At 44.6% G+C, this 71259-nt stretch overlaps 4 protein-coding genes across 4 annotated transcripts; 1 reads left to right on the forward strand and 3 right to left on the reverse strand.

The window, feature by feature from the left end:
- Positions 1 to 14589: 14589 nt before the first annotated feature.
- Positions 14590 to 15774, reverse strand: LOC106373345. Its single transcript, XM_013813531.1, has 3 exons — positions 15768 to 15774; positions 14727 to 15526; positions 14590 to 14640 (listed from the first exon to the last, which is right to left on the reverse strand). The coding sequence occupies exons 1-3, from the start codon at positions 15772 to 15774 to the stop codon at positions 14590 to 14592; spliced, it is 858 nt and encodes a 285-aa protein (XP_013668985.1).
- Positions 15775 to 16396: 622 nt separating this feature from the next.
- On the forward strand, positions 16397 to 21302 carry LOC106376323 (protein ENHANCER OF LHP1 1). Its single transcript, XM_013816385.3, has 12 exons — positions 16397 to 16775; positions 16847 to 17937; positions 18062 to 18238; positions 18325 to 18438; positions 18844 to 18948; positions 19264 to 19398; positions 19481 to 19536; positions 19631 to 19733; positions 19824 to 19940; positions 20127 to 20253; positions 20377 to 20507; positions 20623 to 21302. The coding sequence occupies exons 1-12, from the start codon at positions 16496 to 16498 to the stop codon at positions 21004 to 21006; spliced, it is 2820 nt and encodes a 939-aa protein (XP_013671839.2). The 5' UTR covers positions 16397 to 16495; the 3' UTR covers positions 21007 to 21302.
- Positions 21303 to 26160: 4858 nt separating this feature from the next.
- Positions 26161 to 28423, reverse strand: LOC125583138 (meiosis-specific protein ASY2-like). Its single transcript, XM_048749721.1, has 4 exons — positions 27658 to 28423; positions 27457 to 27591; positions 26503 to 27230; positions 26161 to 26397 (listed from the first exon to the last, which is right to left on the reverse strand). Exons 1-4 carry the CDS (start codon positions 28421 to 28423, stop codon positions 26161 to 26163), a joined length of 1866 nt encoding a protein of 621 aa, XP_048605678.1.
- A 4729-nt stretch (positions 28424 to 33152) lies between these two features.
- LOC106376322 (PHD finger protein ALFIN-LIKE 3) lies at positions 33153 to 34848 on the reverse strand. The gene is made up of 5 exons (XM_013816384.3): positions 34605 to 34848; positions 34456 to 34488; positions 34135 to 34363; positions 33933 to 34068; positions 33153 to 33619 (listed from the first exon to the last, which is right to left on the reverse strand). Exons 1-5 carry the CDS (start codon positions 34702 to 34704, stop codon positions 33353 to 33355), a joined length of 765 nt encoding a protein of 254 aa, XP_013671838.1. The 5' UTR covers positions 34705 to 34848; the 3' UTR covers positions 33153 to 33352.
- Positions 34849 to 71259: the final 36411 nt, after the last annotated feature.

A 71259-nucleotide genomic window follows, 5' to 3' on the forward strand; every position in this document is an offset into this window, starting at 1 on the left:
ACACGGAAACAAATTATGCCATTCATTATTCCCCAGAGCCCGATCAAACCGACATTTAACAACTTGACATCGTCTCCTCCCACTCCATGATAGAGTATTCCCCAAACTAGGAAACTCCATAAGAAACTCCATAAGACCACAATTATCAATCAAATTGTTGAAAGCCACAAAAGTATCAGCATGACAAATAGCACCACCTTCTTTCTCATGATTTCCTCTAATCTCATTTAGGTCTCGAATAATAAACCAAAGATCATCTCGAACGGTACCTATTCTCGATAATCTCTCCCAAACCGGATCACGTAGATTTTGGTTCGGTTCCCCATAAACAAAAGAAATAAAAATCTGCTTACCACTGTGTTCCGTTTCAACATCAATAATCCTATTATTAGATGAAATAATATTAACCTTGTAATTAGAATTATAAAATAACGCCAGCCCTCCACTTCTCCCTCGAGGATCAACCGTATGGAGATGACGAAAACCAAAATGAAACTGAAAAGATTGTACAAACTCAAAATTTTGTTTCGTCTCCGATAAAAACAAAAACTCTGGTTTGTGTTTATAATATATTTCCCGTAAATAACTAATAGTCCAACTAGTTCCAAGACCTTGACAATTCCAACTTAAAATCTTCATATTAACAAAAATTTGTGTGACACACTGTTCCCTTTCCCTTTAGCACCTCTCTCATATGAACATTCCGCATATTTACGATCCAAAAAAACCTAGTACCCGATTTCTTATATCCGCACCAAAACATTCGATAAACAATTATAAAACCCTGCTCATCTCCAAACCGAACCCGAGCTATTTTCGACCATATTGTTGTATATACCTTTACAAGAACTCATTTGTGACAACAATCGTATACATAACATAAGTAAATAACAGCCAGCATCTGTATCCTTGGCCCCCACGAGCACCGGTTGTGAGAACCACCCCAATTGGGTCGGTGTTTAAACATCTTCTCAAAGCCATACAAACTCCCAATTAATACCAAGACACCACCCATCTTGAGTGTGATATCTGAGACCACACTAAACCATAGATAACCGAGGAATTTGTCAACCGAAGACATCAACCACCACCAACCCACACTTACCAATACCATTTGATCCTGTGTTTTAAAAATGCCATTGAGACCATAGTACATCACAAAAGCCATAGAACGATCCCCGTCGATAGCATCAATCTCTCACAACTGGTTTATAGCCAAAACATACCCAAATGTAGGCAAATATGATCTGAACTCAGCAATACCATCACCACCATGGATCGTGACACTCAACAAAAAACACATAGCAAATCTAAAATGACCCCACAGTCCCAATGAAGCAAAGCCACAGATAACCACTCCTCGATCAATAATCCAACACCCCACAAGATATCTAAGACAACAGGAATACCTCCTGCTAGAAGCATCGCTAGACTCCTCCCCACTTAATACGATCCTGAAACCACCCCACATATCAACAAATAGGCCGCATAAAAACCCACATCGACACGTACCATAGTAACTTAAGCATGAAATCCCTACAACACAAGACCTTGATTCATCTCTACCCACAAATAAGACCTGCCACTGGTCCACAGAAGGACCATGATAAATATCCTCATGATTAGAAAAATCTATTCCTTCATTACATCCTATCAGAGCACACGAGTCATACTGCTTGTCACTCTTCTCTAAACAACAAACCGGCAACATAAATCCTGAAAACACTTTACAACCTAACCGTAAAGCCATTTCAAAGTGTATCTCCTTTAAGAAACAAAAATCTCTGTCAAGCCAAAGCACTAAAAAAGCATACCTTACTTTCGAGTACCGAGCCACAGTAATGCCTATATAGCCTCCCTTGTCCAACATCATCAACCTCAAGAAGAGCCAAAAGACCCGCGAAATCGCACCACCTCTCCTTAGATCTCAGTATGATGAGCCCAACCTAAATTTGTGCATCCATGAGGGAAGAATGCCCCAAACGCTCCGTAGCTCTACTGATAGCCCCCACGAACCCCATAAGTCTGAAGCAACGACTTTTAACCAAAGACCAAAATAGTGTTCCAAATAAAAATCTCATCGGCAAATATACCGCCAAGACCAAACCAACGACCAAAACAAAAACTTCTTATTTAAAACGACTGCCCCTTCAACACAGAGCCATAGAGGCACACACCACATACTGGCACCAACATCAAGATAACAAAATAAAGAAATCAAACCACTAGGACCAGACTCAATTCTATAAGATTTCATCAGTGAATCCATCATTATTCAAATCATAAAATTAAAAAACCGAAACCCTTCATCCTGTCGGGTTCTTTGGCTTGGAGGAGGCCTTCTTGGTACCTTTCTCCCCTGCCTTTCATGCCACCTTTGCCAAGAGCTTCTTGCGGGGAGAAGTGAAAGCTGGTGCGAGACACTTCTTGGCTGCTCCACCCGTAGCCTAGTCCCCATTTAGAGCCATTTTCTTCTTTTTTGCTTCCTCATCAGCATCATCTGCCTGCCCTTCCCCCTCAATCTAGACCTCCTCGCTAGGCTGCACAGAGCTATCCCCTTGATCAGCCAATTCTTGTTTCTCCACATTCAAACCCTCTTCCTCCGTGAAATCCATGATTTCACCATGCTCCCACTCCTCCCCTTCCTCACCGTCTTCCAGTAAAAGCTCAAAGTCTGAGAGAATCACGCCTTCCACCATCAGATTTGCATCATCCAATGCCTGAGAGTGAAGAGCCTCCTCCTCCACCTTGGTCTCCTCTACACTCTTTGCTTGTTTCTCCCCATACTGCTCCTCATCGCTCGCATTCACAACTTGAGCAGGAGCTTCAACTTGATTCTCAACAACGGGCTCATCAAACAGCAGCGCCTTCCTAGTCTTGGACGACTCAGTGGCATCCATTGTAGGCACACGTGGGACGTCCCTGCCAGGAGACCTGGAAACACCCTTGAAAGCATCAGCCATAAGCTTTGGCTGGTCAATGGAGTGATGCTCCACATCTTCACTTCGGGGTTGCTGATAACCCCTAGACTGCACCCCATTCCTCCAATCACCATACCCCGACTTTCTACCGTTTACAGAAGAACCCTCCTCATAGTTCTTTGAGAATCTCTCCCGGTAAGGATGGTAAGGACCCTCCTGTTTGTAAGACATTTGTCTATCTCTCGCAATACCCTTGCCTTTATCACCTCCTCTATTTTCTTGTGGACGACCTTGATGTCCATCTCTACGATCCTCTTGTGTCATGTTTCCATGTGTCACCGCCGCTTTGTAGCTTGTTGCATTAGCACCATTAGGAACCCCTTCCCCCACCGAAATACTTTATGTATCTTCTTTATGGAGAGCCGGGCACCTCGATTGATCATGAGTGAGCCGGAAACACTCCCTACAGAAACCGAAAAGCTTCTCATACCTCAGGGCCACCATGATCTCCACACCCTCCTCAAGCTCAATAGCCACCGAGAAAACCAGAGGCTTAAAACCATCAAGTTCCACACGGACTCTTCCTCCAACAAGATCCACCTATCCATGGACCTGTCCAAGAGCCTCCCCCACGCTTTGAAAGATTGGAGCCGCTCGAAACTGGAGAGGGATGCCCATAACACGGACCCAGAAAGTCATCTTCGATGGGTAGTTTGGCTCGAGCACCGGCTTCCATCGAACCATAGACAGCATCCAATGGTCAAAATGGAATGGTTCCATCTTGAGAACCTCCACAATATCATCCTACAGATCAAAGTTAAACTGAAATCTTCCAATCCCTAAATCAACGCCCGCCACACGCCCCTCAATATTCCAGATTCTTGGAAGCAGGAAAAGAAAGATCTTCATGTCTTGCTTCTGAGGATTCATGCACCGTCCAATGAGGGTCTTTGAGTAACTCGCAATGAGCTCCGAATTGTCAAACCTCGGAACCGTAATCCTTAAACCAGGTATAGCCACCTCCACCTTCTTCCCACCGGACTTAGCAATCCAGTTGCCTTGAGACATTGTTAGAACAAAAGAAATGAGCAGAGGAATAAAACCGAGAGAAAGAACCAATATAACAATAAGAACACAAATGAGTTGAGATGAATGACTCCTCTTAACACCTATCTCTATAAATACTAGAGACACGAGGATCTTATACTCAATGATCACGCAAATTCGGAGATCCCAAATCGCCTTATGACACCCAATCAAATTATATTCGGAGAAACTTTTAATTACAGAGACCCCCAATTCCATTATAACAGATTCCAAAAATCGAAAAAAAATCATCATAAAATCTGTGAGATCAAAATCAAATACTAGATTCAGAAACTCGTCGATATTACAAGATCTTACTAAAAAGGAAACCTAGACTTTTACAAAACCATCCCCACCATTTAAAGCAAATCGAGCAGAGAAGTCATACCTACCCACGCATCGCAGTGTACCCCAATTTGCCGAATCATTACAAATCCAAAGATGATTGATTTTGGCTCCACCCCGCTTCCTTTCCCAAACCTCCCCCCTCGTATCCTAGAACAGGAATCCTTATCAGATCTAAACAGATGAGGACCTTCCATCTGTGACCCCACCTTGTTACTCCCCGCGATCTCAAAAAATCCGACGGGGATTCCGAAAGACCCATTACTACACCGAAAATAAGACACCCCTCATCGACCTTCGCCAGATCGATCTGAATTAGCACAAGGAACCACCGTAACCTCATTGCCTTAGGAATTCCATTTTTGTCGCCGTCGTAGTCGCCCTAGAGAGAATTTGATAATGCTTCGTAAAGACAATTCCGATACAACTAGGTATAACTCATAAATAACTGAACTTTCTTACGGTTTAATGGTCTTTTACGTACTATCCTAATTAAATAACGATAGAAAATATCCGAGACGTTTACAGTGAGAGACACATTGTGTCTTTTGTTAACACTAGAAGGCACTTTGTGGATATGAGACACATTGTTGGGACAGGTGTCTTTTGGGTTGACAGAAAAGCCCCCCAACGGTTAACTAGGGTTAATGGGAAGAGGATGTTCCCTTTAAGGAACCAAACTAGACATTTCTTTATTGTAATAAATGAAAAAGGTGAAATAGTCGGATCTCATTTCTGGCCGTCGGATTATTTTTTAAAAAGGAGATCCAATGGCTCAGAAGAGACGTGTTGGTTGGGGTCGCCATAAATGTGTTTCCTTTAACGTATCTTGCTGTGTGTTTGGTTTTTCAACGACGGTGAGAGATAAGGCGAGGAGAGATTTAAGAGATAGAACCGACGTAGGGAGCTCCGTTCCGAGTTCCTTCGCTGCAGAAGTCATGGTTAGTTTGTAGTTCTAGTGGATATATCTTGTTAGAGTGTAGTTTCGAAGCTGTGGTTAGGGTTTTTTTATACTATTTTCTAGATTTTCATTGTAAACGATGTACGTTGTTAATGCAGATGGACGAGATGTGTATGGTGATGTGTGGAGCATGGCTATGTTGGTTTGACGGCAAAAGGGAGTTTGTTGTGGACAAGAGAAACATGGCGAGAATGATACCTGTCCATGAAGCGCTGACCATAAAGGAGATCGAGGGTCAGGTGTTTGCTGAGTTCAAGAAGTCGGAAACTTCTTTCAATGTAGCGCTTAGCTACTGGCCACCGGACAGCAAGGACCTTGCAACAGGAATTAAAACACCCCCCGTCCTGCTGACAAGCGATGGTGTGCTTAGGTATTTCTTTTCCCACATGAAAGTCACCGGGACTTTGAATTTGTTCGCAACTTTCGACAGTTTGGGGTATGCTACGGCTGCTGCTGACTTGGATGGCTTTGAAACACCGAGATGCAGTACGAAGCAGCGCGAGAGTGGTAGTAAAAGAAAGGATGTCGACCTCTCCAGCGTTGGTTCGAAAACCAACTTCATTAACCTTGATGATTTTCAGCTTATTGAGGAGGTTGAGAAATTAGAAGAGCGGTTGATGTCAGAAAGTAACCCCACTGGTGGAGGTGATTGTAGTGGCTGGAGTGACGGTATTGACAGTGACTACAGTGGGCCAGAAGAGATTGATGAAAGGGATGTTAGGCCTAGAGGTTATGACGTTGAGTTTTGGGATCCACTAATTGATGGTGATTTGGGAGGCAGCAACGCTGTTGAAGTTGTGTTTAACGACAAAGAGGCCAATGGGGTTGCGAAGTTGTCAGAGGGTAGCAGAAGTGAGCCTGTCGGGGAAAGCAGCGGCGGTGGTAGATGTTTGAAGGGTGATATCCATGTGGATGACTTCGCTTGGATGGGTAGAACGAGTTTAGGTGGACGGAACACTCGTGGTCAGGAGCCGGGTGGTCAAGAGCAGAGTAACAGGAAGCTGGAAGATGTCGATGACGAAGAGTTTGACATTCCGCCTCTGTATGATGACACAGTCTACGAAGCTGCCGAGATCCCAGGGTTAGATGTTGAAGAGGCCGATGGGGTTGTTCATGTTGGGAAGGTGTATGGTAGTAAAGTCGATTGTCAGATTGCTTTGGCAATTTATGCTATCAAAGGGCAGTTTCAGTTCAAACAGACGAGGACAAAGGTAGACTCGTTTGTGTGCGAGTGTCCCGATAATTGTTGTGACTGGAGAGTCACAGCTCACGAAATAAGGGGGTGTGGTTACTATGAAATTAGGAAGGCTCAGCTGGATCATTCTTGTCCAATCGAGAGTAGGAATGGGTATGGTAGTAGGGGGACTGCTAGGGTTATTGCAGCGGTGTACAAGGCAAAATTCAAAGATCCTTCGAAAGGCCCAAAGGTGGTTGAAATCCAACTGCTTTTGATGGAGGATCTTAGGATATCGGCATCTTACATGAAGTGTTACAGAGCCAAAGAGCAAGCAATCTTTGAGTTGAGGGGACCAGATGATGACTCGTATATGAAGCTGGCTGAGTATCTGTATATGCTGAAACTTGCTAATCCCGGGACGGTAGCTGATATTGAGACAGAGGTTGACGACGAGGGGGTGGAGCGGTTCCTTTACATGTTTTTGGCTTTTGGGGCATCTATTAAGGGGTTTCAGAAGCTGGGGCATGTGTTGGTTGTAGACGGCACCCATCTAAGTGGGAAGTACAAGGGAGTGTTGCTTACAGAAAGTGGACAAGATGGCAATTTCCAAGTTTTCCTTTGGCATTTGCAATAGTAGACAGTGAGGATACTGAGGCTTGGACGTGGTTTCTGCAGAAGGTTGAGAGGCTATTGGCGGATTCGAGCAACCTTGCTATAATATCAGATCGGGGCACTTCAATTGCCAATGCGGTCAGCTGTGTGTATCCACAAGCCCACCATGGGTTTTGTATCGTCCATTTAGCCCGGAACGTGAATGCTAGGTTCTCTAGCAAGGGGTTAGCGAGGTTGGTGACTGCAGCTGCGACTGCGCATAGGCTGAGGGATTACAAGAACTTCTGTGACAAGATCAGGGCGTCAAACAACGTATGTGGGGTCTATTTGGGGGCAGAGGTATAATATAATGACTAGTAACATAGCTGAACAGCTTAACAACGCATTGGAAAAGGGTAGGTTGTCCCCAATAATTGAGTTGGTGATGTTCATACAAGGGATGATGACAAGGTGGTTCAGTGCAAGACGTAAGAAGGCCAATAAGCACCGGGGTTTTGTGAGGGGCAGCAAGGTGAACTCTATTTCTAGCTGGAGCTGCCAAGTTGTTGGGAAGTTTTGTGGTTCTGAGAGTGTTCAGTTGGAGCAGAAGAAGTGTACTTGCAAGTACTTTGACCACATGAAGATACCATGTGGGCATGCCATGATTGCAGCCGACAACCTAGGTCTCGCATATGAGACTATGGTAGGACATTGGTACAAGACGGTGGCGTGGAGGGAAACCTATGCAGGTGTTATTAGGCCAATTGGCGACCCTAGGGACGAAGATATTCCCGACGATGTCAGGAATGCGATGTTAATGCCACCATTGACTAAGAGGCCACCAGGAAGGCGTAGGACCAAACGATTCCCCTCGACAGGGGAGATGCCGGTAGATAGTGTTTTTGAAATTGTTTTGGCGATTATTTATTTTTTGTGAATATCCATCTGTGTGCTAACAAGTTTGCTTTTTTGATGCAGGGCCCTAAGAAGAAGACTGTGCCTAATAAGTGTGGGAGGTGCAAGGTAGAAGGACACAACCGGACTAATTGCACTGTTCCGATATGATTGGAGATGTAATGTTCTGTAATGAAAGTTTTTTTGTGAACGGGTATTGTAACGAGGTGTGGGGAGAATTGTTTTTTGTACCGAACCTGTGTAACCTCAAGGAGTAATTGTTTTGGTATTTGTAATAGAGATGAAAATGCCACTGATGGTGTGAGCAAAAACCATGTTGGTATGATTTTAAGAAACAACTTTATGGATGCTTATCTATGGTTTAGTTACCCTTTTGGTGAGCTTATGTTTTGGTTGCTCGTGGTTAGAGAGTTAGTTTAATTTGGTAAAAAATTGTGATGTTTGTGGCTTCGTGTGTGGTCTGGGATGGTTGTGAAGGGGATTGGATGTTTGATATTCCTATTGAGTGTAGTTCTTGTAGATTAAAAGCTGAAGTACTATATGATATGTAAGGGGGTGTGTTGCTACGGGAGGGTTTTTTGTGGTTAGGTAGGCCTTCGTCAGGGTGTTCGTCGCGGTTCAGGGTGTGGGCGTGGTGAATGTTTTGATTTGGGCATTGGCGTGTATGACATGTTTGTGGTCGTGGTGGTTATGGTTTGGCTACACGTTGCTGTAGGTACGAAAGGAGGTGTGTGCGGTCATGGAGATTGTGGTTAAGTACATATATAATGGCAGCCATTGACGTGGATGACTTATTTGTGGTTGTGGTGGTTATGGGTTGGCTACACGTTGTTGGAGGTACGTCAGTAGAAGTGTGTGGTCACGGAGATTGTGGTTTAGTAGGTTCTGGTAGTAGGTATGTAAGGGCAGCTAGGAGCGTGGATGACATGTTTGTGGTCGTGGTGGTTATGGTTTGGCTAGACGTTCTTGTAGGTACGAAAGGAGGTGTGTGTGGTCATGGAGATTGTGATTAAGTAGGGTCTGGTTAGCAGGTATGCAACGGAAGCCATGGGCGTGGATGACATGATTGTAGTCGTGGTGGATATTTTTTGGCTACGATGATATGTTTGTGGTGGTGGTCGCTTGTTTAGGGTGTGGTTGTGGTGTAAGTGGTGTTTTGTGTTTTATTATGGATGACATGTTTGTGATTGGTGTGTGTATAACAAGAAGCTTAAGTGGTGTTTGTTATCACGAAGTTAGGAAGTTGTCAGAGTGGTTATGGTCAGTTTCTCTACAGTTGGTTTGTAGGAGATGCAGAAATGAATTTTTTAAAAGTTAGGGGTCCATAGTGTTTATGGTCTGGCTGTGGTTTAACGTTAGATTTTTTATTGTTGGTGAACAAGGTTTTTGCGTGGTTGGGAAGGTTGTGGTCAGGATGACATGTTTGTGTGTGTATAACAAGAAGCTTCAGTGGTGTTCGTTATTACGAAGTTATGAAGTTGTTAGAGAGGTTGTGGTCAGTTTCCCTAGAGTTAGTTTGTAGGAGATGTAGAAATGATTTTTTTAAACGTGTGGGACCCGCTTGTTTAGGGTGTGGTTGTGGTGTTCGTGGTGATTTGGGTTTCATTATGGGTGACTTGTTTGTGGTTGGTGTGTGTATAACAAGAAGCTTAAGTGGTGTTGGTTAGCACGAAGTTAGTTTGTAGGAGATGTAGAATTGATTTTTTTAAACGTGGGGAACCATCGTGTTTAGGGTGTGGTTGTGGTGTAAGTTTTAGTTTCGTTATGAGTATGTATGACATATTTGTGGTTGGGTAGTTCATTGAAATAGCATTGACAAGGGCTATTGTGTGATCATGATGAAACAACTCTTATGTGTGAAGGTAATTTGGTAGTTTGGATCAATGTTAGTGTAGTTGGCACTAATGTCCCAATCTTTATTGTTGTTTCCTGAAAACGTTGGTAAGGCGAATGTGTTTGTTGTTGAACAGGGATTTGACGTGGTTAGGGAGATTGTGGTTACGTTGTGAATTCTAATGGCTTAAAGGTAGCGTGTGTTCTTGATTGTGTTCTCTTTTTACTATTACTAACTCAATCTCTGTCTGTTTTCTCTTTTTCCCCCACAGAGAAAACAGACAGAGATTGTGTTATCAGGTATGTAAGGGCAGCTAGGGGCGTGGATGACATGTTTGTGGTCGTGGTTGTTATGGTTTGGCTAGATGTTGTTATAGGTAGGAAAGGAGGTGTGTGTGGTCATGGAGATTGTGATTAAGTAGGGTCTGGTTAGCAGGTATGCAACGGCAGCCATTGGCGTGGATGACATATTTGTGGTTGTGGTGGTTATTGTTTGGCTACGATGACACGTTTGTGGTGGTGGTCGCTTGTTTAGGGTGTGGTTGTGGTGTAAGTTGTGTTTTGTGTTTCATTATGGATGATATGTTTGTGGTTGGTGTGTGTATAACAAGAAGCTTAAGTGGTATTTGTTATCACGAACTTAGGAAGTTGTCAGAGTGGTTGTGGTCAGTTTCTCTACAGTTAGTTTGTAGGAGATGCAAAAATGAATTTTTTAAACGTGAGGGGTCCATGGTGTTTAGGGTCTGGCTGTGGTTTAACGTTAGATTCTTTATTGTTGGTGAACAAGGTTTTTGCGTTGTTGGGAAGGTTGTGGTCAGGATGACATGTTTGTGGTTGGTGTGTGTATAACAAGAAGCTTCAGTGGTGTTGGTTATTACGAAGTTAGGAAGTTGTCAGAGAGGTTGTGGTCAGTTTCCTGCAGTTAGTTTGTAGGAGATGTAGAAATGATTTTTTTAAACGTGTGGGACCCGCTTGTTTAGGGTGTGGTTGTGGTGTTAGTGGTGATTTGGGTTTCACTATGGATGACTTGTTTGTGGTTGGTGTGTGTATAACAAGAAGCTTAAGTGGTGTTGGTTAGCACGAAGTTAGTTTGTAGGAGATGTAGAATTGATTTTTTTAAACGTGGGGGAGCCATCGTGTTTAGGGTGTGGTTGTGATGTAAGTTTTAGTTTCGTTATGAGTATGTATGACATCTTTGTGGTTGGGTAGTTCATTGAAATAGCGTTGACAAGGGCTATTGTGTGATCATGATGAAACAACTCTTATGTGTGAAGGTAATTTGATAGTTTGGATCAATGTTAGTGTAGTTAGCACTAATGTCCCAATCTTTATTGTTGTTTCCTGAGAACGTTGGTAAGGCGAATGTGTTTGTTGTTGAACAGGGATTTGACGTGGTAAGGGAGGTTATAGTTACGATTGGAATTCTAATGGCTTAAAGGTGGTTGTTAAGCCATGGACGCGCAAGAGTGGTTGGTGTGTGAGGTGTGTTGTGTATGTAGGTTGCGTGGACATGTTGACGTGGTTACAAATGAAACCCGATGAATTAAGAAACAAGAAATCCCCCGTGTGGTTAAAATCACAGCTAGAACCACAATAAAGCTAACCATCACAAGGAGATAAATTGGCAAATTAGCAAAAGCTTCTGTCTAGATTAGTTTGTTGACAAAAGGTTACATAGTAGTTTCTAGCCGGGATGACAACAATACAAAATACACAATAAGTCTGAAAACTAGGAAGGCACATTAGTAGAATACATGTAAAGGTGCCTTGTTAATCCGTAGAATAAAGTTAAGGAGAGAAGACTAGTAGTAAGCTGGTAAGACGATGGTTTTATACTCTTCCATTGCGTATTGTCGGCGGACCTTGTCAACAATGTCTTCTGTGAGACCGCTCATGTGTGGAAAAGGGTCACCGTAAAGATGTAGCTCCATAAACTTAGCACAGACAGGACCGCAGTCGCCAGACCTGGTGTTTACATAGGTGCCCGTTTTCCGCTGACATGTAAAAGGAGATAGATCACGGGAGTTGTTCTTCACCACGTAGCGGATGAGATAGGGGAGCATCTGGAGGATGGGCCTGAGAAATCGTTGAACATCTTCCTCGTCGTATAGAGAGGGTAGTGAATCTAGTACGTCAACATGTCCAGCACGGAGGTTGATGGCTAACCCCACCCAGTGTCTGTCAGCCCAGATCATCGGAGTGTATACCTTGTTCACTTTTTTCATCCAGGTTTTACCAGGGAGCAAGATCAGTTTTGATATCCGATGGTCTCACCGGATTTTGTCTTTCTTAACTACGGCTTGGAACTGGCGATCTTTGGACTGCATCAATGAGGTAAGGATGGGAGGCATAAACGTCGCATTCTCCATCTGTAGCACATCTTTGTGATGCATGTCTAGCATGTGCATTAGCACCGCCATGTGCTGGAGGGAAAAAGAGAAAACATACAGAGATTGAGTTAGTAATAGGTGAGAGCGGGGGACGATGCTATATCAGTAACTGTGGTTGCACGTACCAGAGAGTCTGTCCATTGGGAGGGAGTAGCAAGCTGGAGGAGGAACTGGTTGCTGAAGTCGAGTTTCGAAGGTGTGACGTGGAAGCTGATAGACATAGGAAAACAAAAGAGAAAGTTGATGAGTGAAAATGTAGAATGTATGGTTAGAAGAAGATGGTTAGTGATCTCGCACATTTTTTTGTTGGCTGCCATGGTTTTCGCGAAAATGTCCCATAGATCCTCCGGTGGAGGAGTGACCAGGAGGTAATGGGGGAAATCCAGGCGGTTGAGGAAAGTTTGGGCTAGTCTGCCTCAGACGGCTGATGGTCCTTTGTTTTTTTTGCTGGCGATGAGTCACTGAGCTCGCAAACTTCCTGGTCAGTCGTTTGTGCCTGCAATATAAGTGGAGCAAGTAGTAGATTGGAGACATCGATTTCAAAGATGAAGAGAGCTATTGTTAGAAACAGTACCTTGAGTTCGTCCACAACCCTGCGTACTGTCTTGTCTAGTGATGAATCACTAGCTTCTACCACCCCGTGTTCTTTGTTTGGATCCTAGAGCAATTAAAAGAGTGAGTGAGTTTAGAAAGAACGGTGGTTATAAGCAGAGGATCAATAAAGTATCAGTGAATGAGGAAGTGTCCTTTACTTGGTAGATCAAACGGCTGGTAGACCCTTTAAGAGTAGCTGTTGCAGCGAAAGCATTGGGCGTGGAGTAGTGGGTAGAGAAGCCAGCGGGCTTGTTTGGGGAGCTGGTGGGTGTGGTAGTCAAAGCAGGTGGTGGGGTAAATAGTGGATTAGGAGAGATGGTGGGTGAGGTTGTGGCAGCAAGTGTAGGGTTAAAAAGTGGAATTGGGGAGTATGGAAGGGCTGAGGAGTCGTAGACAGGCGGGGCGCTATCAGGTTCGGGTAATGTAAGACCGTGAGAAGGCGATGATTGGGATGTTGGTTTGTTAAGAGGGGTAGCATCAAACTGTGGCAAAGTCCCTATTGGGGCGTATTGTTGTGAAAGACGTCCTTGAGAGGAGAGAGCGGTAGGAGGGGGGAGCGGGTGTTTTGGAGAGGTGAGCGCAGTGAAAAGGGGAGATACTTCGGTAGATGTTTTTTTGATTGGAGAATGTTGGGCGAGGGAGATAGCGGGTAGAGGAGAGTTATGGTCAGGTGAGGGTGGGTCTGATGTTGGGGTGGTAGGAGGTATGTGGTTGGGCGGTGCGTGGTCAAGGGGGTCGATGACAAGGGGGATACATGATTAAGTCTCGTGGGTGGGAGAGTTGTGGTTATTAGAGCCGTTAGTAGGTGATGGGTGGTTATGTGTTTGATGGTTAGGAGATTGGTGGTCAGGAGATTGATGGGAAGTTATGTGGTGGTCAGGTGAGTTGTGGTCAGTCGCTTGGGGTGGAGTGGAGCGTTGGTTATGAGAGTGGAGTAAGGGAGAGTGTGGGACGGGAGAGTGATGTGGAGAGGAGTTGTGGTCAGCAGAGGGTTGATCCTCTGATAGGTGATCAGTAAGAACGGGGTTGTTGAAATCAATGCGTCGAGAAGCACAATGCTGGGCACGGTATTGACTCAGAATAAGAGATCCAGAACCCAAAATGCCATCAGAGACCTGGGAAACAGTAAAACCTCAAAGTATGTTGAGAAGCACAATTTGTAATGGTTATGTATGTTGTTATGCAAATCAAATGGGTTACCTGCTTGGTCTTACGCCTCTTAGAGTTGGGAGAATCATGGTGATCGTTGACGTGAAGATCATTAGTCTGTTGTGGCTGAGGTGCGCTCCTGCGACGATGCGTGACAACAAACTGTGGTAATAAAGAAGTGGCTCTGCTCCTTTTACGTTTCCGGTGTAGCTTTTGTTTAAGACGCTTGTTGGATGCTCCCAACTTGGCGACTGTGGCTTCCAACCCGGTGATTTTGCCAACCATTATGGTGGCATTGGCTTCCAAAGTGGAGATTCTAGCTTCTAACAACTCGTTGGAGGGGGCAGGGGTTGGAGTGGAGGACGCTTGCAAGCGTGTGCTATGCCTTTGTTCTGTATGTACAGAAGTTTCTTTCGACGCTTTGTGAGGTTTGAGCGTAGACTCCTTTCTTTTCCTCGGAACAGTGTGTTTCTTCTGGACGGGTTGTTCCGGTATTGGAGTAAACGTGAAAGCAGGCTCCGAGCAATCTCCTCCGGGCCACATAGCTTTAGAAAAGCAGTGGTTGTTGGCTATCAGCTGCTCCATGTATGTCACCTTATCATCTGTCTTTTCGTTTGGCCATTCCCCTCACCCAGGATGTGGTCCCCTGATGACCGGTATGAGTGGTGTCACCAGCAGCTGCATGTGACAGAACACACAAAGTTAGTGTGGTCAGTCAGCAAAAGAAAGACAAACAATGGGCGATAGAGGAGCTATATACTTACAGAGGGGTTAACTTCGACTTGTAGAACTGCGTCTAGTTCAATGGAAGGATGGTTAGATAGATTAGGCTTGGTAAGGTCCATTATTGTCTGGTCGTTTAAGGGAGCAGAGATCTTCGAGAGCAACAGGGGTATGGCTCTGAAAGCGAGTAACTGCAGTGCTAGAGGGAACCCGGTGAGACGGAATGTTTCCTGTTTGAGCTTCAGAACAAGCATATCAACTGGGCTGTCGACGGGCTTGCCTTTCTCGACCTTAGGCGGTTTCATGCAGCGTATAGTGTGTAGGAAAGATTCACGCCCCCAAGGGAATTCGAGGAAAGCATCAACATCGTCCAGCATCTGAACGTATCTCAGCGTAGGGCGGTGAATCTGTTGGGAGGCGATCAAGACTCCATCGAGTATGATGATGAGAGCAAGTCGGATTCTCCTCCACTCATCCATTTGGTGGTCGTGCTCAAGCTCGTCAGCTAAGTCTGTAATGGTGATATTGTCGTACTTGCCAACTATCTTCTGCCACAACGGATCTTTGTGTGCGCCCCTCTGCTTGTTTGCATCCTTTCGGTTGTGGTCAGGTGCTTCGTAGCCGTCGGGAAAAGAGCCACAATTAAGGCCGGTAATGGTCCCAAACTCTTCGAGGCTGAATCTAGGAGGGTCTTTACCAAACACAGACCATAGCGTGTGTTCTTGATTGCAGCGCAACTGGCGGGAGAGAAGGTTGTGTATCAGCTTACAGGAAACTGGGCACTGACGAGTGTGGAGATCAAAAAGCTTTCCGAAAGAAGATTTCCTAATCTTTGCAAACGCTGGAGAATCGCGAAGAACATGGCGAACGAAGGCTAGAATGTTCGACCTAGAGTAAATATTCAGACGATTTCGGGGAAATCTATCAGTGGCGAAAAGCCTCTCGGGGAGGCGGGTATCACACGCCCGCTTTGCAAATTATAAAGAAAAATGCAAAATTTTAGGGTTTGTTCAAAGCCGACGGAATCAATTAGTTTATATGTGGGAATATGGAATCAGGAAAAGTGAGAAGCTGGATCTAACCTTCCATTTGGAGTTTGTCGATGAAACGCTCGCACCGCAAGTAAAATGAACTTTTGGGTCGAGAAACGGAAGGCAAGACGATGATCTGGGGAAACAGATAAGCGAATTCGGTTAGAAGAATCAGAAAATCAAAGTGACAAATTCTGGGGGAGGTTTGATTTGGACCGCAAAGCTCAAGAACTTCTGGGTCGAGAAACGGAAAGCGAGACGATGATTTGGTTAAACAGAGAAGTGAAATCGGAGAAGAGAGTCAGAAAATAAAAGAGACAAGATTAGGGTTCATCGGGTTCATCGGCATATCCGAAGAAAGAGATTAGGGTTCGTTGGGTTTGAAGAAGATTAACAAGAACCGTGAAAAGGGGAAAAGATAAAGTAAACGAAGGGTTTGTAAAAAGTAAAAGATAAGGAATCGGTTTGGTTTTGGTTAACTAGATTGGTCTCGTTGGTTAGGATTTCTATCTAAGTGAAGATGACTCTAGTTAAGGGTTATATTAGTAAACCTAGAATAAGAAAGTGTGTTGTAGCACAATGTGTCTCTGAGTGATATTGATAACACAAAATGTGTCTCATAGTGTAAAAATTTCAAAATATCCACGTTTTATCTCAAAAAGTGTGAAAAGGGCAAATATATCTCCCGGGCATCACACACTCAAATTCGCGCCGAATGGGAACGAAAGAGGGATAAAAGTAAACCCTAACAGCAACAGGAGCCAGACGCGACAAATGTGATGAAGTCACGAACGCTTAAACTCCGTGAAGCCCATAAAGTCGGCGGAACCGCCGCGGCGTTTTGCTCTATTCTTTGGGACCAGAAAGCGGAACACTTTGTCACTTCATCTTCTTCGGATCCATCCATCTCCGTCCACGATGGACTCTCGCCTTCCTCTTCGCCCCCGACGATTCTCCGACATCACCAAGACGGCGTCACCGCCTTGGCTCTTAGCCAGGACTCTTCTTTCCTCGCCTCTGGATCTATAGATCATTGCGTTAAGCTCTACAAATTCCCAAGTAATTTCTTAGCAATTCCGAAGCTATTGTTTCTTTGGTTAGTTCATCTAACAAGCTCCCTTTTAAATCAGGTGGAGAATTTCAGACAAACATAACCAGATTCACGCTTCCGATTCGGGTGCTTGCCTTTAATGGCTCAGGGAGTTTATTGGCAGCTGCTGGAGACGACGAAGGAATCAAACTCATCAACACGATTGATGGCTCCATTGTTCGAGTTCTAAAAGGGCATAAAGGACCTGTGTCTGGCTTAGATTTCAACCCTAATGGTGAGCTCTTGGCTTCGCTTGACTCAAATGGGACTGTTCTATGCTGGGAACTTCAGAGTGGAATCGTTTCCTACACCCTTAAGGGTGTTGCTCCCGACACTGGTTTCAGCACTTCTGTTGTGAATATTCTTAGATGGAGCCCTGATGGTCGAATCCTGGCCGTGCCTGGTTTGAGAAACGACGTGGTGATGTATGATAGATTCACCGGGGAGAAGCTTTTTGCCCTGAGAGGGGACCACCTCGAGTCTATATGCTACATAACGTGGGCTCCTAATGGGAAGTATATAGCTACATCTGGTTTGGATAAACAAGTGCTTCTCTGGGATCTTGATAAGAAACAAGACATAGATAGGCAGAAATTCGAGGAGAGGATATGTTGTATGGCGTGGAAACCAAATTCTAATGCTTTGTCTGTGATTGATGTCAGGGGAAAATATGGAATTTGGGAATCTTTGGTTCCATCATCAATGGTTTCTCCTACTGTTGGTATTCCAGACATACTACCAAAGAGGAGGAATGAGATTCTTACTTTTGATGAAGAAATGGAGGAAGAACTATCTCCAAGTTTAAATGATGATGATGATGATGATGATGATGATGGAGCATCTCATCAGCCTAGCAGGAAAAGAATCAGGAGAAAAACCGTTATTGAAGATGATGTTGATCCTGATGAGGAATTTTATGATGAGGGTAGCAGCATACCTGGCTACAGGAAAAAGTCACACGGTGTGAGAAGTGGGCTTCCCAGAAACATTGCCCGATCAACCAAGTTCAAAATGCAAAAACCTTTTCAACCTGGTGCAACACCCCCGAAACAAGGAAAGAGGACCTTCTTGTGTTACAATATGTTGGGATGCATAACTACAATTGAACACGAGGGGAACTACCGTATTGAGGTGCTTGAGGCTTACCTTTGTTATGCTTCTTATTTCTAATGTCTTCCTTATATAAGTTTTCCATATAGAAAAGATTCTTTTGTGAAATTTTTGGATGTTTTTCTTCTTGTCACTCTAAATGCAGACAGATTTTCATGATACTGGAAGAGGTCCACGAGTTTCATCAATGATCGACATCTATGGCTTCACTATGGCATCAATAAATGAAAGTGGATGTGCTTTCGCAAACCCCAGCAAGGGAGAAAAGAACATGAGTGTTCTTATGTATCGACCATTCAGAAGCTGGGCCAGTAATAGCGAGGTTAGAATCATTACACTTAATTCATCCCAACTTACAGACCAGCATAGAAAGTAATTTACTTGTTTTTTTTTATTGGAAACATGAAGTGGACAATGAGGTTTGAAGGTGAAGAGGTGAAGGTTGTCGCTAACGGTTCTGGTTGGGTAGCTGCGATTACAAGCCTCAATTTGCTTCACATATTTAGCGAGGGTGGTTTACAGGTCTCTTCTTTTGCTTTCTATGGTTTATCATGTGTCACCATTGACGTAAGCTGATAGTCTACGCAACTGATTGATCGTTGTTTACCTTAAAGTGTTGTAAATCGTTTTTCTCTACTGAACTTGCTGTTGTGTTATGTTCCCTGTTTGTCTCTTACTGGTGTATACTGTATTGTCAGATGAAAAGGTTATGTAGTTGAATGTTTGTTTCATCCTGTAGTTACAATGAGAAACTGCAGCTCTAGAAAAACTAACTTGAACTGAATGCTAGGGGAATGACTGATTTAGTCTGTATTTCGACTTCCACAGTTTCTAACTGAATTAGGGGGTGCTAGTGTGTAATGTGTACCTCACTAGTTAAATACTTTTGATTTTTTTGATCTGATAAGAACTGGTCATTTCCTGCAGAAACATGTTATCTCCCTTGATGGCCCAGTTGTCACTGCAACAGGATGCAAGGATCAACTTGCTGTGGTAACTCATGTTTCAGACTGCCTTCCTTCAAATGAACAGGTAGGCATAGTTTGTTTTTGTTTTATTTTCCTTATGGATTAACCTTGGAGTCACTTGATATCCATTTATAGTGTAAATAGTGTGAGAGAACATTTTCATTCGTGTTTGGATACTGACCCAACTCCTTAAGCTCTATCTTATTGCTGTGGTTTCATTGTATGAAACTTTGATTTTAAAAGAAATCTGAACTTTGACCCAAAAAAAAAAGAATTATTTGACGGACATTCATGTATCTACCAATATGACAAACAATCATACACTCAGGTTGTTATGTACCCTACATCCTCTCCTCATCCTTGTGTTGACAATATGCAGGTGATGGAATTTAGAGTCTTGAACATATCCAAAATGACTCGACAGTTGAGCGGCCGTGTTGCCTTAACCCCTGGCTCACATTTAACATGGATAGGATTCAGTGAAGAAGGTTCTTTCAGCTCATTTGATTCTGAGGTTTGTTTGGCTGACCCATTTGCTATGTCTTTGGTACTCATTTCATAAAATATGTTTTACAACAACAACATTTTTATTGCAGGGTGTGCTGAGGGTTTTTACTAGTCAATATGGTGGCTCGTGGATCCCGGTCTTCAGGTTTGTTACGTAGCTATCAATAATTTCTGACAAGTTCCTTATTATCTTTTCTCAAATGGTATTTGTACGTTACTGAATTCATTGTCATTTTCAGTACCACTAAAGTGAACAAACAAGAAGAAAACTACTGGGTGGTTGGTTTGAATACAACCAGTTTATACTGTATAGCTTGTAAACACCCAGAACTTTTCCCACAGGTAATATATATTATAGTTGCCAAGACTATGGTGTTTACTGTATCTGCAAAAGGATAGGTTGCCTCACCATTCTTCTTCCTTCCATTTCAGGTGACACCAAAACCAATCCTTAGTATTCTGGACTTCTCCCTCCCGCTTGCATCTTCAGATTTAGGAGCAGCATCTCTAGAAAATGAGTTCATTATAAAGCAGCTGCGTTTATACGAGGTTTTCCTCTCTCCTTGTTACGCCATTTATAATTGCTATTATGTCTCCCTTCATTTTCGTAAGAAGTTTTATCTGAGTTGTTCGCGTCAGGAATGTGTGAGTGAAACTGTCAAAGTTTGCGTAGATTAGTATCAAATATCTATATATTTTCAACCAATTCTAATATATATTTTCCTCTGATCCCAGACTCAAAGAAGGGTGGACGATATGGCTTTTGCCGAGGTGGACACGACAGCAATTGAAGATGAGGCTTTCGACCTGGTATTTTCTCAAGATAGATGCATACTACGGCTCATCAGCTCGTGTTGTAGCCGTAAGTCAATAATTTACATGTGTTGTTCGTACACGCGTCTGTGAGCGCTTACATACTTAGAACATGTCGAATTCTATGTGAAGTTATTTTCCAGAATTTGACAACAATTTTCTTTACTTTTAGGTGACAAGTTTGTAAGGGCCGGTGAACTTATGAGGTTACTATCTCTAGAAAAATCGATGAGAGCCGCAATAACACTGGTTACCAAACTCAAGCTTCCATTCTTGGCAGAGAAATTCTGTAGCATACTCGAGGTACTCCTTTGCAAAGACCTTTTAGCAATTCGTATTTTCGGCACAAAAGAAAGACAGAAAGTTCAACCACAGATTCTCATTCTCATGATGCTAACTTATGGTTTTTCTCTAACAGGAAAAGTTGCTCGAAGAAGCTAACGAGGCTACCGAAAATCATCCGCAAAATCCAAGCAGAGAAGTGGTTAAATCCAAGGTCCAGAATTGTCCGGCTCCGGTTCAGACAAGCGAAAACACAGAGGCAGTTCTGAAAGCTTCTGCACCTAAACCGTCTCCTACTACACTTGTTAGGAAAGCAAAAGTTTCAGAAGGTCTCAAGCTGGGAAAAGAACAAATAAAGAGAGACGAAACTGACGATGTGAAGAAAAGAGAGGTAAATAAATTGAACTTGATGAAGAATCCTGTGAACAGTGTTAACAGTGATGACAAGGGACTGAGAAAGGAAGCGAATCAACAAGACGCACGACCTTCTTCAAACCCGTTCCTGAAATCAATTGTTTAATGAGTTTTTTGGATGTTTTTGATTCTGGTTTGGCACCGTCAGCCTCTACGTCACTTTCTGCCAAAGTCTCTGTGTTCAGTTAGAAGGAAATGACTCTCAAATCTATTTCTCTGTCAGCATGTATGTGAGTTTGTTCATGGGTTTTCCCAAAGTTAACTTTGTTGTCCAGTTCGATGATTTCGGTATCTCTACGACCTTGAAAGTTTTCATCTCATGATTGTTTGACCCAAAAACGGTATATTTGCTACTCATGTTTGTTGGAATCATACAATAAAGACTACTCATGTTTGTTGGAATCATACAATAAAGAATTTAAGTATAAGTATTAGATTCTTGAGGTTTAGGAAAAATCTTCATATATCAATATGAGAAAAAGAATATCCAAAGATTTCATTGATCAAAAATTGCATTACAATAATGATTTCTACTGTAAAGTGAATCAAAGAATGTATAAAATCTTTATAGGATGTGTTCTAGATCTAGATGGAAAAAAAGTAATTTCTAATAACGAGGTAACTCTTTATTTATAGAAAAATAGATATCTAAGGTTTCCTAACAAAGTGGACCTAATTCATTATCTTAATGGACTTTGAGGGAGGATGTAAATCCATCCCAACAGTAAGCCCCCCCAAAGTTCGTAGAGAAAGATGAAACCGATCTCTGCGAATTTTACGAATAGGGTTTATGAGACAATGAACTAGGCACATACCCATGTCATAGACGATTGTCATGAACGGGCCGTCATGGTTAGGTTGCCATAGATGAAGTGTCATAGACGGACCGTCTCGGGCGAGCTGTCATCGACATACTTCTGATTCCGATCAGACTTCTTACTCCGGGATGGTTGCGCGAACGATCTGTGAAGACACAACAACAGCTCGGCTTGAAGGCTCGAAGCGCAGATCCCTCGGCGCGACGCGAGAGTGCTTTTGGTCGATCGCACGTCGACTAAACACATCCGGTTCGGCGGCTCCTCGAAGCAACGTGTACTTCTCGGCCCAACGAGCTAAAAGCCCGCGAAGACGACGCGAGCTAGGTCACAGAAGAGCATTAGGTCAGCTATATAAGGAGATGAGGGTGCGACGTAAAGAGGATCCGAAATCATTCACACATACTTGGCGGCTAAATTAGGGTTTTACCTTTATTATCTTGCCGTGTTGTATCTTTCCGGTAAAGCTCTTCGAGCTCCGACACCTTTTCATTTACGCATTTCCTTTCCTTGTAACCGACGAAACGCTTTTCCGACCATCAATAGGACGTCTTTGCTTAACCCACATTTAAAACCGAACGTTCCCTCGTTTAGTACCGTTTCCCGATCAAACAGTTGGCGCCCACCGTGGGTCTCTAGCAAAATAATGTCAACAAGATGGCGACGAGCAACGACGGCTCTTCCTCTGGAGAAGAGCGTGAAGCTCCCGAAACGATGCCTGCGTTCTTTCCTGCGACTCCGGCGCCGCTACCACTCGCATCCATAGAAACTATCATGGCGCGCCTTGCACAGCAGGACGCAGCCCAGAAGGCGGCGACCGACCAAATCGCGGCGCTCGCAAAAATCTTAGCCCCTCTCACTGCGAACGTGGAAGCTTCGACGGTGTAGTACCGAAGACATCTGTTTAATACAGATAGAGCGACCGGCGCGACACCGGCGCACGCTGAAGATCAAGATGTCAACGACGGCGATACGGCTCAAACCCCTGGAGGTCTTGACGCACAGACCATAAACGAACTCGCCGCGTTAAAGCAATCAGTGCTCGATATAAACTCCAAGATTCACAACGTAACGACGTCCACTCCACAAATCAAGCGTGTCCTCGGAGACTGTGAATCCTACGTAGTAAGCTAATATCTCGGTGACTACGATGTCAGAAATGATATAATGGATGCTTACCTAAAGCTCGTCAAGGACCTCACACGAGATTTCGAGTTCTTTGAACTCACGAAGGTCCCCCGCAGAGAGAACAAATGCGCAAACGCCCTCGCAGCCCTCAGAAGGAAATTGCACGACCAAGTGAAGAGAACGATCCCAATACACAAGATCGAGAAACCAAGCATCAGTCAAACAACTGAGCAGCTAGCCATCACAGCATCCGTCACCGACGCAATACATATTGATGAAGCAGAACCTCGCGCAACAGAAAGTCAGTTCAACGATTTGCGAAAGGAGTTCATCGCTTACTAAGCTGATGGTAAATTACCTACCGAGAAGTGGGAGGCAAGACGACTCAAGCGGCGCAGCGCGCATTACGTCGTCAAGGACGGAGAACTCCATCGATGGACCGCAACAAAGGTGCTCCTTAAATGCATTTCCGGCGACGAAACAAGACTCGTCATGGCCGAAACGCATGAAGGCGCAGCAGGCAATCACTCGGGGGGGGGGGGGGGGGCGAGCTCTCGCATTGAAAGTAAAGAACCTCGGTTTCTACTACTGGCCGACCATGAACGCAGACTGTGAATCCTACGTTCAGAAATGTGACAAGTGCCAGCGACACACTTCAACCATCCACAGTCCGACGAAATTACTCCATACCTTGACTGGCCATACCCTTTCATGCGATGGGGAATGGACATTATTGGGCCAATGCCGAGCTCTCGACAGAAGAGATTCATCTTGGTCTGAAGGAGGTACAGAAGTTCGTCTGAAAAAAACATCATCTGCAGGCACGGACTCCCCTACGAGATAATCACTGACAACGGATCTCAGTTTATCTCGCATAACTTCTGAGAGTTCTGCGACAGGTGGAGAATCTGTCTCAACATGTCAACACCGAGAAACCCGCAGAGTAACAGTCAAGCCGAGTCTACTAACAAAACAATCATCGACGGCCTTAAGAAGCGACTCGACTTGAAGAAGAGTTCCTGGGCCGAAGAACTAGATGGAGTCATGTGGTCCCATAGAACAACTCCGCGTGGAGCAACGAAGGCTAACCCTTTCTCGATGGCCTATGGAATCGAAGCAATGGCACCCGCCGAAGTAAACGTAACGAGCTTACGCCATTCCAAAATGCCGCAGAATGTCGAACTCAACCATGATATGCTCCTCGACGCCCTAGACGACATCGAAGAGAAACGCGACCAAGCGCTTCTTCGCATTCAGAACTATGAACATCAGATCGAGAGCTACTATAACAAGAAGGTTAAGTCTCGCCCTCTCGAACTAGGCAACCTCGTTCTCCGGAAGGTGTTCGAGAATACCAAGGAATGGAAGGCTGGCAAACTCGGAGCCAATTGGGAAGGACCTTACAAGATCACCGAGATAGTCAAACCCGAAGTTTACCATCTCGAAACCTCAACCAGCGAAGCACTTCCACGAGCTTGGAACTCGAAGCACCTTCGACGTTTCCACAGCTAAACAAGCGAGTGAAAGATTCAGAGTCACGTTCACTCGTCTCAAAAAAAAAAAAAAAAAACCGAGTAAATGCGCTTTCTCGGCCATTTTTACTCGAAAAACAAAGAACTACGAGTGGCTTGATCCTCCACAAAGGGGGTACGTAGGAAGCCTTAACGGGTCCAGCTGTAACAAAAAGAACAAACAAACTCCTCCCTTGAGAAGTCCACACCGCTCATGCGATGCCCACACGAGCTCGCCCTGGCCTCTCGATCAAACGTACCGGCACTCGCTTCCCACCATCGAGTATGTCCTGATCAGACACGTGCTCGCGGGGACTTGGTCGTATCACGGCATTAGCTGATATGTCTGAAATGATGACTCCTATCCGTTTCATGATTTACTAAGTAAGGTTTGGCCGACCGAATGCTTAGAAATTACTTTGAAATCAGATCTTGAACTGTTACCATTTAAAAGAAAATTTTCTAGTCCCAAGTTGCCCGCCTTTGGCCCGCATCTAGTCAGCGCACAGATAGCTGGGCCAACAAGCGAAAGAACTTAAACGACTGACGGCTTAGCGACATACGGTCGCAAGCCCGCTAAATCTATCACCTTTACAAGACAACGTCAAAGATGGCGATATCATTGTCTCGAAACGACGTGAATCACATGCTTCAACGGGTAATCGCTGTCACAACCAACGCCTACGAAGCTCTTAAAAAGAAATTCAAAGTCTCAACTCTCTTATGATCCTTCGAGGACTCTAAGCCAGATAGCAATTTTACGATTTGTTGAGTATTCGAGATCAAAGAGAACCAAACGGCTAAAACGGAGTTTCTAAGAAAAGGCTTCTTCAAAAGAAAATGAGATATATGGAGTCCAAAAGCGAAGTTCAAAGACCTCTCCGGGCCGAGTCAAAATACAACAAAAGAGAAGAGTTTAAATTCGAAAGAGACAACAGAACTACTCCTCGGCACCTTCAACCTGCTCCCGTGCAGTGTCATCACCATCGGCAGATAGTCTTGGAGGATCCGCATTCACCGTTTGCTCCACGCCCTCATTCCCAATATAGGGAGTCGCATCGTTCCGCGGGCTTCATATGGATTCTCTTTGTCTTGGTCCTTCGAGGCCTCTCCTTCGTCGTCTTCACCTGATTTCCCATCCTGCTCCTCCTCTCGGTCGGCAGAAGAATCAGAGATCTCCATAACGGTGGTCTGAGCCTTGTCCTGCGCAGAGACCATTCCCTCGTCAGCGGCTTGAACATCGAGTGTCGGCGCATCATCTTCTGGGATACTGTCTCCAGTAGCGCGAGAGGGAACGACCGGACTCTCGAGACGATCATTCGGGCTTTGGAGAGCAGAGGCAGTCCTCGGGTCGATCAGGTTTGCATTTGTCCCGAACAGGTTAAGACCAACAAAGAACCGCTCGTCGACGAACTGAGAATCAAGCTTAAGCGGAGATAAGGCCAAATCATCTTCAGGGATTTCGCCAGGGTTGAGCTTCGAAGCTTCCTGCTCAAACTGCTTCTCTTGAGTAGCGAACATATCGATGGTCTCCTGAGGAATGTCACGACCACAAGTTTTCAAAGCTTCAAGGCATTTCTTGGTTCCGAATGCCTGACTCTGCAGCAGACGCATCGTGTCGAACGGCTCGCGACTAGCCCACCAATCGCGCAGGTTCCCGAAGTGCTTATTGCACTTCGCGACCATCTCAGTTTCAACCCTCACCCTCTCCTTTGTGACCTCGTAGACACGCGAATCCCTGAGTCGGTCCAACTCCCTCTTGTGCTCTACGGCCTTAACTCCCATCTCTTCCATGAGATTGGCCTTTCACAGCTCCATAGCTTCGATAGTAGAACGACCGATGGAAAGCTCAGCCTCAGCTGCGTCAGCCCGCTCTTTTTGAGCCTTTCTTCGAGCAATCGCTCGTTCTCTCTTGTCAGCCATCTTCTCGTACTCCTCTTGCCATTCCGCCCTCTTTCGGCGGTAGAATCTACCTTTGGCCGCTACCTTCCTCTTCAAACTCTCCGACTCCGCGAGCGATTCCTTTAGCGTCGTATCGTATTTCTCGACCAAGAAGTTCGTGACTCCGTCTCACTATGGAACACAGAAGCAAAACGCTTAAAGCTCAAAGAAAAAAAGGGATGCACGCAAAAATAAAAAGAACCTTACCAATAGTTTAGTAAGAGTAAAATCAATGTACTCGTCCTTGAAGACCAAGTCCGCAACGGACGAGAGAGGATTCGGTCCACATTTGATCTGACTGACAAGTTCTGCGCACTTGTTCGGAGCGTAGATGAGGGGAGTCAGTCCGTCGTACTCGAACAAGACGCGGTCCGGGAACTCGACCCTTGGAGTCTTTCTTATGACCGGAGCACCGCCAGTCGACGTACCAGGAGCCGACGGAGTGGAAGCCCCAGCGACATTTGCAGCGGCGACAGAAGAAGCTTGACGACGAACCGCTCCTCGCTCACTCGCCTTCTTCGTTTTCTTCTTCAGCTGAAGCGAAGCTTCAGGGGAGGCATCTTCAGGATCATCCTCTAAGGCCAAATTAGGAATCGGCTCGTCAGTTGATCTGTCCCGAACCACGGGATCAGCAGTCTCGATCTCTCGAGCCTCGACACTTCCCCCGGCGAGAGATTGTTGATCGCTCGACTGCTTCTTCTTCCTTTTCTTTTTTGACGGCTCAACCGTCTCATCAGGAATCGTATCGTCAGGGACCGTCTCACGGTCCTCACGAACAGAAGGATCATCGCGAGATCTCTTATGACCCTTCCTTTTCTTGGGAACAGAGGAAGTGGCATTGGGAAAAGGAGCCCGAAGATGGAGGGTCGTATCGCTCGTATTGGCGATCCCCGTTTCGTTAGGAGGGTCGGCGTTCCGACTCTCGGGAGGCCTAGCTGGGAGGCTATCATGGCGCTTAGATCTGAGAGCCCTCTCATTATCCTTGCCTCGGCGATCTTCTTATGCTCTTCTCTGGTGAACAACGAGATTCATCGCTTAACGGTATTCACTGCAGGAAGATAACTTGAATTACAATCTCCTGCAAAAAATTAGAAACATAAGTCTCGCGATGAAAAGGGAAGACGAAGATTTATGGGTACCCGAAACGAGAAACGGACTTACTTTTTAAAATCTGGTCGACGCACCGACAAATCCTTTCCCAAGAGATATTTCCGCAACGCTCTTGATCGAGTCTCGCTACTGCACGCGCACTCGACAAAAAATCCTCCGGACACTCGCGCGAAGTCGGATGGTCGGCTGCACACAAAAAAAAAAAGTGATCAGTACCCTAGGCATCGACGTGGGTTAATAGAAGTGTTCTACTGTGCAAAGTGTTCCATAGCACTCGATAATCTTCGTCTGGAGGGTCTTCGAAGGCAGAGTCGTCAGACTCGACGTAAAAATAAGACCTCTGCCAATCCAGCATTTTGCTAGGATGTCCCCCGATCACGTTGTAGTTCGGCCGCATCTTAATCGACAGGAGGCCTTCATCTAACGGGTTGATAGACGTCAGCTCCTCGAAAGCCCGAACACTGAGAGTGAAATCGATCTCAGCAGCCATGACCATCAGGGCGACCGTAGTGCGCCACGAGCCATTCAGAAACTGACTTATCGCCGCACCTCGGTGCCTCACATACAACATAACTAACCGAGGAATCGGAAACCAGAGCTTTGTGTCGTCTTGAAAATAAGACTCATAAACACACTGGAACCCGACAGGCGGCGACCAAGGTCTCTGACTTTCCGAAGGAATTATGGAAGTCACCCCGACTCCTCGACGCTCCCTCAGAAGCCTCTTTACGCTGCCAGGAGTCGAGCGCGTCTTGAGAACGTTCTCCCAAGATTGACCGCTTACTTTCGGCGAGCGCAGAAGCTCGGGTGCCAAAGCAGGAAGCTCCTCGAAGATTCCCCCAGGATAATGGCCCGTCAGCACGTAGTTAATGGGAGGAACTACCTCTCCCGCGCCGCCCCGTCCATCTCTCGTGCAAACCTGCGCTTCAGTCGGAGCCCCTCTAACTTCTTCTTGGTGAAGGCGCGCCGACTCGGAAACCAATAGTCTCTGGGGAACGTCCAAGCTTCTGGCATCCATCATCGCCTCGCGATGAACCGACTCAAACTCCTCGAGCGGATCACCGCTCGTATCTCTCGCGGGACTTGACGAGGTCACGGCCGCCTTCCCTTTCTGCTTACGAGATAATCACCCACCAGACGACATAATGCTATATATAGTACAACAACAACCTAGAGAGAGAAGTGGAGAGGAAAAGAGAGAAAGTACCTGAACACGCGAAGAAGAATAGAGGAAGTGAGAAGTAAACAGGTATTTATAGGGAGAGGTTCAGGGCATTCCCCAATGCGTCATCATAGGCCTACGTGGGCCAGTTTGGGCCTCAAAGGAACACTTAGTTGCCCACGAAACCGACGCGTCGCTTCGACTTCCCGCTTTAATCCGGTCCGACCCAGATCGAACCAGCGGTCCGACCCAGATCGAACCAGCGGTCGAGGTCAAAATCGGTTTAGCCAAAAGAAAACCGGTTTAACCTGAAACTTAAGAAGCCGAGGTAACGTCCCGTAAAATACCAATCGAGCTTCACGTCTTCACGACGAGCCGTCTATCCGTCCAAACCATTACCTTCCAAATTCATCGAGCTCGACAGAACGTCTCCCACCGATGAACTGGGGGGACTTACTGTAGGGGCTGGATTCGACCATCCATCAAGGCCCGAAGAATAGACGGCCCGGCCCGGCCCGTATAAGGCACAGTAACAGCTCGGCTTGACGGCTCGAAGCGCCGATCCCTCGGCACGACGCGAGAGTGCTTTTGGTCGATCGCACGTCGACTAAACGCACCCGGTTCGGTGGCTCCTCGAAGCAATGTGGACTTCTCGGCCCAACGAGCTAAAAGCCCACAAAGACGATGCGAGCTAGGTCACGGAAGAGCATTAGGTCATCTATATAAGGAGAGGAGGGTGCGACGTAAAGAGGATCCGAAATCATTCAAACATACTTAGCGGGTAGATTAGGGTTTTACCTTTATTATCTTGCCGTGTTGTATCTTTCCGGTAAAGCTCTTCGAGCTCCGGCACCCTTTCCTTTACGCATTTTCTTTCCTTGTAACCGACGAAACGCTTTTCCGACCATCAATAGGACGTCTTTGATTAACCCACATTTAAAACCGAACGTTCCCTCGTTTAGTACCGATCAAACAATGATGCTCTTAAACCCCAACACAGAGACTTCTTTCTGCTTTTTTTAGCAAGACTTCTTTCTGCTTTTATTAGAATTTCATTCCTTTCTTTTCCGGTAAACCAAGCAGAATAATGTTAATCCCTTTTCTGGAAAATCAACAGATAATGGCCCAAGAAAAGGTGCAGCTTCCTTGAAGTTGATCTGTTTCTGTGCAGAAAAGCCTTGTTTATTTTTATCTATCTACTGTTCAGTACAGGACATTGTTCTTACTGTGTCGTAAGATTTATCAACTTTATCACTAATGACACTAAAGATGTTGGAGCAAGATTTCTCACATTAATTCAGCTTACTAAAGGTCCAATAAAAACGAACCGAATTGACAACTTTTATATGTTCCATGGGCGAAACCAACAATTCTGTCCAAAGGGAGGTAGTGAGCTCAAACTAAGTGGATACCAACCAATACACAGTCATCTTACGGTTAAGTAGTTACTCAACAATATAATATACAAGAAAATACCATTATTTTACATACGATTTCTGACTTGTTCACTTGATACATAGAATACTCCACTCCCTTCGAGCTGTATATCTTCGGCTTTATTCTTTTGTATTTACCATATTAATTGTCAATAATAAAATCCAATTCGAGCAAACTATCTTAGAGATCTACTAAAAAAAATTCTTTCCCACTATTTCCTAAACCTTGCTCTATTTTTATCAAAATTTTGATTACGTGTTTTACCTTCCATTATTTGGCGCTGTCTATGGAGAGACGATAAAAAAAAGTCTCTAACTCAAAAGCTTAATCAAAGATCAGCCATATCGAAATGGATCAAAGAACCAAGAAATTCACCAAGAACAACACACTGATTCACCATACCGCTCCAACTTTCCCAGACGCATCTCAATCCCCGAGCTATCCCATTGACGGGTTGAACCTTAGCATTCACCGACTTCATCCAACCATCTCTCCTACTGCACTTAACACTGAGTCTTAAGGCTTCATCTTCCGCCATGAAGTTGTGATTGGACCTTGTGTCTACTACCACTTGGGTGAGTTTGTCATTGATCTGAGCTTCAACATATAGGAGCCCCTTGCTCGTTGGCTTCCCCACCGGATAAGAATTTAAAGCGTTAAAGATTTGTAGCGACCCCATTTTGCTCAGTTCTTATTTTTTAGTCTCTGTCTCACAATTCTCCATGATTCCGAACAATGACCCCATCTCTGGGCAGTCCTTCATAGGATGTGGTCTCTTTCACACAAAGCATCCTCTCTTAAGCACATCTTGTCTTGGTTGGTCGGGTAGTATCATGTCTCTCCCTTACCTTTGGTCACAACCTTCTCCTTCCTCTTAAAGGACTCGGAAGTACCTGAGGTGCGAAAGGCAGTCAATGACTCGTCCAATGCGATAGCTTCATCGACATACTGCACTTCCTGTCGCTGCAACTCTTGCTTCGCCAAAGACCGTAACCCATCAGAAAACTACAACACGAGATCTTCGTCTATCATGCTTGTAATCTGAACATGAGAGTAGTGAACCACCCGTTGGATGACGCCAGGTCTGGGCATTCGGGTCTTCGGGTCGGGTTTGGGCCGGTTCCTCTCGGGGTCCGGATCTTTCGGGTCCTAAATATTTTAACCCAATAGGTACTTATAAATTTTTGGGTCGGGTTCGGGTCGGGTTCGGGTCGGTTCTTCTCGGGTCCGGGTCGGTTCGGATCTATAATTAAAATACCCGTAATTTTTCGGGTCCATATCGGGTCCGGTTGGGTTCGGGTATTTACGATCTAAAAAGGACATGGCATACCCAACGCCATCAAATTTAATCGATATTTGTCATATATATCTAAAATTTTACTTAATAACTTAAATGAAACTATTAATAATTAAAATAAAACATTTTTAAACTCTAAATTTTACATTTTAAAGCTTCATATTACTTAAAAAATGTTATAAAATAATAACAAATGTTGTTAACAAAAGATATTTCAACTAAATCATAAAATATTATATATAAAATAGAATACAAAAAATCATAGTTTTAGATATACATGTTTTTAAGCCGGATACAAATCGGTTCTTATCGGGTCGGGTCTATTCGGGTCGGATCTTTTCGGGTCCGGATCTATTCGGGTCGGTTCCTTTCGGTTCCGGTTCTTTCGGGTAAAAGAAATATAGATCCAAAAGGTACTTGTAAATTTTCGGTTCGGTTCTGGGTCAGGTATTTTTTGGTCGGTTCCGGTTCGGATTTTCGGGTCCTGGTTAAAATGCCCACCTAGATGACGGTATGCTTCCTCCTCCCCCCCCCCCACCCAACAAGTAATAAGTCATAGCTTTCACCTTCGCATTCTCATCCACCATGCTGAGATTATCGAAGTATTGCTCTATCTGCCAAAAGAGGAGAGAGAGAGGGGGGAGGGATCGAGAGGTGGAAGGAGAGGGAGAGGGAGAGGGCGAAGGGGTGGGGTAGGGAGAGAGAGAGAAAAGACTCTTAGAGGGAGAAGGTGAGCAGATCCTATAGAGAGAGAAAGAGGGTGGGCACTTGGAGAGAGAGAGGAGAAGAGGGCGAGGACTCTCTTGAGGGGGAGGGGAGAGAGATTGGGAAAGGACTCTCTTGAGGGGAGGAGAGAGAGAGAGAGTGGGCAGGAGGCTCCTTGTTGATATTCTTTTTTTTTGTCTACCATTGCTTGTTTCGTATGGCCTTGCTTGATTTTTCGAAGGTCGTTTCACACAATGTTTACTTTTGTTTTGTTTGCGAAAGTTGTTTACATAAAAACAAGTTCGAGCTCCATACTAAGTGGATATGGATAACAACCAAGACCCAATCACCTCGTGGTCAACTGCTTACTCAACTATCTAAGACCGTCTTGCAAAATGTAGAGTTTTCTTTAGTTTGCCAGAGTTGTTTCCATAAAAACTAGTTATAGCTCCAAACTAAGTGGATAACAACCAAGATCCAATCATATCGCAGTCAAATGGTTACTCAAAAATCCTAAATCTTTGGAGCAAGGCACAACATATACCTCTTAGATACACGAGTTGTTAAAACAATCTGAGGAGTATAAAAAACAAGTTAGAATACTCTCTACTTAGAATACTCTCTTCGAGTTATATTATCTTTGACTTTATCCTGTTGTATTCGTCATATTTATTGTCAATATTAAAGTCCAGTTCCAGCAAACTATCTTAGGACTCTACTCACATACACTCTCTCACACTCGCACCGAATTCATAAACCTAACTTTTATTCTATTAAATTGTTGATTGCGGGTTCTAATCCCACACTAGGGTTCCACAAGTTTGATCTTTTGTTGTTTAGACTATGACAGATGGCGCAATTACGGGAGATGGTAAGGAGGCAAACAGTACAAGTTTTATACTCTGGGAGTAGTGTTATTGTTTCAGATAGGCATGAGGATTATGAGCTGACTTGCAAGCCTCTTGCAATTACCGGCAAACAGAAGATGAAAGTATTGGTAGAAAAGAAGTTGATAACCTAGGTACTTGTTCTGCAATTCTGAATACATAATCGTTTTAGCTTATGTTTAAATTGTCTGCACAACATATATTTTTCAGACCATAGACATTTTAAGATCAGAATACGGGTGTTCAAAACTGTTTGAACTGATGGTTTTAAAGCTAGCTGCATATGAGCAGTTTGATTAATGGACTTGGAAATATGTTTCTGGAAACAAACCAATTATACAGCAATTCAAATAAGAAATAGGGCTAAGTAGTTATGGTGGATAAAGAGATAAGACTAGCCAAATAAAGATGAGGGTAGTAAGAGTTTCTTACTACAGGCTACTCTCTATAATAGAACATTTAAGGTCGTGCTCTTTTGTTGCTACATGCAGGGCACTTGTACTGTTTGATATGTTCAGCTCTAGCTGGAGTTATCTTCACACACTTCCCATGGAACCATACCTCACAAACGTCACAGCAGATCCAGAAATCATCAGTACCAGTACCATCACCGTCTCCACAAGCACCACAAAGGGTTTCCCCGTGTTCATCCTCATCCTCTTCCTCTGATCCATCTTCCTCATTGTTTGCCTGCATTGCCTTTGAGTTTTTGCCATCTGAAGATATCTGCATTTCGAGACAAAAAATATATATTAACCTACATCTGAAAACCTAAGAAGAAACTCAAAACTAACCCAACCAACAAGGTAAAACTTTGAGTTGAGTTTCATTAAGCATTGTTGTCTTTATCCACTCTACGGAGAAGCTTACATGGTATGGTCTATAGAGACTTCCAAGAGAAAGATCATGAATTAACTAAGATCCCCCTCCCCGACCAAAAAAAAGGTAGTAATGGACTGAGTGCTATTTGGTGCTCAACTTTGCCAATCTTAGTTTCCCAGAACAAGGAAAAGGAATAAAAAAAGGTAATAGTCTTTACCACTTTCGAATCAGACTTGGATAGATTGCCATTTCGATTTGCAGCAGAGGACTTTTCCTTTGTTTGCTTTTTCATATTTCCAGTGACTACTTCAAATATGGTAGGAACCCCATTGATCATATCAAACAAGCGTTTCCTAAATTAGACAAGTCAAACAAGTTAGCAATATAAAACATGTGTTTAAAATCATGAAACCATCTACCTATCAGCTTTGTCGAAAGCGAATCTGGACCCGAAGTAAAAAGAGACTGAGAGCAACCAAGTGTCGCTGTGGATAGCAACAAGAGAAAGCCATTCCTTCTCAGAAAGTCCATCTCTTGCAAAGTTAATGCCTAGAGCTGGCTCTGGAAGCTCAGGAGGCACTTCTTCAGCTGGTAAGTTAACTTCCCATTGTTCGTTTGGTAACCCATACAAGCAAAGATTCTCTTTCTCTGATTATCATAGAAAAACAAACAATTCTGAGTCAAATTACCACATAAGAGTAAGGATTGGGAAGAAAATCGAGCAAAAGAGAAACCCTAACCAGGGTCGCATTGCTGGTAAAACTCTCCAACATCTGCAAAAGAAAAAGAAAAAATGAGGGAATCAATTAGATCGGAGATGAAAACATCATACAAACAGATCCAAACAAGCTAGAAAACCCGGAAATTATGAATACAAAATTGCGAATACCGGAGGTGAGAGCTTTGACAATGGCGGCTCTACGGCCTTTGAAATCCCTGAAAACTTCTTCGACGGTGCGAGGATTGGAGAGACCAGCTCCTCCTTCCATTGCTATCTCTCTCTCTGTGGTTTGGATCCTTTTTTAAAAAATTAAATCGAGAAGACGCCGTGGACTGTGCTCAAGACCAGACCCGATCTTCTTTCTTATTGAAAGTCAGTTTTTGCTTTTGGTCAAAGTTGGGTTCGGGTCGGATCGTAGGTGCAAACCAAAAGCCCAGGCTCGTTAATTAATTATTGGACAATGTATATTTTTCTGTGGGGGTTAATGAAAACAAACCTCAACTAGACCCATCCATATATACACACACATTTTGGCTTTCATTAACCAAGTGAAAAACACATGATTGTTACCTATATACAGATTAAACCACGCACACAATGGAGTCAATTAGTATCACACATAGATAGATCCTACGCTACTCAAACGATAGCTCATTGTAATTTCACCAATGTTTTGTATATAATGATTTTGTATTGAAAAATCGGGTCTTAATGGCAGCTTTTTGATCTGGACCATAAACTTAGCTTTTGATGGTGTGGAGCAAGCACCACCGAACGTCCCCGGTGGTGGGATGTACTGCTTCACCGCAACCTCAACCAAAGCCTGATGACAATTCCATCGGGCTGAGACCTTGCGCCACGACGTCTCCGGGAACCTAAGAGCGAGACCACATCATCCACTGTCAGTCAATTCACCATCGTGGGGTGGTATATATAGGGTGGACGAGGGTTCTCACTGAGCCAGGCGCCTCCGTCGTAGAGCTTTCGTCGTGGATTGAAAATTAGATTTGCGTCGCTCCAACCCTAAAAGCCGACCTTCGATGCATCAGTCTCTCCACAGCCTCGCGCTTTTCCATAGATCCGCCGCTTCTCTGTCCTTCAGTCTCGAAAATATCGCTAGTTAAGCAATGATAGTAGAGAGGAATCACGCATATCGGTAGGGATTGAGCAGATACAAAGGAAGGAAAAAGGAAAAGAAGATTAAGCATGAGGGGGAGTGTCATGTCCCCGTTCCTGGAACTTGACATAGGGTCTATACGTTTCAACAGAAACGGGACTGCTTTGGTTTAGATCATGGGAATTGATCGTGAACAAGCTGTAATGAAGTGAATGATCAGAATGGACCATGTGAAAACTAAGTCTAGGTCTGGAAATGTACCAAGGGACTTATAAGGATTCAATAAGATGAAGGAAACTAGCTGGACGTAGAGTATGACAACTAGGAGATGCAAGGAAGAAGCTCAACCGGCTGGACGAAGCTCGGTTGGAGCTCAAGTAGAGTGTGTTAGTTCCACACTCACTGGTAAGCTCACACTATCTGATCTACTAGCTGACTCAGCTGGGTTCAGCTGGGGGTCAGCTCAACTCAGCTGGACTGAGTGTTCAAGTGTTAGGCAGTTGGACCGGGTCCAGACAGTGACCGGGCCTTGTGGACGACCCATGTGTACCGATGGGCCGGTGGGCTCTTGTGGTTGAACCATGGGCGTGGGCAATCACTTTGGGCTTGTTTTAGACATGTACAGGGGTGGTTTGGGAGGCCCAGGACGTGAATTTAAAATGGCAAGAAACCGCCAAGAGGCAGTTACTAGGCGGCGGTTACGGGAAAAAGGGAAAAACCGCCCCATTTGGCTCACTTTTGGTAACTGCTCATCCAGGCAGTTAAGGGGGCAGTTATATCCGACTTCTTCCTTGTATTTTTGTCCCTACCTGTGGAAAATATCATTCAGAGACTGAGAAAAAAATGAGAGTTGGTCGGATTCCCAATCCAAGACCCATGGTGGTGTGAAGGCCATAAAGAGACAGTTTTGAGGCGGATCAAGGGGGAAGTTGAGAACGACCCTCTGAACGGTTTTGATCATTGTTGACAACACCCAAAGCCTTATCTGGAGCCTGTGAACACACGCAAATAGTGAGGAAAGGAGGGAGTTGGCCGGAATCCATTCCCAAGGGCCAATGCAGCCTTAAAGGGAGATTGGTGTGGAAAGCAGTTTCATGGGGGAACAAAGAGGGAAGTGATGCACGACCTTTGGATGGTGATTGATCATGGATGATCATGTCTAAGGCTTCCTCTGTGTCTTGGGAACACACGCAATTGGTTAGGAGAGAAGGGGGAAGGCTTGACTCCACTCTCAAAGGCATGAACAGCCTTGAAGATGGATGCAGTATAGAAACTGGTTTCATGGAAGTTCCATGGAAGGAGTGATGGGTACGAATCATGGTTAGATCTTATCAATACTGGGAGTATGTGATAAGGGTTTGATGAAGGCGTGCTAGGAGGAGCATGGACGCCCCTGATGAGGTAACAGGTGGGGACTGCAGACCATTGGACATAGTCTGGTACATTATGGGCAGATCTGGTCCTGCAGTTACACCTTACTCTGTTTTATGATTATTAATCATATTATCCCTTCTTCTTATGATTGAGATTGATGATTAGACATATTAGCACTGAACCATGGCTTGGCCGGTTCAGAAGAACCCTCCATGGCCTTGGTTTGGCAGCTAAGTCCGGATCTCCTACTTCCTGATGGGTTTATGGCGATCTGACTTTGGAATCCTCTTAGTGGTGAATTATCATGAATTATCATGGTATTTAGGGATTTTTATCTGATTGATTTCGAGATGGTCAAGGTGGCCGGTGGGGCTGTTCTAGGTCAAGATCCATAGGTTCGAGATCGGTTCTTGAAATTATGACTTGACCATTCTCTTAGTTAATATTTATCATGAATTATCATGAATCCTAATGTGTTTTTAGGGATTGATTTAGAGATGGTCCATTGGGCCGGTTTGGCTGATCTTGGCCGAGATCTATGGGATGGAGGCCGGTTCTGGGAAATCTGATTGGACCATTCTCTTAGTTATGATTTATCATGAATTGTCATGAATTTTAATTGATTTTTGGAGCAGGTTTGCTTGCAGTCGAAATTGCACCTGAGGGCATATTGTGGTCAGATCCTTGTGTTAGGATAACTGATCGTATGTTTGTGTGCTGGAACATATTGTCACTTATGATATTGATCATAAGGAATTGCTGGTTATCAACCTTGGTGTTGGTAACGCAGGCCGTGTGTGATCTGATCATGGGCAAGGATGGACGACCTGATCCTTGGATGATGGATCAAGGTGTCTGATCTGATTGATCAAAGGAAGCACCGGTGGTAAGAGCAACACTAATCAGGTTCAGTGGGACATGGTTCCATGACTGATTAGGAAGTATGAAGACTCATCAGTTCTGAGTCATGTGGGGTGGTTGGTTGATTGACTCAGGATCTGATGGGCATTGTTAGTCCATGAGCTGGACATGGTATCATAAGTTGATAAGGCAAAAAGGATGTGGGACAGTGCATGAGCCCGTAAGGGCCAGATGCATGTCCTTAGCTGTTTGAAGACTTCTCAAGGGTTACTTATGTCTGTGGGGATGGTTGGCTGAATGACTAAGTACCCAAGAGAAGAGTTTATGCAGGTATAAGGGAGTTGGACGAGTGGACGGGGAGCTGGGCAAAGCTACCTTGCAGCTCGATCAGATGGAACGGAGCAGCAAACCTCAAGTGAAGTGGTTCAGCTCAACTAGCTGGGTGAGCTAGCTAAGACAGCTAAGTCAACTGGGACAATGAGCTAACAAGCTCCGGGAATGTGGCAAAGGTATGATCTGTCAATGTTGCATAGATCTAGATAGAATGGCTTAGGGGAACGGAACCTCTGATTGTATGACTTGGTCTAGGTTCAGGATCGACCTTGGAGCTAGCTGGCAGTTGTGTTTACTGACCAGTAGCTGAGGTGATCTGACCAGTCAAGTGTTAGATTGGTTTTAGACCAATGGTTAAGTAGATACTATTCCGCTGCGTATGTGTTGTATTGATCTAAGCTAGGAAAGACTATGGTAGTCTTGAGCTAAGATCTGAGTTAGCCCTCGCCTATGGGCGATGTTTTAAATAAAGGGAAAAAAATTTTTAGAGGTTCGGTCCGGGTATGGACTGAGCGACGTGAGGCATCGACCGAGGCCTAGTCGGCCGGGATCGGGTGTTACAAGTTGGTATCAAAGCATGCTTGATCCTGTTACAGACAGTGCTCAAAGATGTTGAGTTCCAAACCGAAATTATTTCTGAAAACTGAGATGACTTGGAACCTTAGTTGTGGTGAGCCAAGTGAGAGTTGAGGTAAGTTTGGGTTTCATGCTTGTGAACGGGGAAGTTCCAAGATGAGCCGGCTTAGCCAAGATACACTCTTCCACGGCAAGACCCTGAAAACATAAAGGTTAGTTTATCTAGTTATTTGGGAATAATAGACGGATTGGATGATGGACGCAATGCAAGATCTTTGTATGGACGACCTGGACAAGGGAAGTAACATGGACCAGAGAGTGGCTTAGGTTGAAAGAAACGTGCAACACTCTCTTGGAGGTAAATGTTATCCCTTGGTGGCCGTTCAAAACAAGTGAGCATATGCAATGTTCATGTTAGTCTAAGGGAGACGCTGCATGGCTAGTACATGAGTGGGCTTGTGATCAGATGGATCAGCTTGGACTCAGTGTAAGTCAAGGTAGGATTCCTTAAGATTGAGTGAATGGAATGGATCAATTCCAAGAGGAATTGGAAACACGATGTTAAGTATCTTAGTATGATGAGGATTGAGGTATACTATAAACACTTTTGTGAATGGTATGGGACGTTCACAGATGTGTGATGCTTTGGAGAATGGTATGGGACATTTTCCAAATGTGTGATCAAACCGAGATCCTACTCATCTAAGTACTTAATGATCAGTGGTGTGGAAACACATTATTTGATACTGGAGCTACACATAGTTTTGTGAGTCCAAGTATGATTGGAAATGGTTTGTTCCAGTATGGAACATGGGATGGTGCTGAACGAGTGAGTGCAGCCGGAGGGCAAGTTATGAACTCACTCAGTCTGGTTAAGGACATCCCTGTGGTGATCTTGGATAGGCCGATGCCTATTGATCTGAGTGTTGTCCCCCTCAAGCATCATGAAGTGATCTTGGGCATGGACTGGTTGGGAAAGTATCGGGCAACTCTAGATTGTCACCGGGGAAGGGTGCAACTTGAGAACGAGTTTGGACCCCCGATTAAGTACCAAGGAATCAAGCCAACCTCTTGTAGTTTGGTGGTTTCAGCAGTCCAAGTAGAATGGATGCTTGGAAATGGTTGTGAGGCCTTTTTGGCTACCATTTACACTGATGAGGTTGTAGGGGCCTGTGACCCAGAGGGTATACCGTTGGTTCGGTAATTTCAGGATGTGTTTGGGGCACTACAGGGCATTCCCCCTGATAGGGCTGACCCATTCATCATTTAATTGGAACCTGGAATGGCCCCATTATCTAAAATTCCATATAGAATGGCACCGCTCAGATGGCAGAGCTGAAGAAGCAACTTGAGGAGTTGCTTGAGAAGGGGTTCATACGCCCTAGTGTATTGCCTTGGGGAGCACCAGTTCTTTTTGTGAAACAGAAAGATGGTAGCTTCAGGCTGTGTATTGATTGAGACGGTTGAGTCCCTGAGTGGACCAGAACCGTAATATGATCAAGTCCGGTAAGGGACGAGGATCAGGACATGACCTACTCGAAGATGGACCTATGGTCGGAATGCACGGTCGAGTCCCTGAGTGGACCAGGACTGGAATATGATCACGTCCTAAATGGACCAGGATCGAAATATGACAAAGTCCAGTGATGGACAGAAGTAAAGTTAAGGCAGTTTAGTCTTGTGGAGACTAAGATTGCAATATGGCCAAGCTGGAAAAGGTTGTGGCTGGTTAAGGAATGATCCAATAATTTCTGGCTGGAATCATAAACCTTAGTGTCTGGGAAGGACTTAAGGAATCAGAACAATCTGTTAGGACTCATGGTAGAGTGAGCAGCCTAAATATTGGGACATGTTCGCTAGGACTTGGCTGGTGCATCGAGTGGCTTGGAGATTGGTTGAATCTACTAAGACTTGAGTACGCAGTATGTTCCTAGGTACTGAATTTGATCATGGACTAAGATCCGAAAAAGAATCAAGTCTAGAGTAGACGATATTCTAAAGAAAGATACGGACTTGGTGTCTACTAAAACCACAACCTGGAGAGTTGGGTCAGTGACACAAGTCATGTCTTTGTATGAGTGCTTGACGGACCCTCGACTGTGGTCGAAGTAGCCAAGTAAGGGTGCCATAAGCAACACCAGGTGGACCCCTTGATAAGATTTTGGGTTAAATCTCTATCAAGTGGGGGACACTTTTATATATGATGATCAAGACGTGATCATTCAGAAGGAACAAGGAGGGAGATGCAATAAATAGGTTAGGAAGAACCAAACGAGCATGCTCCATGTTCTGGATGCAAAGAGTTCGGTTGGAACATTTTGTCAATGAGACAAGATGTTAACACCAATGGATTCGAGGACGAATCCATCACAGGTGGGGGAGACTTGTCATGTCCCCGTTCCTGGAACTTGACATAGGGTCTATACGTTTCAACAGAAACGGGACTGCTTTGGTTCAGATCATGGGAATTGATCGTGAACAAGCTGTAATGAAGTGAATGATCAGAATGGACCATGTGAAAACTAAGTCTAAGTCTGAAAATGTACCAAGGGACATATAAGGATTCAATAAGATGAAGGAAACTAGCTGGACGTAGAGTATGACAACTAGGAGATGCAAGGAAGAAGCTCAACCGGCTGGACGAAGCTCGGTTGGAGCTCAAGTAGAGTGTGTTAGCTCCACACTCACTGGTAAGCTCACACTATCTGAACTACTAGCTCACTCAGATGGGTTCAGCTGGGGGTCAGCTCAACTCAGCTGGACTGAGTGTTCAAGTGTTAGGCAGTTGGACCGGGTCCAGACAGTGACCGGGCCTTGTGGACGACCCATGTGTACCGATGGGCCGGTGGGCTCTTGTGGTTGAACCATGGGCGTGGGCAATCAATTTGGGATTGTTTTAGACATGTCCAGGGGTGGTTTGGAAGACCCAGGACGTGAATTTAAAATGGCAAGAAACCGCCAAGAGGCAGTTACTAGGCGGCGGTTACGGGAAAAAGGGAAAAACCGCCCAATTTGGCTCACTTTTGGTAACTGCTCATCCAGGCAGTTAGGGGGGCAGTTATATCCGACTTCTTCCTTGTATTTTTGTCCCTCCCTGTGGAAAATATCATTCAGAGACAGAGAAAAAAATGAGAGTTGGTCGGATTCCCAATCCAAGACCCCTGGAGGTGTGAAAGCCATAAAGAGACAGTTTTGGGGCGGATCAAGGGGGAAGTTGAGAAGGACCCTCTGAACGGTTTTGATTATTGTTGACAACACCCAAAGCCTTATCTGGAGCCTGTGAACACACGCAAATGGTGAGGAAAGGAGGGAGTTGGCCGGAATCCATTCCCATATGAATCGAACCTTGATGATTGCCGCCACAAAGTCCCGTTCGAATTCTTTTTGTTAGAATCCTTATGAAGCAAGCCTTAATGGTTGTAGCCACCAAGTCATGTTCGGATTCCACCTAACTAACACCTATTATATATATATATATTTTTTTATTTATATATATTTTTTTTTCTTTCTTTCTTTTTCCTTTTTTTTTTTTTGAAAATAAATATCTCTACCTATAAATCTAGGGTCAAAATAGAGAGAGAAAAGGTGATAAATCTACACAAGGCTTTACCTTCTAGACTTGTTTGAAGAATCTGATCTCATGTATACCAAGCCCCAAGACAAGCAGTTGTGTCAAGTTTAGTGTTGGAGGTCAGCTTTGGTTCATTCAAACAATCTCAGCAAGTGTGAATAGTTGACAGGTTGATCCACTTTAGTATCTTTAGTACTATCTGCAATTAGTAAGTCTAGAATGATGCTAAAGAGTGGTTAGATAACAAGCAAAAATCTAATAAGTTCATTATCCCCTTCTTGACTCAATAAAACTCTTTTGAAAACATTTTGATAAGACTCATGAACACACTAATTTTAGTAAACATCCCCCCAGACTTAAATTACACTGTCTCCAGTGTATATCTAGTCGGAGTTATGGTGATAACATAACTACACAATGTAACAAGTAAGAACGATAACCTGTCGCTGATGTCAGTGTCGATCAACACAAGGAAGTGACAATCGATCGTTGTTGCTGAAGTGCTGTCGATTGATGTCGACATGGTCTCATCGGTCGATGGCTAGAGCAATCAATAGACTCAGTGAAGAGACAATCGATCGTTGAATCTGAAGTGTTGTTGATCGATATCGAGCTGGTCTCATCAGTCGATGAGGAATTGTCTACTCGGATCTCTTTCTTTTTATTTTCTATTTTCTAAATAACTAACTAAAACACAATATTAGTAGAACTTCCCTCAAACTTAAATAACACTATCTCCAGTGTCATACAGTCTAAGATCGGTGGGGAAATAAATAATAAGGACAATATTTAACAAGGAAAAACGGCATACCTGACTTTGATGTGAGTGTCGACCAACGCAGTTAAGTGGCGATCAATACTCTTGAAGCTCTGTCGAACGACACATTTAAGTGGCGATCGATCGATGCTAGTGATGCTCTGTCGATCGATGATGCGCAGTCATCGTCGATCATCGTGCAAACTCATCTTCCTTGTATTTATTTCATTTTACCTAATATAAATAAAATACTATAAGTCAGTAATACAAAAATAATAAAACCAATTATCTAATTTTTTTTCCGATGAACAGTAACCCTGCTACAGTAACCCTGCTACAGTAACTCCTGATTTTCTGATACATTTTTGGTCAATGTTCTTGCTACAGTGTCGCTCGATTTTCTTGCTATAGTGTCGATTTTCTTGGTACAGTGTCGCTCGGCGCTGCTATAGTACCGTCGTTACTGTTCACCTTTTTTTTGACCTGCATCAAAATAAAACAAAAATCAGTAACAATCTAACATAAACTGAATGAAATTACCTAATTGTGGGTTGCCTCCCACTCAGCGCTTTGTTATAGTCATTTAGCTTGACTTTGGAGATCTGATTTAGTCCGGATGAGAATGAGAACATGCTCCAAAACAAGTCCCAATGTCTGCTGCTCTCTGAAGCTTTATCATTCTTCTGTGAAAGCTTCCTCCATAGACTCTTCTCCTTTGTCTATCATCTCAGCAATAAGGAGTGCTCGAAGCTTTGCAAATGGCTGTGAAAAGCATCTGCTGCGCACTATGGATTTCCCGACACCATCTGAGAAGTGAGAGATCAATGATACCTGAGGATCACCCTTGGTCCTTATCCTTTTCTTCCAATTCCTCCTCTTCTTTCCCCCAAACTTATCTGATCGCGTGGTGATGCATCCATCAAAAATATTTTCACACACATCAAACTCCTTCTGCTCTGATACGCGCCCACAGTCGAAGTGGTAGCGTCGATCGATGGTGAAGTGTTAGTGTCGATCGATGGTATCTGTCAGGTGACGATCGATGCTGCTTCTGCTGGGGTTTTATCGACTTCACCTCTACATCTCAACCCTCTCTGAGAAGCTACTGCTAGTATATGATCATCAAATATCCCAATGTAAGGACTTAACTACATACTTCTATCTGATGGGATAGGAAATTCAACTTCAACCACAGCGCATGGGACCACAATCTTCACAGGATCATGTATCCTCTTCACTCTTTTGTGAAGCCCAACAGCTTCTTCTGCGCATATAAGTGGTCTTAGATGTTTTGAGTCAGCATTGTGTGAGGCCTCAGACTCGTGCACTTTTTCCTCAATCGGTTCCATCTCAACTATGCAACTGTGCGGTTCGACCAACAACGGGTGTCGATCGATGCAATCGGGTGGGTGTCGATCGATGATGGAGTGTGGGTGTAGATCGATGCTATCTGCTGATTGTCGATCGATGATATAGGGTGGGCGTTGATAGATGATGTGGGGGTGGTTGTCGATCGATCCCATCAGGTTGGTGTTGATCGATGCTAGCCTTTGGTGAAGTTTCCAGATCTCCTCTCGAAGTATGATGATCGTCATCAAACTTCTTCTTCGAATTCTGATCCATATCTTCAAGCCATTCCTCGAGCTCTAAGAAGTCTTCCATAGTGACTTCTCTACTCGAATACAAGTCTTCAAGCTTTTCTCCATCCTCCACCTCCAAGAACTCTTCTAGCTCCAAGAAATCTTCCATGGTGATTTCTTTTTCTACATCTTCGATCGACGTTTAGGTCATGTCGTTGGTCGACGTTGAGGTTGTACAGTCGATCGACGTTAAAGTTGTAGCGTCGGTCGACGTTAAAGTTGTAGCGTCGGTCGACGTTAAAGTCGTAGCATCGGTCGACGTTAAATTCGTAGCATCGGTCGACGTTAAAGTCGTAGCATCGATCGACGTTGAGGTCGTACCGTCTGTCATCGTTGAAGTGTCGTCGTTGAAGTCGCGCCGTCAGTAAACGTTGAGGTCGTACCACTAATGTCGGCTTCTTCTACTCTGCTCAGCTCTCCAGATACATGTTGTTCATCACCCTCTGCCATAATGTAGTCGACCAGCTGTCTTGGAATCAGATCTTCCCTCTTTATCTGCCAACTTTCAATGAACCTGTCTCACTTATCATTTTCTCTTTTTCTCGAGTTGCTTCAGCATCATCAAGAAATTTGTAAATGAAGGCTCTTTCAATGTCCTCCCAGTTGGTTAGAGATCTGGGCTGTAGTTGACTGAACCATCTAAATGCATCCCCTGAGATGGAATAATGAAAGATCTTGCATAGCATATGGTTTTCAGACACTTCATTCTGCTTGCTCCTTGACACTAGATCCTCAAGCTCTTCTATGTGGTCTCTGGGATCTTGGTGAGGAAGACATTGGAAGGGGTCCTGACCTTCCCAATCATACCACTCTCGGCTCAGATCAAAGTCATTCATCTCAGCAACAACAATCACATCAGGGATCACAACACCCTGAGCATTAATCAATTGTCATGCGCTGTTGCGAGTGCGACCTTCTTTGTCTCTTAACATCTCATTCTCGCCAACTTTAAGTATTAACACTTATCTTCTCTGTCTCCCCGCAAGTGGTGTCGTTTTTCACCGAATGAACAGTGTCGGGATGAACAGTGCTTGGATGAACAGTGTCGGGATGAACAGTATCACAGTGTCGCGATGAACAGTGTCAATCGACGGGGATGAATAGTTTTGATCGGCGAAGGATGAACAGTGTCAATCGACGCAGGATGAATAGTACCGTGATGAACAGTTCCTGGATGAACAGTACCGTGATGAACATTACTGTAGTGAACAGTACCGTGGTGAACAGTGTTGTCCGACACAAGTTGAATAGTGTCGTTCGATGCTTGGTTCACGCTGTCGATCGATGATGCTTGGAGGGTATCGATCGATTCTTCCCTCGTAGACTTGATTGGGGTTTGATGGAAGGATGATTGCTAGACTTAAGGTTTCTATTCACGTAATCAGGATTATAATCCTACAGATACCTAACAAGTTGTATGCATGATATGATAGAGGTCAACACTTAATAACAAACCAATAGGCTTCCGCTTTCTAGGTCTGTCTATTGATCAATGTCGATGGATTATTCTACAGGAATATCGATCGATATACTTGTTGAAACGTCGACCTATTATTCGATTGGACTATCAATCTTGGTCTGCCTGATTGGAATATCTATCTATCTTGAATTTTCTCTTGGTCAAGCGTTAATGCCCGGATTGAATATGCTCACTAAGCTTCCTAGATGAGCTCTCTCCTACTCTAGCTATCTTAGCTCAGTTAGGATGGATTCAGGGTGAGATGCAAGCTATCGCTTATGTCTACAACTCCTAGGGCAAGTTCTAGGTAGCTAATGTAGAAATATGCATTAATGACAATCCTAAAGATGAATATCACAACTTAGCAATCTATAGTTGGAGCTAATCCCTCATAACCTATTTGAACCCTAGACCTAACAGGTGGATCTATTCAAGCATGAAGTTGTCACAGAAAATCATAGATTAATAGATAAGAAATTGCAATAGATATTATAAAACCAATGGAGTTTCAAGAGGACTCTCAAGGAGTTCCTCCCTTCTCTCCTAACCTAGAACTATGAATAAAAATAAAGCTTAGCCGTCAACAATGGCTTAGAAAACACATAAATAGGGTTTTAGGTCGTCCAAGGGTACTCTAGTAATTTGTGGTTGCTTCTGGGCTTCAGTCGGTCATAAAATATGCTCAGCCCATATTCTAGAATCACTGTCGACCGACGACAAAGGTGCACCGCCGATCGACAGTCCTTCATCTCCTTGACAGCTTCCTCTTGCGAGGCAGACTGACTACTCTTCAGTAAAACGGACATAACATCCTCAAACCGGTGGAATTAGAAATGTAACTCAAAGCTATATCTTGTGTCAAAATATGAGCTTAATCTAACGGTGGGAAGGTCCCCATCCATAGCTAGCCATCTGACGCGTCTGTGCAGTTCTGCACCTCAAAAGGCTCCAAAATCACCATATTTCTCCAGAACGTACCTGAACCTGTAAATACTCTAAAAAAACTCTATATAGTAATAAATATATATTAAAACAATTATAGATCATGGCTAAAAATGGATAAAATCCATGGCTTATCATTTGGTCAGAAGCTTGCGATAACAATTTCTCAAAGCTAAAGGAAGCTTTGACGAGTACAAATGTACTACATTTGCCACAAACGGAGAAACCATATGTTGTTTACACAGATCATTTTTAATTGAGTTAAGATGTGTTCTGATGCAGAATGATCGAGTAATCGCCTATGCCTCTAGGCGGTTAAAGAAGCATGAAGGAAATTATCCAACCCATGACTTTGAAATAGTAGCTGTGGTATTTGCACTTAAGATCTGGAGCTCTTACCTCTATGCTGCTAAGGTTTAAATAAATGTATACGGACACTACAAGTTTGAAATATATTTTCACTCAGCCAGACCTGAATCTAAGCATAGGCGATAGATCGTGTTAGTGACCAACTATGACCTGGATATAGATTACCATCCCGGTAAGGCGAATCTGATCGCGGACTCACTAAGCCAGAGATGCACAGACCTGGCCATAACACATAAATAGAAGACTCTACCACGGATGCTAGGAGCCTTGGACCTGAATGCGCTCACCATCGACCAAGAGCCGTTGGGGTTAGAGGCGGTAGGTCTGGCAGACCAACTGACCAGAATAAGACAGACTCAGAGGAGCTATTGTAATGATAATACCGAGTACCAACTCACTGACAATGGGACGATTGTAGTGAATGGCCGGGTTGCTGTACCAGATGTCCAAGAACTTAGGGATGAAATCCTGAAAGAAAATCACTAGTCCAAAATTCTTAATTCATATTGATTTGACTAAGATATATATGGATCTGAAAATATACTATCATTGGCCAAGTATGAAACAATGGGGATCCTAAAGGGTCCTTCTATAGGATTTATCAAGCTTTCTCAACAAGGCAAGACATTTAATGCTGATTTCCCTATTTTGCTTGATCAAACATCACCATCAATGGCCTGACCTATCTCTACGATATTTTTGTTATCGGATTCCGCAAACCCAACCTTCCTTTCGTATAATCATGTAGTGATAGCTAGTTGAGATTTACTTATTTGGAACCTACATTGTTCAATAGCCTAACATTCCTTGCTTTGCAGTCTTGTTTTTTCCTTTCATATGCCCGATCGTTTTATGATCAGACTAGGTGTTTTCCTGCACCATGTGCAGTAAGAATTTTTTTAAATCTAACTTATATTTAAAAATAAATTTTATTAAATATTATAGATTTTACTATTTTCTTACTAATATTTAATATAGATTTGATATATATTAAATCAATTTGTATAAAACTAATAAAAATGATATAAAATTGTATAATTATCAAAAATTTAACCTAAACAATATTTATAAAATTTGTAGATATATAAAAAACTAATGATCTTACGATTAGATATTTAAATTTTTTAAAAACTGTAGAAATTTTTGAAAGCTTTAGTAATACAAATTGTATAATTATACAAAAATAATAATATTTCGAAATTTGAAATGTTATATATGAATATATTTATTTTATAGATGATGTATGAGCTATTACCATATTTAAAAAAAGTTTACCAAAAGAAATATTAATATTGAATTTAATATATGAATTATTACAATATTCTAATAAGTTTGCCAAAAATATAAATCAACATTAAATGAAATTATCCATGTCATATTTTTCTGGAAGCCATGTCATCAATTTCAGTAGCCATGTCATATTTGTTTTGTGAAATTGATTGTAGAGAAGACATGTGGCAAAATCACTTCACAAATATAGTCTAAGGGATATGTTTCATTCCATTCCGGATATATTCAATATGCTCACTAAAGATCCGGCATTTAGTGAAAATTTAATTCATTTATCCCACCCTTCATGGCTACAAATGTTTACACATTTTAAAAATATATGCTTTTTATAGAAGTAGATTTCTCGTGATCTAGTTTTCTCAAAATTAAAATACTCTGAAAAACGGGTTGTTAGAACTAACCTGCAATCCCTATATCTATTTTGAGGAGACGTATTGTATCATCGTAGAAAGACTTTTCATTATTTGTTCGTTTAGAGGTTTCATAAATGTTTTCTCGACAAATATTAAAGCTTCCAAATACTAATGTCTATATCTCGGCGATCTCAGTCATAAGAAAAAATGGTATTGTCTTTTTGTAAATAGATAAAAGAAAACGGTAGTGTCGGGTTGAAATTTAAAGAAGGGTTGTGGAGTCATGGGTCGGTGCCTCACTCTTTATAATTTCATTTCATTTGTTTTTGTGTTACTTTCTTTGGTAAGTCTAAATCCAAATCCTGGAAGTGGGTACTATCTAGTATTAATTTTTTTTATAGGTATTTATAATCTAATCTATTTTGTGGGAAAATATATTTATTGCCTTTGAGTGGCAAGTGAGTAACACGCGCATTTCTCTCTAGTTTTCGTTTAACCTAATCGCCGCTTTCAGTAGGGTGGAGACAAATCGACGTCCGGCGGCTCCGATGGTTCTCGAGGCCTCCTCCCCCTCTCGGATTATTCTCCACAAGATGGAACTCTTCAAGATCTGGTGGTCTTTTGTGGTATTTCTCTCCTCTCGTCGGCAAATCGGGCGGGTCTTGGTGTATCGACCCCTCCGAGAGCTCGGCCCTCCTGGTGACTCGTCGAGAGTACGGGTGTGCTCCTTGTTAGAGGAAGACAAGCAGCCGCTAGAAATCGCGTCGTTAGTCATCGGGGCAGGTTAGCTCGTCTGTGCTTGATGGGAAGCTTTTTGGTGTCAGAGGTTCTTCTTTTTTGGGATGGAGGTTCCAAATGCAAGTTTCTCTCCGGTCTGGAATCTTCTTATCTTCGCCAAGAGAATTGAGGAGTTCGCTCTGTCTCGGACTTGCGATGTGGCAGATCTCGTACAACACGCGACGATTAAGGTATGGAGTTTGCTTTTCGTTGAAGCCGGCGAGTTGTGGCCGCATGACACCTCCGTGAGTGGTTTCGTTGATGGTGACGGGTGGTCGATTAGGCACCGGTATTGGACTCCCCAGCCCTGAGAGGCTCTGGTCATCAGATCTGAAACCACTAGGATCCAACCGGAGGAGGTAGTGTTAGGGTAATTTTGTGTAGCATCTTTGTGAGTACTACAGAACAATAGAAGAGCTGGTTTAACTAGGAAGAATCGAGACTAAAAGATGTTTTATTGATGATTTGAGCAGGAACTACAACGTTTGGTATATAAACCCTAGTTCTAGCTGCCTAACTCTAATCTCTTAGACTCTGAATGTCGATCCCTTGTTCTAGGGTATGCGCTCCTTTATATAGTCGTGGAGACATCAGTTATATAGGTTAAACTCTTCCATATTCAAAAATATGGAAGAGTCCCCAATATAGAAGACTTCCATTTTTACCTGGAGGCGGAGACGGAGGCAGGGGTAAGAACCATGACTTTCTTCTAGCAGGAACCTGGAGGCCGGTGTCCTGCCCGAGGCTTGGGGGATTCTTATACCGGAGTATTTTTCCCCAACAGTTTGCCCCTTATTTCTAGATTTCGTCATCGAATTCGAGAGATAACCTGTGAACTTAAGTCAACCGGAGTTGCTCTATTTCAGCAGGCTTCCCTTAGGCAGGACATCCCTCCAATTCTTTCGTCTTATAGGTTCTTCTTAGGCCTAGACCGTATTCGAACCTGGAGGAAAGCTGGCTTCCCCGAGATAGACTGGAGCCTATAATAGGTACTGGACCCGTTTTGAGATGATCTTGCAGGGCTCGGGGCCTGAAAGTATCCCTCAAGCTGTTTGTAGAAGCAGTTGTATAGACGCTCTTGACTTCAGTGAGTGTTGTGGCTCTTGATTAGATCCTTGGACCTGGTGCATGGCCCTGGAGGAAAGATGGGGTTTGGCGTAATCTCTTTATGTTTCCGAGATGTCTAACAACGAAGGAATCCATAAATATCCCTTGTTTTTGAAACTTCTTTTTTCCCGCGAAGGGGCTTGATTTTCCTTTTTCTCCGTATAGGAAATTCGCTTCTATCTTCTTGCTTTTTTTGGAAAAATTTGGAAAAATCCATCTTTCTTTTTCTCCAATCCGGCTGATGGGAAGAAAATTCTATATATAGATACTCCCAGGACGCGTTATTCTCAACTCGCTTCTAAAAGCTTGTCTCCTCCGAGTTAGAATGGATCATCCATCCAACCTTTCTTTTTCCCCGGCTTAGTTTGTGGGCGGGCGCATTTGACCTCGCCATCTTTTCAGAGATCCTTTCTCTTCTCCCATACCTTCTTGGGGGGATGTTCCCGAAGCTGATGATGAGGCGGTTCCGATGGCTCCATTGAGGCAACGGTGTTCCCAATTATCCGACGACGATGATGGTCTTTGTTCCGAGATTCGGGAAGAGGAGTTGATGGAAATTCGAAGGAAGTACTCGATCCCTCCTTCGGTAGAGTTGAGGTGTCCTACTGAATTCGAACGTACCCCGGACGGGGGAATATGCGAGATAGCTATTTTCGAAGCGCACTTGGAGGCAGGCTTCAGAGGCGGCATCCATTCCTTGATAGCAGAGATATCAGCTTATTTTTTCTTTGCGCCGTCGCAACTCACTCCAATGACTTGGCGTATGCTGATTGCTATCCAGGTGTTGTGAGAATTTCATGGCATACCATTTGGAGCGTCCGAGATCCTCTATTCCTACTATTTCGCTCCTCTAGTTGGTAAGAAAGGATTCTATCATATCTGATCTCGAGATGGCAATCCCTTAGTGGATGAGCCGTCGAGAGGTTTCGGGGGCAACTATCCCTTCGGAGATCTGTGGAACAGGCGAATACGTGTTCATGAACACTAAAAGCTTCTCGGTATCCTTTGTTTCGGTGTTCGGTTGGTGAGTTATTTGACGATCCTCTTTTGGAGTAGCACATAACTTTTCTCATGTTGACTCATGCAATCTATTACTCATTTTAGTTGTATCTCGTCCCATGTCTTTTTCTGGCGAGGCATTGGTGAGGCTGGCGATGGAAGTCCCCAGGCGTTTCCGATGGGTGACATTCCAGGAGGCCCTGCGCCATAGTCGCGTTTGGGGTGAGACTATTTTCTCTTCTTTTCTACTTTTTGATCCTCTTTCTGAACTTCTTCTCTTGGTCTGTTTCTTTTCAGGAAACGTTCTCCGCCTTTCGATATCGTCCGTATATGACGAATATCACAAAGCTAAGACCTGGAAAAGACATCCCTATTCTCTTCCTATATCGAGGGCTGGTTCTGCGATGTCCCTGGACGGCGGTGTTGGGGTCAAAAACGGTTACGACAAATTTAACATTTAAAATGTCCGAGGAAGAAAATAAGAATTTCTCCGAAGAGTACTTTTCGAAATAGATTCTTCCTTACGAAAAAGCTTTACGGAAGAAAGAATCGAGATGTCCGACGAAAGCTCGAAACAGGTCGTTACGCAGCGACCAAACGTCCGTCCCGCTCGGTCGCTACGTAGCGACCGAGCTCGAGCCAAAGCTCGATCGCTACGTAGCGACCGAGCGATCATCCAGCTCGGTCGCTACGTAGCGACCGAGCTCGAGCCAAAGCTCGGTCGCTATGTAGCGACCGAGCGATCGTCCCGCTTGGTCGCTACGTAGCGACCGAGCTCGGCCAAGCTGGGTCGCTATGTAGCGACCGAGCGATCGTCCCGCTCGGTCGCTACGTAGCGACCGAGCTCAGGCCAAGGCTCGGTCGCTACGTAGCGACCGGGCTCAAGCCAAGGCTCGGTCGCTATGTAGCGACCGAGCACTCGTCCCGCTCGGTCGCTACGTAGCGACCGAGCTCGACCCAAAGCTCGGTCGCTACGTAGCGACCGAGCGATCGTCCCGCTCGGTCACTACGTAGCGACCGAGCTCGGCCATGCTCGGTCGCTACGTAGCGACCGAGCGATCGTCCCGCTTGGTCGCTACGTAGCGACCGAGCTCAAGCCAAGGCTCGGTCGCTACGCGCTCGTCCCGCTCGGTCGCTACATAGCAACCGGGCTCTAGCCGAAGTTCAGTCGATGTGTAGCGATCGAACCCTTCCGAACATCGATACGACATCAATCCATGCATTCTCGTCAAACCTTCGAATGCTATCTCCCGAAGACCGTAGCAAGCTCAGTCCATGTTTTCCGCTATTCAAATCCATCAATCAAACTTCGCGGATTAGAAACCGCGGAAAGCTCGTTCTTTATCGAAAAGAATTCGTAGTAAACGTGTCGAGTCGGAAGACGGCCCAAAGGGATCTAAAACACGACTCGAGGCCCATCCTACGATTTCTTAACCAAAAGCCCGTAAACCGCAGCACGGTTTACGCTTGGTCCACAAGGAAGGATAAATGTCAAGTTTCCGCGGATAAATACGAAAGTTTTGAAGATAATTGGAAGATCGGGAAAAATGGAATATCTCAATTTTTATGCTATGACGGCTTAAGGGCAGAAGAGTAAAAGCGTAAACCGACCTTGGAGCTAGTATATAAGGAGTCCTAGGCGAGGAGCATGGGGGGAGGATTTTTCCAGAGCAAACTTAGCACTTAGAGCAATTTAGGCAATTTTCCGTTTTTGTTATTTCGAGCTGCGACTCAATTAGGTTTAGCCGTCTTAGGGTTGCTAGAACTAGGAATCTCGCCGACAGCTCTCGAGCCTAGGCTTATACCTTGTTGTAAACGCTCATACGCAGATTCGGAATAAGATCTAGTTTGCTCTCTTTTTCGATTTGTTATTCTTATCGTTGTTATTCTCGTGTTCTGATTGCTTGACGTGTGGTAATTAGCAGATATCCGGGTCCTCTAGGAAATTAGGGTTTTCCTAGTTTCCTTATTTAAACGGAAATCGACAGTGCGAATTTCGGTTCCCACAGTTTGGCGCTAGAACGAGGGGGGGTACGGATCAATCTAACCTGCAAAAGCCACATCACTCTCGATCAGACATGTCAACTAACGACGCGGATAACGTGCAAACTCCTCTTAACGGAGGCAGCGGCACCGATCTCTACACTCCAGTAGTGGACGTATCCGCGGCCAACGCACAAGCCAACGCCGCGACGCTCGAGGAGTTTAAAAAGATGTTCGCCACCTATGAGAAAAGGTCGGAAGAACATGATAAGCTCGTGAATACCTTGACCCAACAGGTTGAAACCTTAACGGCAAGGACCCAAGCAATCCGTCCCCGCGGAACCACCAAAATCCGCGGGAAAAGGCTCGACTTCGCTACCCCACTCGACAGATCAGGAGTCGCGCGGGAACGACCTTCCGGTCAAAACCCTAGCGAGAGATCTCCCATCGAAAAGGGGAACCCTGAAAGTCTTCCGCCCCCTGCAAAGGACTCGGAGGATAACGAACCAAACACATTGACCTGGATCCTAGCGATGTTTCCAACGACACCGACTCGGACGTCGACAGACATCCGAGAAGGGCCAGAAGCCGATCTGCTTGGGAAGGCTCCCCTTTCGAAAAACCAATGACGGAAGAGGAAGAAATCGCCTATTGGAACGAACAGGAGGAGCTGGCTGAAAGACAAACCGAGCTCACTCGCAGTAAACGCCGACAGGCTCGGAAATCTAATGACGAGACATCGGATATCCGCGATCTTCGCGACTACATCACCAAGACTGCTGCAGAAGTGAGGGCCGTAAAGTCTCAAATCCATCATGCTACTAGTGCTGCCCCCGAAATCGATCGACTGTTGGAAGGAGCTCGGAAGACCCCTTTTACCAATCGCATTTCAGACATGAGGGTGTCCGATCCGGGAAAAATCAAAGTACCGAAGTACGATGGTACGGCCGATCCAAAAGCGTACCTTCAGGCTTTCCACATCGCGATGGGAAGAGCTAGACTGAAGGACGGCAAAAAGGATGCCGGCTACTGCCGCCTATTCGTTGAAAACCTGGAATACCGACCGAGGACAAGCGCAAAATCACAAGTGCTCGCAGACTTCCTGGTCGAACTTCCAACGGGAACAATAACCAATGAGGAACCAAATTCCACCTGGCTCCTCCACGTCGACGGATCCTCATCCAAGCAAGGATCGGGTATCGGAATCCATCTCACCTCTCCGACGGGCGAGATCTTGGAACAATCGTTCAGGCTGGAACTCCATGCCTCGAACAACGAGGCAGAATACGAGGCATTAATCGCAGGGCTACGTTTGGCTCACGGATTAAAAATACGTAATCTCCACGGTTACTGCGACTCCCAGTTTGTGGCCAGTCAATTCAGCAGAGAGTATGAAGCCAGAGACGAAAGGATGGACGCGTACCTCAAATTGGTCCAAGGTCTAGCTCAAGACTTTGACTCTTTTGCCCTTACGCGGATCCCCCGTTCCGAGAATGTCCAGGCGGACGCCCTCGCGGCCCTAGTATCAAGTTCCGATCCAGGACTCAAAAGGGTAATTCCGGTCGAATTCATCGAACATCCGAGCATCGGACCACCAATCGTCGTCAATCTCATAGAAGGCCAAGACGACGAAGAAGAAATTATCATACCACCACCATCAGAGCAATCTGATTACGGCTGTGATACCCCATGGCTTCAGACGATTCGAGACTACATCGTCGACGGGCAACTACCCGCCGAAAAATGGGCAGCTTGCAAGATCCGAACACAGGCCGCACGCTACGTAACAGTGGACGGCGAAATCTACAAATGGAGATTCTCCGGACCACTCATGACGTGCCTGGAAGGAGAAAAGGCGAGAAAAGTAATGGAGGAAATACATTCTGGCTCCTGCGGCAACCATTCCGGTGGGAGATCACTAGCCGTGAAAATCAAACGCCATGGATACTATTGGCCGACAATGATCAGAGATTGCAAAAAATTCGCGCGAAAATGCGAAAAATGCCAAAGGCATGCACCAACCATCCGACAACCGGCCGAAGTTCTTTCCTCCATCACATCGCCCTACCCCTTTATGCGCTGGGCCATGGATATTGTCGGACCTCTGCATAATTCAAAGCAAAAGCGTTTCCTTCTAGTCCTTACCGATTTTTTCTCAAAATGGGTAGAGGCGGACTCGTACGCAAGTTTAAAGGACGTCCAAGTCGAGATTTCGTATGGAAAAACATCATCTGTAGGCATGGAGTTCCTTACGAGATCGTAACCGATAACGGGTCTCAGTTCATCTCCACCCGATTCGAAGCATTCTGCGAAAAATGGAAGATACGACTCAACAAGTCAACTCCGAGATATCCGTAGTGCAACGGACAGGCTGAAACAATCAACAAGACCATTCTCGACGGACTAAAGAAACGCTTAGAGGCCAAAAAAGGCAGATGGGCCGACGAACTCGAGGGAGTCCTCTGGTCTCACCGTACCACCCCAAGGCGAGCAACGGGAGAAACTCCCTTCGCTCTGGTATACGGCACAGAATGCATGATTCCCGCGGAAGTTGAATTTCCCGGTGTTCGAAGAAGGTTATTACACGAACGTACTCAACGATGCTATGCTCTTGGATGATCTCGACCTCATTAACGAGCGCCGGGATCGAGCGCTTATCCGAATTCAAAACTACCAGCACGCCGCTGCAAAATACTATAATTCCAACGTACGAAATCGTAGGTTCAATCAGGGGGATCTGGTCCTTCGCAAAGTTTTCCAAAACACCGCTGAACGAAACGCGGGAAAACTCAGAGCAAACTGGGAAGGTCCCTATAAAATCGAAAAAGTCGTCCGACCAGGTTCTTACGAAATAGCCAACATGCAGGGCATAAAAATTCCTAGAACCTGGAACGCGATGCATCTCAAAAAATACTATCACTAAACGAACCAACCCTCAATCACTGAACTACGAGATGGCTTGATCTCCGCAAGGAGTACGTAGGAAGTTTGCCGAAAGGCAAATTCAGCTGTCTCCCCTCATTAAAAAGGGGGGAGTGGGTACATATACTCGTATACTCCCCAAAATCGAAAAAACTTCTTACCACGCTCTTGGTGTTTTTGACTTATCAAAACCTCCTCACCTGTAAAATCAGTGCGAGGTCTTCGGATATTAGTCAACCGTTTAGGAGAAGCAACCTTTGGCATCGCGAGACGTCGCAAAAGATGCCTCAAAAGTTTATTTGTTTCGAACGAACGAAACTTCCGTCACAAAAGAAACATATATATGCACACACTAGCACCTATTTTGCGCAAAAAATTCGAAACAACGGCACACGCCACCAAGTCCGATGCTGATCACATCGAACTCACAAAACGTCCTAAACAGACATAGCCATCTCACGAAGATGACTCTCTTACATCCGACACAAGGATAATAGCGCTATAAAAGAAATCCGAAATTTTGGTCTAGCACTTCCGGTCTCCGGAGAGATGCTCGATTCGTATCAAACAAGTCGTATAAGCCGAGAACCTATCCCGGACTTTACATCGACACGAATCAGGAAGAAATCGCGACAGGAAAAACGATAGCCGGTTAGTCACCGCAGAATCCTTAAACCGAGAGTAAACCTAGGTCTTGCCCTAAACCCGGCGCATTGGTCTCTAACATCTCAAAGGCATGATATCGAAAGATAAGAGATTCTTAAACCATGCCTCTATGTTTATGTTCGACATCTTCAGCACCCCCGCAGAGTTCACATCTCGCGGAAGAACTCTCGAAACAGGTCTCGAATGAAACATTTCACAATCGAAGAAGGATATGAGACGACAACTCATCACCTTCCTCCCCACTATTCGCAAACTCATAAAAAGCGCTATCCGATTATCTTACCATAAAAAGAAAGCCGCAGAGCGGCAGGGATTCAAAGCCACATACGGCCAGTCCCGAAATACAAATAAGGCCATTCAAGGCCGAAACATAAAAACATAAAAAAAAAATCTCTCGCAAGAGATCTAACCCAAGTCATCCTCAGAACTTACGCCCCCCTCTTCACCCGCTGCCTCGTCCGAGCCTGGAGCCGCGCCACCTCCGTTTTCTCCGACCATCGGGTCTTTCCCCTCTGGGTCTTCTGAACACGTCGGAAGGAAGCACGCGGATTTCAGGTCGGCCAGGACGAGATCGAAATCTCCATTCTCGGCCGCCATATCTCCCTTGCAGCCGGACAGTCGGGCCTCTTCGGCCTCCAAGGTCGGGAGAGTCTCACTTTGGAACGACCGAACCACGGCCATCCCGCCCTCAATCGTCGCCATAGCTAGATCCCTGCTCCGGATACACTCGAGGGAACCCAGGGAAGCAGAAATCTTCGCCAAGCGAGCTTGAAACTCCACGCGAAGGGCATCCGTAGCCTCTTGGATCCCACGGCGCGCTAGTCCCGCGTCGACGCACCTCCGAGGATTTGGCCTTCCTGGCCTTCTTTTCCTTAAGTAAGGAACTCGCCGTCTTCCCAACCTCGAGCTTCGACACTTTCGCAGAGTGAGAGTCCTTGACAGCCGTCAACATGGCCTCGGTTTCGGACCATCTGCCCTGAAGCTCCACCAACTCCCCGGAAAGGCGACTGGTCTCAGAACCACATTCGCCGATCATCCCACCGATAAACGATATGAACTGCGAACGGTGAAAATTCTTAAGACTAAGTCCGAGAAAAGAATGCCCAAAAGACGATCGAGAATTCAAACAAGAGATAAACCTTTCCGCGAAGTCCCGATGCTAGGCTCGATCCGCCTCGCTGCGAATTATCCCCGTCACCACTCTTGGCAAGTTTCCTCTTCCGACTCTTAGGCTGAGTAGCTAGGACAGCGCTAGGAGCACGCAATGCCAGAACGACGTCTTTTCTGGCTGGAGGAGGAGGCATAGAGTCAGCGGCCTTCTCCTTGTCCTCGACGAGGATCGGAGTCGTGGAAGATCCTGCAGGTAGGGCTTGCGGGAGAAGAGCCATGACTTCGGTCCCATGACATGAGGCAACGACATGCGCGGAAGAAGACGGAAACTCAGAGCCAGCTTGAGCTAGTTCTTTCTCGGCTTGACGACGAACTAGTTCCTCTCGGAAAGAAAGATGACCGGCAACATAAGCCGGCGCTTCCGCCGGAGAAGTTAGAACCGGAGCCGGAGAAGTGGCCTCGCCCATCTCGACGTCGGAATCCTTCTTATCACCTTGGGAGGAAGACATGTTGAAAGGAAAGTTATGAAACTACAGAGTTTTTTAATTTTTGAATGAGTTTGAAGGAATGAAGAAGGGAAGGTGTGAAGAAAATGAATGACAAGAGCTCACTACTTATAGAAGTATGGATTCGGAATATCGCCTCGACAACTTTTTTCCGCGGAGTTTAAAATGTGAATTTCGTCCAATACACTTAACCTTGTCAAAGTCATCTATCCGCCCGCTAGAGTCACAACTCTAACGGGCTGGGGGGCTAACTGTTGGGGTCAAAAATGGTTACGACAAATTTAACATTCAAAACGTCCGAGGAAGAAAATAAGAATTTCTCCGAAGAGTACTTTTCGAAATAGATTCTTCCTTACGAAAAAGCTTTGCGGAAGAAAGAATCGAGATGTCCGACGAAAGCTCGAAACAGGTTGTTACGCAGCGACCGAACGTCCGTCCCGCTCGGTCGCTACGTAGCGACCGAGCGCTCGTCCCGCTCGGTCGCTACGTAGCGACCAAGCTCGAGCCAAAGCCTGGTCGCTACGTAGCGACCGAGCGATCATCCCGCTCGGTCGCTACGTAGCGACCGAGCTCAAGCCAAGGCTCGGTCGCTACGTAGCGACCGAGCGCTCGTCCCGCTCGGTCGCTACGTAGCGACCGAGCGATCATCCAGCTCGGTCACTACGTAGCGACTGAGCGATCGTCCCGCACGGTTGCTACGTAGCGACCGAGCGATCATCCCACTCGGTCGCTACGTAGCGACCGAGCGATCGACCCGCACGGTCGCTACGTAGCGACCGAGCTCAAGCCAAGGCTCGGTCGCTACGTATCGACCGAGCTCAAGCCAAGGCTCGGTCGCTACGTAGCGACCGAGCGCTTGTCCCGCTCGGTCGCTACGTAGCGACCGAGCTCAAGCCAAAGCTCGGTCGCTACGTAGCGACCGAGCGATCGTCCAGCTTGGTCGCTACGTAGCGACCGAGCTCGAGCCAAAGCTCGGTCGCTACGTAGCGACCGAGCGATCGTCCCGCTCGGTCGCTACGTAACGACCGAGCTCGGCCAAGCTCGGTCGCTACGTAGCGACCGAGCGATCGTCCCGCTCGGTCGCTACATAGCGATCGAGCGATCGTCCCGCTCGGTCGCTACGTAGCGGCCGAGCTCAACCGAGCGATCGTCCCGCCCGGTCGCTACGTAGCGACCGAGCTCGAGCCAAAGCTCGGTCGCTACATAGCGACCGAGCGATCGTCCATCTTCGTCGCTACGTAGCGACCGAGCACTCGTCCTGCTCGGTCTCTACTCAGCGACCGAGCTCGAGCCAAAGCTCGGTCGCTACGTAGCGACCGAGCGATCATCCCGCTCGGTCGCTACGTAGCGACCGAGCGCTCGTCCCACTCGGTCGCTACGTAGCAACCGGGCTCGAGCCGAAGTTCAGTCGCTGTGTAGCGATCGAACCCTTCCGAAGATCGATACGACATCAATCCATGCATTCTCGTCAAACCTTCGAATGCTATCTCCCGAAGACCGTAGCAAGCTCAGTCCATGTTTTCCGCTATTCAAATCCATCAATCAAACTTCGCGGATTAGAAACCGCGGAAAGTTCGTTCTTTATCGAAAAGAATTCGTAGTAAACGTGTCGAGTCGGAAGACGGCCCAAAGGGATCTAAAACACGACTCGAGGCCCATCCTACGATTTCTTAACCAAAAGCCTGTAAACCGCAGCACGGTTTACGCTTGGTCCATAAGGAAGGATGAATGTCAAGTTTCCGCGGATAAATACGGAAGTTTTGAAGATAATTGGAAGATCTGGAAAAATGGAATATCTCCATTTTTTTGCTATGACGGCTTAAGGGCAGAAGAGTAAAAGCGTAAACCGACCTTGGAGCTAGTATATAAGGAGTCCTAGGAAAGGAGCATGAGGGGAGGATTTTTCTAGAGCAAACTTTGCACTTAAAGCAATTTAGGCAATTTTCCGTTTTTGTTATTTCGAGCTGCGACTTAATTAGGTTTAGCCGTCTTAGGGTTGCTAGAACTAGGAATCTCGCCGACAGCTCTCGAGCCCAGGCTTATACCTTGTTGTAAACGCTCATACGCAGATTTGGAATAAGATCTACTTTGCTCTATTTTTCGATTTCTTATTCTTATCGTTGTTATTCTCGTGTTCTGATTGCTTAACGTGTGGTAATTAGCAGATATCCGGGTCCTCTGAGAAATTAGGGTTTTCCTAGTTTCCTTATTTAAACGGAAATCGACAGTGCGAATTTCGGTTCCCACAGGCGGCTCGTCTTCCTTCCCAACAACTGTATCCACAGGCTCTCGTAATGGTGGATTGATTGGTCCTCGACAATGTTTGGTGAGAGGTGATAATCGCCGGTTGCGCGATGAGGTCCTCTGACTCCGGGGCCAGATACATGACATGATGATCCAGTAGGAGTTAGTCATACAGCGGACCAGAGCTCCAGCACGATGGAAGCTTATGAAGGAGTGGCTAGAGAAGAATGTTGGTCATTGGAATCCCGAGGAAGTGTACCATCGATATTTACTCATGGTGGGAGGAGGTGGCCAACTAGGAAGCTTTCCATTGACGATATCTTCGAATTCTGTAATTGATTTTAGACCTTAGGAAGTAATCGCTCCGCACCCTTTTATTATCTCCAACTCATGATCAAGTCTGATTAGTCCTTTATGTCTGGGGGAAGTTTGATCTCTGAGAAGCATTGCTCTGGCTTCTTTCGGAGTTGTCTTATCTTGAAGGTACTGAATCTTTCAGGAGACTTGGAGATCCTTGTCTTTGGTCGTGTTCTGCCTTCCTTAGATAGGCTGCTACCGAATGTAAGCTGGATTGATGTAGTAGGACGTGTTAAGCCCAAAGGAAATCCTTAGTGAACGAGATCACCTAAGCCCAGAGGCGTTTTCTTGTCGCAGTTTTTCTCCCTTAGGTAGGCCGCTGTTGATTAATGACATATAAGTTCGTGAACTTTCAAGTGTCACATTCCACCTCCCTTAGGTAGGTTACTAATGACGTGAATAGTAGGGGCCCTTGGATCCTTGTTTCTGACTCGAAAGCCATTTTGATAACCCGAAGGTTATCACTTAAACCCGGAGGTTGCCACTCGGAACCTAGAGATTATTATTTCGAACCTGGAGGTTATTACTCTAAACCCGAAGGTTTATTATTTTGAACCCAAAGGTTTCTGTTGTTGAACCCAGAGGTTGCTACTTTAGACCTGGAGGTTATAATTATTGAAGGTTGCTTATTTGAACCCGGAGGTTGCTTATTTAAACCCGGAGGTTATATATTTAAACCCGGAGGTTGTTTGTTTAAACCCTGAGGTTGTTTACTTCGAGATCGTATTCCACCTCCCTTGGGTAGGCTACTATCGATCTCGGCTTAGGATTATCCTTCTGCCACTTGATCTCACTCAAATTACCCTAAGGAGTGAACTACTCTCTCAAATAAGAGGTTCAGTTGTAGTACTTAGGGATCAAATTCACAGGGAGCTAGGGAACCTAATTAATCTAGTCAGAGTGATTAAGCTAGGTTGATTATGATTAAATGTAAATAGCAGGTTGGTGAGCAAGGTAGTTGCTCGATTGATTTGATTGGTGATGCGCTTCAGTACATGGATCAGTACATTGAACCAGCACCGGATGCAGATCAGGTCGATCAGATCGCCTCAACTTAGGTTCGCCCATCCGATCGTACCAGACAGACCGACCGTGCAGTGTACCGGATCGACCCGCGTACGTCCGACAAGGAGATAAGGCTGGATCCACGACCTGATGACCGATCCAATAGTCTCACAGACCGTCTTTTTCGACCATCTCGACATTCTAAGGATGATAGTCAAGCCAGACTTAGTTTGGGTCATGAAGAACCCGAAGACGGACATGCGTTCACTATTTTGGGCCGTTTGGTACAACCCGACAAAAGTGCCATCGACCTTCAGTCCCCCTCTTGGACTTTCATAACCCTTATTTCTCTAAGGCAAGGATTCTCACTCTATCTGAAGACTTAGGCAACACTTGGGCCAGGCTCGTTCATGAAGATCACCTGGCGGACCATCCAGACAGTCCCGCGTTCGTCCATCTCCTTACCGCCGTGCACACATCAGATTCATCCGAACCTGGACAGTAGGCGAAGGGTCTTATTGACTAGTCTTCATCAGATTCCGCACACTTTGACTAGATATTCAACATTCTAGTCAAATCTCTATTTTCTATGTCTTGTTTTCCCACAAATAATTATGTGTTTCTTTGACCACAAGTAGTATAAATAGGTAAACACTTCTATTGAAATGGCAGGCGATTTTACCCTTTGTTTTTTGAGTTAAACTCTTTGCTCTTTGTTAAAAATTTTTTATTTGTTTCTTGGTGAGTCATATCCAAGTTAAACATCCCTCAAAATCATTGGACTTGTGAGTCATATCAAGCAACAACTAGAGATCCTTCTTTTGGTGGACTTGTGAGTTATATCAAGCACCAACTAAAGTCGGAAATATCAGCAGCCTCTCCGCAACTGCTGTGCGACCCTTCATTCCATCAGTTTTCTTTTCAGAGTTCATATCCTTATCAATCCGGACAAGTGATCCTTATTTAGGGCGTATCAAAGTGGTATCAGAGCCACTCTTCCGGTATTGTCTATTCATCCACCTTTCTCATCTTCCATTTTCCTTAAACACTTCTTCTTCTACCTTTCTTAAATCCGGGCCCCTCATTACCATCCACTCTATATATAAAGAAAAAAAGATCTACGACTTTATAAGAAAAAAAAGAATTCAAAAGAGTTTGATTTGTGGGTTGGTGGTGGAAGAGAAAGCCTGCTGGCGGAGGAGAAATCCAGCCTTTGAGGTGGTTAAAACGAATTCCAAAATCAAAATCTCTTATCTTTATATCGTGAGAAAATTCCCTTTTGTTTGCTTGGATTGTCCATTGGGATTCTTTGATCAGTTTTCTTAGAACTGGAAACTCAGTTGTTGGATTATTTAACCTTCAAATGCGTGCTTTGAATGATTCCATGTATAACTTGATGAATGCAGGTTTAGATCAGATCCATCAAAGCCTTGACGAGCTTCAGGCCAGCCAACAGACTCATCCTAGAACTGGAGCAAGGAGAGATCGCCCAAGGAGGCACAACCGGTCCGATGATGAGATCAAGACTCAGCCTACCGACCTAGAAGAGGTCATAGAAACCGAGAGCAAGGTGATATCAATCCATTTGCTAGAACTGATTGTGTTAATGATAGCTTAGGAGGATTAAAACTGAAAATTCCAACTTTTGATGGCAAAAATGATCCAGATGCTTTTCTTGAATGGGAAAGAAAAATTGAGCTTGTTTTGGATTGTCAAAACTTCTATGATTTTAAGAAAGTTAAGTTGGCCGCAGCTGAATTTACTGGCTATGCTATTAATTGGTATGATCAAGTTGTGACCCATAGGAGGAGAACAGGTGAACGTCCGATTGAAACATGGGACGAGCTTACCATGCTGATGAGGAGACGATTTGTGCCTGCTCACTATCACCGTGATCTCCACCAGAGGCTGAGACGTTTGCTTCAAGGCACCAAGTCCGTGGAAGACTATCACCAAGAGATGGAGATCTTGATGATCAAGGCCGATGTGGATGAGCCAATGGACGCCACTATGGCACGATTTCTTTCAGGTCTCAACCGTGACATCCAAGATCGTATGGAGATTCAAGAGTATGGTAGTGTTGAGCAGATGCTAAACAAGGCCATCTTGATCGAACAACAAGTCAAAAGGAGGAGTTACTCAAAACCGACCATTGCTTCAAAACCGGCCTATGCTCCTAAACCTAGCTATCAAGACAAAGGTAAGTCTTCTACCACAACACATAATGCTTTTAAGACTGATGTTCCTGCTCGTGTTGACAAAGGAAAAGCAGTAGAGACTTCTGGACGTGGAAGAGACATCAGGTACTTCAAGTGTCAACGGCTAGGACACTATGCAAAGAATTGCCCAAACCAACGGGTGATGATTCTCATGGAGAATGGTGAGGTTGAGTGTGAGTATGAAAAGAATACAAGGAGGATCTGGATCCTATCTTTGATGAGGAAGAGGAAGCCTTTGACTATCCCCATCATGGACCACTACTGGTTGCTAAGAAGACCTTGGATGATCCCATTTTCGATGAGGCGAACAACCACTTGGTCGATGACTTTCGTCCGTCCATTGACACTGATTCTGGTCCAATCTTTAATGAGGAGAACAGCCTCGACTACCCAGCATACTGACCACTCCTTGTCACTAGGCGATCCTTGAGTGTGCAGCCCAAAACCAATTCTCGTTGTCTTATCTCTGAAAAAGTGTGTTCTTTGATTATTGATGGAGGTACTTGCACTAATGTGGCTAATGACACCCTTGTAAGGAAACTTGGGCTTGTTACTCAGCCTCTTTCTCGTCCTTTTAGGTTGGAATGGCCCAATGAGGCTGGACAGCAGTATGTGAAGGAACAAGTCACAGTCCCCCTTACCATTGGACGATATGAGGAAGAGGTTGTTTGCAATGTTCTTCCTATGGACATTTGCCATATTCTTCTGGGCCGTCCATGGCAATTTGATAAGAGATCTGTTCATGATGGGTTCACAAACCGACACTCCTTTGACCACGAAGGAAAGAAGATCACGCTGGTACCTTTGACACCTTTGGAGGTTCACCAAGACCAGATCCAACTCAAGAGGAACCGTGACAAAGAGCCCAATCAAGATGAACCTGAATCCTCTACAAAAATTTCCAACTTCTTTATCAAAGAAAGTCAGGTCAGGAAATCTCTTTACTCTCAAAAGCCATTTCTTTTACTTGTGTATAAAGAATCTCTTATGGCTTCACCTTCTTCTGACCTTGCACCGGAGATTCCGAAGAGAGCTTCTAGATGTTTTGCAGAATTTTTCTGATGTTTTTCCAGATGAGAATCCTAAAGGATTGCCACAAGTACGAGACATTGAGCATCAGATAGATTTTGTTCCGGGTGCATCTCTACCGAACCGACCAGCCTATCGTACCAATCCGGTGGAGACTAAGGAACTTCAGAAACAGATTGGTGACCTTCTTGAGAAAGGCTACATCCGGGAGAGCCTCAGTCCTTGTGTCGTGCCAGTTTTCCTTGTACCCAAAAAGGATGGTTCTTGGCGCATGTGTGTGGACTGCCTTGCCATCAACAACATCACGGTAAAGTATAGGCATCCCATTCCTAGGCTAGACAACATGCTTGATGAGTTGCATGGTTCATGTGTTTTCTCTAAGATTGATTTGAAAAGTGGCTATCACCAGATTAGGATGAAAGACGGTGATGAATGGAAAACTACATTTAAAACTAAACTATGATTGTATGAATGGCTTGTGATGCAATTTGGACTTACTAATGCACCTAGTACTTTCATGCGTCTGATGAATCACATCTTGAGATCCTTCATTGGTCATTTTGTTGTAGTTTACTTTGATGACATTCTCATTTACAGAAAGAACCTTGATGATCATAGGAAGCACTTGAAATCTGTTCTTGAAATTCTTAGGAAAGAAAGGCTTTTTGCAAATCTTGGTAAATGCTCTTTTGGAACATATAACGTGGTGTTCTTAGGTTTTGTTGTAGGTGCTGATGGACTTAGAGTGGACGAGGAGAAGATCAAGGTCACCCGTGACTGGCCTAGTCCAACGACCGTGGGCGAAGTGAGGAGTTTCCATGGTCTTGCTGGCTTCTATAGGCGGTTTGTTCCAAACTTCAGTACCAATGCAGCCCCATTGACTGAAGTGATCAAGAAAAATGTGGAATTCAAATGGGAACAAGCTCAAGAAGAGGCAATTCAGATTCTAAAAGGGAAGTTGACTCAATCTCCTTTACTTGTACTTCCTGATTTTTCTAAGACTTTTGAGATTGAATGTGATGCTTCCGGAGTTGGTATTGGTGCTGTCTTGAAACCCATTGCTTACTTCAGTGAGAAGCTTGGAGGCGCCACACTCAACTACCCTACTTATGATCAGGAGTTGTATGCTTTGGTGAGAGCTATACAAACGTGGCAAAACTACCTTTGGCCTAAGGAGTTTGTGATCCACACGGATCATCAGTCTTTGAAACACCTTAAGGGCCAGCATAAGCTGAACAAGAGGCATGCACGTTGGGTGGAGTTCATTGAGACATTTCCTTATGTCATCAAGTACAAGCAAGGTATGGAAAATGTGGTGGCTGATGCCTTGTCTAGAAACAAAGTTGCTTGGTTTTGAATTTATAAAAGACCTTTATACAACTGATCCGGATTTCAAATAAGTTTTCAGAAAGTGTTCCAAAGCAGCTCATGGAAAGTATTATCAGAATTCAGGATTTTTATTTTTTGATAACTGCTTGTGTGTGCCCCAATGTTCTTTGAGGGAGTTGTTTCTCAGGGAAGCACATGGAGGAGGTCCTATGGGACACTTTGGAATCAAGAAAACACACAAGGTTGCGTATGAGCATATCTTTTGGCCGAGCTTGATGAAGGATGTAGAGCGGATCTGTGGTCGTTATGTGGTTTGCAAGATAGCCAAGTCTAAAGCCAAAAACCAAGTTAGTACATATGGCAAAAGAAAGGCAGACACGATTCAGAAGTCGCATGAGAGAGTCCATGACAACATCAAAGCCAAAACCGAAGTCTACACAAGAAAGGCAAACAAGAAGAAAAAGAAAGTTGTTTTTAAAGAAGGCGATCTTGTTTGGGTTCATCTAAGGAAGGAACATTTTCCTGAAGAGAGGAAGTCAAAACTCATGCCCATGGTCGATGGTCCTTTTCAGATCCTTAGGAAGATTCATGACAATGCCTATCAGCTGGACTTGCAAGGTAAGTATGACATCTATTCAAGTTTTAATGTTCTGATTTATCTCCTTTTTGTGCAGATGATCCAGATTTGTGGACATGGATCAGTACATGGAACCCGCACTGGATGCAGATCAGGTCGATCAGATTGCCTCAACTGAGGTTCACCCATCCGATCGTACCAGACAGACCGACCGTGCAGTGTACCGGATTGACCCGCGTACGTCCGACAAAGAGCAAAGTCTGGATCCAAGACCTGATGACCGATCCAACTGTCTCACAGACCGTCTTTCTCGACCATCTCGACATTCTAAAGAAGATAGTCAAGACAGACTTAGTTTGGGTCGTGAAGAACCCGAAGACGGACATGCGTTCACTCTTTTGGGCCGTTTGGTACAACCCGACGAACATGCCATCGACCTTCAGTCCGTGTTCGACCCCCTCTTGGACTTTCATCATCCATATTTCTCTAAGGCAAGGATTCTCCAACTATCTGAAGATTTAGGCCACGCTTGGGCCAGACTCGTTCATGAAGATCACCCGGCGGACCATCCAGACAGTCCTGCGTTCGTCCAACTCCTTACCGCCGTGCACACATCAGATTCATCCAAACCTGGACAGTAGACGAAGGGTCTTCTTGACTAGTCTTCATCAGATTCCGCACACTTTGACTAGATCTTCAACATTCTAGTCAAATCTCTATTTTCTATGTCTTGTTTTCCCACAAATAATTATGTCTTTCTTTGACCACAAGTAGTATAAATATGTAAACACTTCTATTGAAATGGCATGCGATTTTCCCCTTTGTTTTTGAGTTAAACTCTTTGTTCTTTGTTTAGAATTTTTTCTTTGTTTCTTGGTGAGTCATATCCAAGTTAAACATCCCTCAAAATCGTTGGACTTAATTGAGAGTCAATTCAAGCAACGACTAGAGATCCTTCTTTTGGTGGACTTGTGAGTCATATCAAACACCAACTGAAGTCGGGAATATCAACAGCCTCTCCGCAACTGCTGTGCAACCCTTCATTCCATCAGTTCTCTTTTCAGAGTTCATATCCTTATCAATCTGGATGAGTGATCCTTATTTAGTGCGTATCAATTGGGGTTTTGGTACTTAGATGAAAATAGCTATACTTAGGATTTTTATTCAGGTAATTATGATTATAATCCTGCAGATGCCTAATAAGTTGTATGCATGATATTATAGAGCTTAATACATATAACAAACCGATCGACTCTCACTTTCTAGGTTTGTCTATTGACCAGTTAAAAGTGTCGATCGATGATTCTATAGGAATATCGATCGATACACTTGTTGAACCGTCGACCGATTATTCGATTGGAATATCGATCGACGCGTTTAGTCAAGCTTTACGCGCGGGTTGAATTTGCTCACTAAGCTTCATAGATCAGCTCTCGCCTTACTCTAGCAATTCTAGCTCAATTAGGATGGATTCAGGGTGAGAAGCAAGTGATGACCTATACCTCAAACTCCTAGATCAAGTTCTAGCTAGCTAAACTAGAAACATGCTTTAATGACAATCCTAATGATGAATATCACAACTTAGCAATCTATAGTTGGGGCTAATCCCTCACAACCTATTTAAACCCTAAACCTAACAAGATAACTACTCAGACATGGCTAAGCAATTCATAACAACAATTAGGCATAAAAACTGCATAGATAAATAGATAGATATCAATGGAGTTCCAATCACAAATCTCTTTGGATCTTCTCTCCAATCTACTAAAAATCCTAGAAAACCTTTGCTGTGAAAATAGTAAAACAAGAAAGCACCCTTTGCCTCTAACATGTTGGCAAAATATATATAATTAGGGTAAAACTCGTCAGGTGTAATCTTGTAAATTCATGAAGTCTTGGGCTCTAAGTTGGCTGGAACCAAACGGGCTTCTGCGCACTTCGCCGTCGATCGATGTCACAAGATGTGCATCGATCGATTATTGTCTCTGAATGTCCACCAATGGTCTTGCTCGATGGTCATCTCGGACGCTTTCTCCAAATATCTCCAAAATGCTCCAAAATCATCATTTTCTTCCAAATCACTCCTGATCCTATAAATATACTAAATAGACTCTAGAATATAGTAATTAGTGATTAAAACACCTATTAACCATGGCTAAAAGTGGGTAAAATCCATGTCCTCAAACAAAACATACAGGCAGTCTCTCTGAAAGAGGTTTGAAAACAGTAGGGACTCACAGATTTAAAACTTATAATCAACACCTTAGAAAGTCCTAATCTCAGAAGCACACTATACCATATCTTAGTCTAGCAACCAAGTTCATCTAGCTAACAACTTAGCAAATCATGTCTGATAATCCCTTCTACCAACCTCAATTCTTGCATAAATAAAGGTTTAGGCTTTACCTTGGGGGTATCAATCACAAGATGTGTTAGGAGATTTTTGTGTAGGATCTTTGTGAGTACTATGGAACAATAGAAGAGCGATAACACGTATAAGAAATCGAGACTAAAAGATGTTTTATTGATGAATCGAGCAGGAACAACAACGTTTGGTGTATAAACCCTAATTCTAGCCGCCTAATTCTAATCTCTTAGTCTCTGAATGTCGATCCCTTATTCTAGGGTTTGGGTTCCCCTTATATAGTCTTGAAGAAGTCGGTTGGACAGGTCAGACTCTTCCATATTCGGAAATATGGAAGAATCGCCCTTAGTAGAAAACTTCCATTTTACCCGGAGGCGGACCTGGAGTAGGGGTCAGAGCCGATTTCTCATATCGCAGGATCCTGGACGCCGGTACCCTACCTGAGGCCTGGAGAATAATTACTCCGGTGTATTTTTTCCCAACAGTTTGCCCCTTATTCCTCGAATACGTCAACGGATTTGGGGGATAACCTGTGCACTTGAGCTAGCCGGAGCTGCCTATCTCAGCAGGTTTCCCATAGGCAGGAAATCACTCCAGTAATCCCTTTCTCCAGGTCCTTTCCTAGGCCTGAACCATGTTAGAACCTGGAGGAGAAATGGCTTCCCCTGACTAAACCGGGATCTTGTGGCAGGTTGTGGACCTGTTGGAAGGTAACTTCGCAGGGTTCCAGACCTTGAGTCTGAGCCGGTGAATACACTTGATTTTGCAGTTTTGAAGCCCTAACGTCTTCTTCGGTGATTAAGTCGAATGCCGCTCTTTGAAGTAGAAGATCCGATGGCGAGTATTTTCTTGCGGATTTTCTTATTCGGAGAATGGGACCCTTAGACCTGGAGGAGAATACTAGGGTTATGCATTCGGGATGCCATAATGATGGGTAGGTCCGTGATTCCATTTTTACAACTTTCCTTGTATCTCCGATATGAAAC

Source organism: Brassica napus, chromosome C3 (genome assembly GCF_020379485.1).
Source record: "Brassica napus cultivar Da-Ae chromosome C3, Da-Ae, whole genome shotgun sequence".
Lineage (NCBI taxonomy): Eukaryota > Viridiplantae > Streptophyta > Magnoliopsida > Brassicales > Brassicaceae > Brassica > Brassica napus.

Excerpts from the sequence above, each read along its gene's own strand:
- LOC106373345 (XM_013813531.1), bottom strand. Across the intron at positions 14,641-14,726 it reads AAGTCGAAGTTAACCCCTCT|CTGCTGGTGACACCACTCAT; the intron begins GTAAGTATATAG and ends TGTCACATGCAG.
- LOC106376323 (XM_013816385.3), top strand. The coding sequence starts at position 16,496 with ATGAAGTCACGAACGCTTAAACTCCGTGAAGCCCATAAAGTCGGCGGA. Across the intron at positions 17,938-18,061 it reads AGGGGAACTACCGTATTGAG|ACAGATTTTCATGATACTGG; the intron begins GTGCTTGAGGCT and ends CTCTAAATGCAG. Across the intron at positions 18,949-19,263 it reads GCCTTCCTTCAAATGAACAG|GTGATGGAATTTAGAGTCTT; the intron begins GTAGGCATAGTT and ends GACAATATGCAG.
- LOC125583138 (XM_048749721.1), bottom strand. The coding sequence starts at position 28,423 with ATGGATGCCAGAAGCTTGGACGTTCCCCAGAGACTATTGGTTTCCGAG. Across the intron at positions 27,231-27,456 it reads CGTCGACCAGATTTTAAAAA|CTAGGCCTCCCGAGAGTCGG; the intron begins GTAAGTCCGTTT and ends ATAGCCTCCCAG. Across the intron at positions 26,398-26,502 it reads TTACTCTTACTAAACTATTG|AAATACGATACGACGCTAAA; the intron begins GTAAGGTTCTTT and ends TTCTTGGTCGAG.
- LOC106376322 (XM_013816384.3), bottom strand. The coding sequence starts at position 34,704 with ATGGAAGGAGGAGCTGGTCTCTCCAATCCTCGCACCGTCGAAGAAGTT. Across the intron at positions 34,069-34,134 it reads GCTTTCGACAAAGCTGATAG|GAAACGCTTGTTTGATATGA; the intron begins GTAGATGGTTTC and ends TGTCTAATTTAG. Across the intron at positions 33,620-33,932 it reads CCAAGTCTGATTCGAAAGTG|ATATCTTCAGATGGCAAAAA; the intron begins GTAAAGACTATT and ends CTCGAAATGCAG.